We start from the raw sequence: 70,585 nt of genomic DNA on the forward strand, positions 1-70,585 counted from the left end.
TTGCCTTTTTGCATTGAGCAAAAAGGAAACAACGTTGTTTCAACCAGTGTGTGCCCAGTGGGATGTCTCATTTCATGATAATGAAATTAATTGCACAGGTTTTTATAATAATTTCATCATAATTTTATTTCAGCTCAGCCAGACTGAATCAACACTGGAAAAATAAATATGTTAATTTCTGCAATGCTTTCTGTGAAAATGACTTTGGCACTATGTAATTCAAAGCAGCGTGAAAATTATATCTGCCCCTTTTAATATCTAACACATGGTCATTGCAGTTGGTGTTTGGAACACGTGCACATGCCAAAGGAAATGCAGAAAATGAGTCTCTGAAAAGAACCACTGGTGTAAGCAGTTTTCCAAAATGCTTGAAATTCTAATTCTTAACCGTTTCTTGCACTCTTCATGCAAATGCACAGTAACGAATGGATCTTCAAGGGATAACTTTTATTTAAGTATTAAGATTATGAACAATCAAAGAACTGTAACATCTTTAAAATATGACTTCATGCCATCCAGGACCTCTATACCAGGCGGTGTCAGAGGAAGGCCCTAAAAATTGTCAAAGACTCCAGCCACCCTAGTCATAGACTGTTCTCTCTGCTACCGCACGGCAAGCGGTACCGGAGCACCAAGTCTAGGTCCAAGAGGCTTCTAAACAGCTTCTATCCCCAAGCCATAAGACTCCCGAACATCTAATCAAATGCACCCCCCCCCCCCCCCCCCCTACGCTGCTGCTACTCTCTGTTTATTATCTATGCATAGTCACTTTAATAACTCTACCTACATGTACATATTACCTTAATTACCTCGACTAACCAGTGCCCCCGCACCTTGACTCGGTACCGGTACCCCCTGTATATAGCCTCGCTATTGTTATTTTTACTGCTGCTCTTTAATTATTTGTTACTTTTATTTCGTATTATTTTATATTGTATTTTTGGTGTGATATTTTTGGTATTCTTTCTTAAAACTGCATTGTTGGTTAAGGGCTAGTAAGTAAGCATTTCACTGTAAGGTCTACACCTGTTGTATTCGGCGCATGTGACAAATACAATTTGATTTGATTTGATTTATTCATTATTCAAATTCACTCTCTTTTTTATCCAAATGTATACATTTAATCACTTAAAGATGCACTCCAGGATCTTAAACACAACAAATTCGTAACATATAGTACAAATTGAATTCGTAACATACGTAGTACACAATTTGATGATGTAGTACACAAAAAACGGGGACCACTTTTGGCTCGTGAACACCACTTTCAAAACTATTGGCTGAAATGATTACAAAGTTTGAGAGTGCATTTTTAACACATTTTTAGAACATTTCAACTTCCACAGATGCATATCATTGCACTCCATTATTTCCTGAGATACCGGAAACAATGTGATAAGTATCCACTTTTTTATCCACTATTTTCCAGAGCACTTCAAGTACAGGTAGTTGTATTTCAGCATAGAAGTAACATAATGAATATGATATCATCAATTCATGCTATAGGCTTTATGCAAACAAGACTCGTAATACCATACTGTATAGGCCTATACCAGTATGCAGTCTACGATTTTAGTCTGATCCATTTTATCTGCTGCATTGACCTCTCTCACTCTCTTTCTCCCTCTCTCTCTCACTCTTTCTCCCTCCCTCTCTCCCTGTGTATGTCTGATGCGTTGTCTTCTGTGAGAGTGTGAATCTGCTAAGACAGAGCTAGTCGTTTTTTAAAATTTAATGTAACCTTTATTTAACTAGGCAAGTCAGTTAAGAACAAATTCTTATTTACAATGACGGCCTACACCGGCCAAACCCGGACGACGCTGTGCCAATTGTGCGCCGCCCTATGGGACTCGCAATCGAACCAGGGGGTCTGTAGTGACGCCTCAAGCACTGAGATGCAGTGCCTTAGACCACTGCGCCACTCGGGAGCCCATCAGTGATACACATCAATAGACATATTACTCTGGCTAGATAGAAGGAAAAAGCATCACTCAGGGGAGAAAAGGCTTGCTCAAGGACATGCCTTGGAGCGCTTTCATGTTCATTTGTTCTGGGACATAAAAGCTACCAACGCACTCTCGTCCCACAGTGCGGAGTCGACTGTTAATGATTCAGTCTGTGAAGTTAATTTATTATCTCCTCAAAGTGATGCACAGAGCTGCTTCACTGTGTTTCACTGTATTATGTAAAGCTACAGCAACCAACCAACCAACCAACCAACCTGGCCCCACTCCTGTTGCAATTAATGTCAGTCTGGGTAAGTACATGAAGAGGCGTCAAGCCCATTGAAACTGAGGGGGCATGTTTCTCCTGAATTTCATCCACTTGAAGGATGAAAATACATATACAGGTAACTGCCAAAATAAAGGAAACACTTGAGTAAATGAAGGATGCAAAGTATATTGAAAGCAGGTGCTTCCATACACAGGTGTGGTTTCTGATGTAATTAAGCAATTAACATACCATCATGCTTAGGGTCATGTATAAAAAGTTCTCAACCCAATTGAACACTTACTGTATGGGAGATTCTGTAGCGGCGCCTGAGACAGCGTTTTCCACCACCATCATCAAAACACCACATGATGGAATTTCTCATGGAAGAATGGTGTCGCATCCCACCAATAGAGTTCCAGACACTTGTAGAATCTATGCCAAGGTGCATTGAAGCTGTTCTGGCTCGTGGAGGCCCAACGCCCTGTTAAGACACTTTATGTTGGGGTTTCCTGTATTTTGGCAGTTACTTATATATGAGAGTGAATAACGTATTCAACTGTATTTCCAGCACAATGCCTGTAAGTACATGCATGGGTCTCTCACAGCATGGGATTCATTAGATATACTGTATGGGCCTAATTGCAAGATATCAAAGAGCAGTTGATTGCCCTTTCAGTATGTTCATCTCAGAGAAGACAGCATGAGCTGCATTAAAGATCTGATGGCATCTGTTCTCTTTGCAGCCCTAACATTGAAAAGTGATGATAATGATGATGATGAATTACGTTTTTGTAAGATCCTTTATAATGTTCAATGCACATTCTCTGGGTCCAATATGTCTCTGAGCAAGGGTAAGTTCATCAGTGACTTTTAACTTCAGACCAAGTTTCCAAAAACTGAGGGATGGGGATGGGCTTCAATTTGGAAGTTTGTAAAGTATTTTTTTTGCCAGGGCCAGATTACCAAACAGGCACTTGGGGCACATGCCCTGGGCCCCCCTACCTCCGGAGGGCCCCCAACCCCCCAAAAAATTGGAGGTCGGGGGGCGCCCAGATAGCATATAATAGCAAAATGTGTAGAATTGCAGGAAATTAGCTTTAAAACTGCAACAATTTCTCTCAGCCTCATGGCAAAAAAGTTTAGAATTGCAGGATATTAGCTATAAAACAACACATTTCTTTCTCTGCCCCATGTCAATTTTTTTGTAGAATTGCAGGAAATTAGCTTTAAAATTGCAGTAAGTAATGCAGTAAGTTAGCTGACCCCCCCAAACCCCCCCCCCCCCCCCCCCAAAAAAAAAAAAATACGGTAGTCCGGCCCTGTTTTTAGCAGATCCTATATTTTTGGAGAACAATTTAGGTGGGGGACATTCAAGAAGTCAAGAAGCAGTAAAACTAATTGTGTTGCAAAAGGAGGTCAAGAGCATGAATTCTTCAAAATAACCATCCTTTCCTTTGGGGAATAGCTCCCCCAGTTGAAGCTATAAGCTGTCAAATAAATAAATAAATTGGTCATTTAGCAGACGCTCTTATCCAGAGAAATAAGATACAATTAGAGACTTAATGAGCCATAGGTAGAGGCCCTCTGGACAATATATGTACAGGTGATGGATATTGCATGATAAAGTTGAAGTCTGAGAACACATCTTGCCTTTTGAAATAAAATAATATTTACATATCATGATACTGTATATCACTTGCAGCTGCCATATTGCCATATTCTCGTCAGTTTAACCTTACCGGAGGCTACTTATTTATGAGATAAAGTAAGTGGGGTACCTAGTCAGTTGCACAACTGAATGCATTCATTTGAAATGTGTCTTCTGCAGTCGTTTTATTTATCTAGCCAGGTAGTTGTTGTTTATTATTTTGGGCACCTGCATAATCCAGAAAATGTACAACATCATATAAGATGCTGAGCTTGATCTATAAACCTGCAAAGAAAATACATACATTCCATTATGAGAATATGTTTAGGCTACTTTGTGTTGTCTTATAAACATGCATCCAAAGATTATGAATATGGATGATGGTTGATAATCTTAATAAAAAGCATTTCCAAGGTTAAAGGCTGACTGTGAGGCAACATTATTGGTGAACTTGAGTATCACTGTAACCTAAACCACACAGTCACAGACAGAGAGGGATGTGATGGATACATAGGCTACTCAGACAAAATGTGATATTATAATCAAATAAAGCATTTAGAAACTTTTTCTAAAATGCCACACTGAGGAGAGGAACAGAGTAGGATAGTCTACTGTAGCCTGCTGTAGGCCTGCTGTAACTGGATAACGCCCTTACCTCTGTACCAAATGCAGGCGGCTTCCAATTGAACGATCTCTTCTACTCCTTCGTTACAAAATCTCGCTGTCACCTTGAAAATTAAATTACCAATATCGACATCTTCGGTCGTAATAACCTTGCAGATGTTCCCTTTTAACCGTTCTCTCTATCTCCCAGCTCGCATTAAAATAGAATAACCGACTTCTGTAAAATCATAACATCAGTGCATTATAACCTGGCCCTACGTTTCTCACTGTATTTGAAGCACTATGCGCGCTCCACAGAATACGTCTCTAAAGTCCGCCCGTTTTACTGTCATTAGCCAATAGAATTATTGGGCCACGAGTATCCTCCAATCACACGGAGGAGGCTATCGTGCTTTCTCTCAAACAATGATGTAATGCTCCAGTTTTCATCTTGCCCTGATGTTTACTGATGCGCCAGAAAGAATGAGACAGAATTGTAAATCATGTTATGATTCGGTCATCGGTTAGGTCATTCACTTTCTGTAAACGAGAAAGAATAGTTTCAGGTGAGGTCATGTTTTCCAGTATAAAGGTAATGTGGCAAACATGATACAGAGACACAATGTAATTTATTATGCACACAAACACAGTGTATTTTTTATGGCAGCATAGTTATTGGTGGATTATGATATTGTTATTATTTATTGTGTACTTTCCTTACCTTGCATTATTGTAACTAATTATGGATGTTTAAATGATATATCATAGAATGAAATATGACTAGTAGTTTTGCTTTCTCACCATACTCCCCTCTTTACACAGTCTACATAGCAACCGCTAATCCTTTGTTGACATAATAGCAGTGGTTCTTTAAAGGACGAACATGCACTGTCAAAGCGACCCAATTGTTGCATTTCAGTCTGTTTTTCCTCCACTAAGCCACTAAATGACAACCTGCATGTCAGTGTGTGTAGCTGTGGTATCTGTCCAATCCCTTCATAACTGGTGATGCAGATCTCCAACTCACAGGCAAGAGAGATACCATGGACAGGCATTCTCCCAGGGGCTGCTATTTGTCTGTACAAAAACATGGCGTTTTTATCTTTATTTTTGATCATGTATGTTATGGAACATTTTTATTAGAACTACTTACCTACCTGCGTAAATGTGTGCTATTGCTTACTTAGGTATTGTATGTTGAACATAGGGCTATGTATTGTCATGCATTTAGGTTCTATGTGCTTCATACATCATGCAATAGTCTAAACTATTTATGTATTCACAATCTCTGTATTTGAATGTTCCAAAGCAATTCAATTACTATCTGAGGTCAGTAAGTGATATGAAAACTAGACGATAGCAAAGTGGATTGAGAAGAATCCAAAAGGATTAGATATGACATGAAATTAGATATTTGATTTCCAACCCTATTACTCCCAAAGCCCATTTAATATCCCAGACACTTTTAACCTTTATTTAAACCAGGAAGTACCATTGAGGTTAAGGATCCAAAGACTGCATTTACAGGAGACTGTTTGTCATATACATATGGCTGTTTGTCTTAAAGAAATGTGTGTGTATATATATATATATATATATATATATAATTAAATAATCATGGAGATGACTGAACATATCAAATGTATGATAAGGTCATATGTTCAAAATGTATATTTCTATCTCAGGTTGATATATCTTTGTTGGATTACCATGATGAAATTACAGACCAGTCTCTCTGAAAGTCTCTCAACCTCAGTGTAAACAGTCTTTACAGCAAATAAGTTGTTTGTGTTTATAGTGCTCCTTCACACACTCTGGTTAATGTGTGAGACCTCCGACCTGTGTGTCTGTCTTTCAGCTCCCCAGCGCTGAATGAAAAACAATCACACCTCTTGAAATCCGGGATTAAGTTGGATTAGGAACGCAAATATTAATTCCCCTGGGTCGGGACTTTATTGTGCTTGGTCGGCCTCGGTCTGTTACTCTGGGACAGTCACGTTGCAAGTGACACAGAAACATCCAAATGCCTTAGGACTTCAGAGGCTTTCTGATACTGAGATGCTCAAAGTGAATTCCAGTATGTCATAGAGAACTGTATTTAATGCTATATGTATCTCTAGTGTAGTGTAGAATAATACCAGCTAGACAAAGAAGTGATAGCATTGCTGTGTTGAATGCTAAAGGAATCAAACTCGCTGGATTTCAAATAAAAAACTAACTGAAGATGTTACATTCATGTATTTTATTTTGGATAAACATTTACTTGTAATAATTCAAAACTAATCTTGATAAAAATTGTATGATTTCATCTGGGATGTCATGTATATTTCTGGACTAGTTGAGCTAGTTATTGTTGTATTTTAATTGTTATTGTTTACTGTAGGTCAGGATATTGATCCAGCATTAGAGCACAGTGCTGACTCATCAACAGACCAGGGAAAGGTTGACGTGTTTGAATTCTTCCCTCTCTCCTCTCCTCTCATCCACCACTCTCTGTTGTCCTCTGGCTTAACCAGGAAAGAAGCATGCAAATTACTATAGCTGTAAGCTTTTCTATCTGTTTAGTAGTCTAGATTTCTATAATGTGGTCTTTGTCTATTCACCGCCTGAGGAGGAATGTTAGTCAAAACACATTCACTGATGCTGTACTGTAATTCTGAAGTAATTCTGAAGTGGTGCCACAGCATTTTGTGAACTTTCTGTTGCACTCACTCTGTGTGTTACTATACGTATTCAGCATATTATGCTTATGACTATGTATTGACCACAGCATTTAGTGGTCACCTTACTCATTAGTGAAGGGCAAAGTGCAAAAAAATTGGATAATACAATTCAATATGTTCAAGGAGACAGAATTGCTGAACTGGTTTGAAATATACAGTATGCTCCTGATGGATAAAGGGACTGTTAGGGCACAGAGAGGCTCATTTCACATAATTTTTATGGGACCATTTGAGATTTTAAATAGCCGCCCACCATTATATCTAGGTCAGAGTACGTTCTGTGTCATTTTAGAGGAATAGGTTTTAATGTTAGCAGTTGGCACCAGTCACTTACTAATGTACTGTAGCTTTAGCACCGACCCTCACTCTGCTTATCGATTGTGAACCCTATGTATGTTGCACCTTATTTTATGGTTCACATACACTACATGGCCAAAAGTATGTGGACACCTCTCGTTGAGCATCTCATTCCAAAATCATGGGCATTAATTTGGAGTTGGTCCCCCCTTTGCTGCTATAACAGCCTCCACTCTTCTGGGAAGGCTTTCCACTAGATGTTGGAACATTGCTGCGGGGACTTGCTTCCATTCAACTACAAGAGCATTAGTGAGGTCAGGCACTGATGTTGGGCGATTAGGCCTGGCTCGCAGTCAGTGTTCCAATTCATCCCAAAGGTGTTCGATGGGGTTGAGGTCAGAGCTCTGTGCAGGCCAGTCAAGTTCTTCCACACCGATCTCGACAAACTATTTCTGTATGGACCTCGCTTTGTGTATGTGGGCATTGTCATGCTGAAACAGGAAAGGGCCTTCCCCAAACTGTTGCCACAAAGTTGGAAGCACAGAATCGTCTAGAATGTCATTGTATGCTGTAGCGTTAAGATTTCCCTTCACTGGAACTAAGGGGGCTAGCCCGAACCATGAAAAACAGCCCAAGACCATTATTCCTCCTCCACCAAACTTTACATTTTGCACTACGCATTTGGGCAGGTAGCGTTCTCCTGGCATCCGCCAAACCCAGATTCGTTCGTCGTACTGCCAGATGGTGAAGCATGATTCATCACTCCAGAGAACCCGTTTCCACTGCTCCAGAGTTCAATGGCGGCGAGCTTTACACCACTCCAGCTGATGCTTGGCATTGCGCATGGTGGTCTTAGGCTTGTGTGCGGCTGCTCGGCCATGGAAACCCATTTCATGAAGCTCCCGACAAACAGTTATTGTGCTGACGTTGTTTCCAGAGGCAGTTTGGAACTCGGGAGTTAGTGTTGCAACCGAGGCCAGAAGATTTTTACGCGCTACGCACTTCAGCACTCGGCGGTCCCATTCTGTAAGCTTGTGTGGCCTACCACTTCACGGCTGAGCCGATGTTGCTCCTAGATGTTTCCACTTCACAATAACAGCACTTACAGTTGACCTATAGCAGCTATAGCAGGGCAGAAATATGACAAACTGACTTGTTGGAAAGGTGGCATCCTATGACGGTGCCATGTTGAAAGTCACTGAGCTCTTCATTACATTCTACTGCCAATGTTTGTCTATGGAGATTGCATGGCTGTGTGCTCGATTTTATACACCTGTCAGCAATGGGTGTAGCTGAAATAGCCGAATCCACTAATTTGAAAGGGGGTCCACATACTTTTGGCCATGTAGTGTATTACAAGGTACTGTATGTACTGACATACACTGAGTGTACAAAACATTAGGAACACCTGCTCTTTCCATGACATAGACTGACCAGGTGAACATGGGCCAGCATCCCTGTTGAATGCTTGCAACACCTTGTAGAGTCCATGCCCCGACCAATTGAGGCTGTTCTGAGGGCAAAAGGAGGGTGTGGAACTCAATATTAGGAAGGTGATCCTAATGTTTGTTATACTCAGTGTATATGGAAGTATTTCAGACCAGGGAGGTTTTCCAATGCCTCGCAAAGAAGGGCACCTATAGGTACAGTGAGGGAAAAAACTATTTGATCCCCTGCTGATGCTGATTTTGTAAGTTTGCCCACTGACAAAGACATGATCAGTCTATAATTTGAATGGTAGGTTTATTTGAACAGTGAGAGACAGAATAACAAAAAAATCCAGAAAAACGCATGTCAAAAATGTTATAAATTGATTTGCATTTTAATGAGGGAAATAAGTATTTGACCCCTCTGCAAAACATGACTTAGTACTTGGTGGCAAAACCCTTGTTGGCAATCACAGAGGTCAGACGTTTCTTGTAGTTGGCCACCAGGTTTACACACATCTCAGGAGGGATTTTGTCCCACTCCTCTTTGCAGATCTTCTCCAAGTCATTAAGGTTTCGAGGCTGACATTTGGCAACTCGAACCTTCAGCTCCCTCCACAGATTTTCTATGGGATTAAGGTCTGGAGACTGGCTAGGCCACTCCAGGACCTTAATTTGCTTCTTCTTGAACCACTCCTTTGTTGCCTTGGCCGTGTGTTTTGGGTCATTGTCATGCTGGAATACCCATCCATGACCCATTTTCAATGCCCTGTCTGAGGGAAGGAGGTTCTCACCCAAGATTTGACGGTACATGGCCCCGTCCATCATCCCTTTGATCCAGTGAAGCTGTCCTGTCCCCTTAGCAGAAAAACACCCCCAAAGCATAATGTTTCCACCTCCATGTTTGACGGTGGGGATGGTGTTCTTGGGGTCATAGGCAGCATTCCTCCTCCTCCAAACACGGCGAGTTGAGTTGATGCCAAAGAGCTCGATTTTGGTCTCATCTGACCGCAACACTTTCACCCAGTTCTCCTCTGAATCATTCAGATGTTAATTGGCAAACTTCAGACGGGCCTGTACATGTGCTTTCTTGAGCAGGGGGACCGTGCGGGTGCTGCAGGATTTCAGTCCTTCACGGCGTAGTGTGTTACAAATTGTTTTCTTGGTGACTATGGTCCCAGCTGCCTTGAGATCATTTACAAGATCCTCCCGTGTAGTTCTGGGCTGATTCCTCACCGTTCTCATGATCATTGCAACTCCACGAGGTGAGATCTTGCATGGAGCCCCAGGCTGAGGGAGATTGACAGTTATTTTGTGTTTTTTCCATTTGCGAATAATCGCACCAACTGTTGTCACCTTCTCACCAAGCTGCTTGACGATGGTCTTGTAGCCCATTCCAGCCTTGTGTAGGTCTACAATCTTGTCCCTGACATCCTTGGAGAGCTCTTTGGTCTTGGCCATGGTGGAGAGTTTGGAATCTGATTGATTGATTGCTTCTGTGGACAGGTGTCTTTTATACAGGTAACAAACTGAGATTAGGAGCACTCCCTTTACAAGTGTGCTCCTAATCTCAGCTCGTTACCTGTATAAAAGACACCTGGGAGCCAGAAATCTTTCTGATTGAGAGGGGGTCAAATACTTATTTCCCTCATTAAAATGCAAATCAATTTATAACATTTTTGACATGCGTTTTTCTGGATTTTTTTGTTGTTATTCTGTCTCCCACTGTTCAAATAAACCTACCATTAAAATTATAGACTGAGCATTTCTTTGTCAGTGGGCAAACGTACAAAATCAGCAGGGGATCAAATACTTTTTTCCCTCACTGTAGATGGGGATTTTTTTTTTTTAAGCAGACATTGAATATCCCTTTGAGCATGGTGAAGTTATTCATTACACTTTGGATGGTGTTGCAATACACCCAATCACTACAAAGATACAGGCATCATTCCTAACTCTGTTGCCAGAGGGGAAGGAAACCACTCAGGGATTTCACCATGAGGCCAATGGTGACTTTAAAACAGTCACAGAGTTTAATGGCTGTGGTAGGAGAAAACTGAGGATGGATCAACAACATTGTAGTTACTCTACAATTCTAACCTAATTGACAGAGTGAAAGAAGAAAGCTTGTACAGAATACAGAATATTCCAAAACATGCATCCTTTTTGTAACAAGGCACTAAAGTCAAAAATTAGCAAAGCAATTAACTTTTTCTCCTGAATAGAAAGTGTTATGTTTGGGGCAAAACCAATACAACACATTACTTAGTACCACTCTCCATATTTTCAAGCATAGTAGTGGCTGCATCATGTTATGGGTATGTTTGTAATCGTTAAGGACTGGGGAGTTTTTCAGGATAAAAAATTAACTGAATGGAGCTAAGCACAGGCAAAATCCTAGAGGAAAACCTGGTTCAGTCTGCTTTCCACCAGACACTGGGAGATGAATTCACCTTTCAGCAGGACAATAACCTAAAACACAAAGCCAAATCTACACTAGAGTTGCTTACCAAGAAGACAGTGAATGTTTCTGAGTGGCTGAGTTACAGTTTTAACTTAAATCTGCTTGAAAATCTATGGCAAGACCTGAAAATTGTTGTCTAGAAATTCCCTCTACCCCACCCCCACAAAATAAATAAATAAATAAATACAAATAAATAAAAAAAGATATATATACACTGTATATATAAAACAAATGAAAATGGAAAATATACTCAAAAAATTTAAAATGAAAAAAATTGGTGAATGCACCAATTTGTAAGTCGCTCTGGATAAGAGCGTCTGCTAAATGACGTCAATGTAAATGTAAATGTAAATGATGATCAACAACCAATTTGACAGAGCTTGAAGAATTTTAAAAAGAATAATGGGCAAATGTTGCACAATCCAGGTGTGGAAAGCTCTTCGAAACGTACCCTGAAAGACAGCTGTAATTGCTGCCAAAGGTGCTTCTACAAAGTTTTGACTCAGTGGTGTGAATACTTATGTAAATAGAATATTTCATTTTCATTTTCAATACATTTGCTAAAATCTCTAAAAACATGTTTTCTCTTTGTCATTATGGGGTACTGTGTGTAGATGGGTGAAATAAAAAAAACGATTTAATCCAATTTGAATTCAGGCTGTAACACAACAAAATGTGGAATAAGTCAAGGGATGAATACTTTCTGAAGGTACTGTATGTATTTCTAGTGTATGTAGTCCCGTGTAGCTCAGTTGGTAGAGCATGGCGCTTGCAACGCCAGGGTTGTGGGTTCGATTCCCACAGGGGCCAGTATGAAAATGTATGCACTCACTAACTGTAAGTCGCTCTGGATAAGAGCATCTGCTAAATGACTAAAACGTAAATGTGTAGGATAATACCAGTTAGACAGAGAAGAGATGGCATTGCTGTGTTGAATGCTAGAGGAATCAAACTCGCTGGGTTTGAAATAAAATATGTTTTTTATATAAACTAGAAAACTAACTGAAGATGTTAGTTACATTGATCTATTTCTTTTGAATAAACATTAACTTGTAATAATTCAAAACTCATCTTGATAAAATTAATATTTTCCTTTTTATGATTTCATCTGTGACGTCATGTATATTTCTGCCTAGTTGAGACAGTTATTGTTGTATTATAATTGTTATTGTTTACTGTAGGTCAGGATATTGATCCAGCATCAAAGCACAGTGCTGACTCATCAACAGACGGTTGACGTGTTTGAATTCTGCCCTCTCTCCTCTCCTTTCATCCACCACTCTCTTTTGTCCTCTGGTGTAACATCATTTGAGGAGTCGCCTGAAGCATGAGAGGAATGTGAGATGGAGGAATAGAGCAGTGGTGAGGCAGAGGGCTTCGTAGTGAGGACGACTGGCTATGTACTACTCTGAACTTTGTGTGGTGAGCTTTCTGGTGCCCAGAGCTGCTGAGGCATCCCCCAAGTGGGTGCTTCACAGTGGAAGAGCTCTTCTTCTAAATTCCCTCACATCTCATACACTCCTATGCACTTTGATAAAATAATGCCTTTAATAGGTTGCACCTCACATGTCAATATAGTCATTTAGTTTGATAGTCATCTTGGTTAGGCTACGTTATGAAAAGCGACCTCATCGAATAAAGGTGACTTTTCTCTAATGATCAAAGAGAGTAATTAAGAGTTAATGAGTTTTGATGACAAGCCAAAGTGTCATTACCAAGAGATCAGAGGGCGTATAGCAATAAACATTCAACAGCAGCAGAGCCCAGACAAGGCCATCCGTTTGGTGAAATGAAACGTTTGGCAGCTCTGTGATCCATGACAAGGATCAGCTATCTCACCATCTGCATCAGTCGTCTCCCAACCTGCCTGCAGACGGCCAGGGAGTGTGCTGCACTCTCTTTACCTGCCTGCACAGACGGCCAGGGAGTCTGCCTCACTCTCTTTGCCTAATCAACTCCTCTGTAATAAAGCCTCTCCACCTCCGCTATATGGAGCAGATAGTCTTCCATCATTCCCTCTCAACTTCCAGCCAACTGTTATCAAATAATATTTTCTGGGAGTGTTCTGGGGTTTGGATAATCAGTACATTGTGTGGAAGTTCTGCTGTGCCTCTGCTTCCTTTCCACTTTTAATGAATACCTGGTACCCTGGAGGACGCTCTCCCCAGAGGGATGGTGACACCGGCGATGGAAGCTCCTTCGGAGAGTGCTTTTGGAATATTTTCTGGGGGATATAGTACTGTATATTACACAGGTTGCAACTAATGCTATCACAACCAAAAACAGGAAGGATGATGGTGGTTGGTTTCTAAATTAAGAGGCTGCATTTTGATATTCAGAGAGGTTTTTCATTTGTTGTAAAGTTTTGGTATCAAGAATATCTCCCAACTGGGGCATTATTGGTTTCTGTTATTTCAGAAAGTAGAAACCTACATGCTGATGAAAATGATCATATTCTGTTTGGTTGAGTGTAGTTTTAGTGTTGGCATACTTGTTTGACTGTCACTCCACACATCTTTTACCATTGTGCATCATTTAAGCTAAACCTTTTGAAGTATACTTCAACTGCAATACACTTCAGCGAAACAGACAACATCAACGTGATTTCAAAGAAAGGAAGAACAAAACCATGTACAGAACGAAATAGGATTTTATTAACTCCTAATATTAGTTCTAGATCTGTTTTTAGAAAACAAGAATAATATCTATTAACATTTACACAACCAAAGTGAAGTGTGTAGATAAAAATAGTTTGTCTCTCTTTCCAGTAAATATAATATATTTGGATATTTCCAAAAAAATAAAAACAAACCCTCCCCTCTGTAAATAAACCCCCAGAGACAATCACTCCCATGGGGAAGGGAAGAGGCTACACACATCAGAAACCCAAATGCCACAGAAACAAACAGTCAATACCTCAAAGACATTGGTACTTATTTCAGCCAGAGATCTGACATTTTTCACAAACATATATACAGTGTTTTAGGTTTCCCCAAACATTATTGAATAGAAAACTGTACACAATGACAAAGCTCTCACACAATAGTACATGTCAAGGTTGTAGATCCATAATGTTTCAGAAACGTTCAAAAAGAGACAATAAAATGCAGCTCAAATCTCTGGTCAGAGTTGAGAGCCACAGAACGTTTGAAAACACAACTGCAAGTTTCATACAACCTAAAAACAATGTACTGTATGTAGCATTTAAGTTACAATGAGATGAAAGACAATGTGTCTCTGTGTGGTGTTCAGACTATAGCGCTCAAGAGCAGAGTAAAATATCCCTCCATGGAAAAAGACAATCAATACATCTTTTGCTGGTGAAAGAAGTGGTGAACTCAAAAACTGAAGTTTATCGAACTTCTAAGCAACTCAAGATGCTCAATTTTTCCCACTTCTGGTAGGTGATAATATGTTCCAATAAATGGCTTTTCTTCTCAATATGCATCTCACCCGTTTCAAAAAAATCCCTCACTTGCATAAGTGGATATTTAACACCCAAATGTTCCTCATCTCCATTTGTCCAAAAACTAAACTTTAAGGCTTTGGCTAATTCATTTCTTACATCATTTGCATTGTAGTCTAAAAACAATGATTAAATTCATACATGCTGTATATTATTAACAGTCTCAAGATGGTTCAGAATGGCCTGGTGTGTTTATATCCAATTTACATTTGATAGATATCATAGTTTATTAGTTCAGCTAAACTTGCTTTGCGTTAAAAACTGATTTCCGTACAGTTTTCAGGAGATTCGAGACAGCAAAATGCAAAAATGTGTAGACTATGGGACTGGGACAAAGAGGGCCAGTTTGTTAAAGACAAGCACATGACCAACAACCTCCTCTTCACTGGGAAAAAACTGGTTGAATCAACATTGTTTCCAAGTCATTGTGAGGACGTTAAATCAACGTGAAAAACTGATTGGATTTGCAAAAAGTCATCAACATTTCCTTTTCTTTTCTTTTATCCCAACATCCAATGACATGGTGATTTGTTTTTGTTGAATTCACACTAGTTGACAACTCAACCAAATGTAAATCGAACCTAGATGTTGAACTGACGTCTGGGTCATGAGCCATCTGAAAACTGGGATGAACAGAGGATCAAGTGAATATTTTCATGTTATCCATATCTGAAAATAGCTTCAATATGAACTCATTTGGAACATATTTACAGCACATTACAAGGCTTATGTCCATAAATGCATTAGAATAACAAACTCTGGCACACAACAGTCAGATCCTCTTATCATAGAAGACGTAGCAGAGCGCTGTATCTACGTGATAAAACTGCAATAACACATTTACAAAAGCAATACATTTCTGTATAGACAATTATTCATATGCAGACAAACACACTGTATTCTTAGGTATATCACTTAGGCTTGTATTTCCAAGAATAGTTTTAATTTGTGACCAGAACGGACAACTTCTATATCCAAGGCTTTTGCCCCAACACTGAGCAAACATAATCTTTCAGTAGCAGTCTCTCTTCTGGAGGCATTCAGTAGCAGTCTCTCTTCTGGAGGCATTCAGAAGCAGTCTCTCTTCTGAAGGCATTCAGTAGCAGTCTCTCTTCTGAAGGCATTCAGTAGCAGTCTCTCTCTTCTGTAAAATGCTGCCGTTTATCCCTCACGACCTATGACATCCCTATCCCATCACCGTTCCTCTATCTGCTTTAAACTGTCAGCCCATGGGTCTGGGAAAATCCTCCAGCTGTCAAACTGAGAAATAGGCCAGGTATTTGAGAAATCCATCAACATTCATGTCATAAAAGTGACTGGTCAATAGTAAACACATTTCATTCAATTGCCTACACAACACAAACATGCTAGGTTACAGAAAAATGTATCACCAGTACTGTAGCAATACACAGGCAGAAGTATCATCAGGGTACTGGAACTACAGGACGGGGACAGTATTACACACAAACTATCAAAACTATCGTTTTTGAATTAGAGGGGGTTAGTACATTTTAAGCCCCATGTAATATAATGGAATAATCTTAGCACACAACTGTTAAAAGACAGCAATATCATGAACAGAACCCAGCCTGAGATGTATAAAGCTACAGACTGGGGTGTAGGATGTTCAAATATACAGAGGCATTCATTATCTTCTTGTTTCCATGATGTTACAATTTTGTTGTTAAATACACTCTGCACAAAAAGACAGTCTAGCCAACAAGGCATTGCTAAGAGCATTGTCATAGAATAGATTGCATGTATATTTAGAACTGTTGTTTCTAACCGTTCAGTTGCAATAGTGTGATCAGAGTTAGAAATTACTTTTATCCTCATGTCATGATGAATAATAAAAAGGCATATTCTTGTGGTAAGTGTACCACCATGACATCGGAGTTAGTGACTGATCACAAACAGACTTTAAAACATGTCATACGTGTATGAATGCCAAACAGAGAAGGGTAACTGATTTGATGAGAGGGCACACACTGTTCCAATACTAGCTAATTGTGTTGCCAATTGTGACTAGGAATGAAGTAGAAAAAAGTCAGTCCCTCAAAGAGGGTTTTGACATTGTGATGTTGAGTTAAAGGTAAAGTGCTATGCATGAAACCACTGGCCAACAGTCTTTACTTGACTAGAAGTAGGGTAAGAGAGTGAAGAGGGTACTTAGAATAGCCAAACATCCACTAGGATTATTTTTAAGTGCTTCTGAGTGGGCAGATGTGACATCATTTCAATGGTTGCTTAGTAATCGTATGAAGCCTATTTCCTTGGATCTGCTGGGCACCTGTAACTATAACCAGAGGTTAGACAGGCTCACAGAGAAACAAACAGTCGCAGAGCAGTGATCGGAGAAAGACACATTACATTCTGGGGAGAGGATTCAACCAAAACACTTTAACAGTTTGGTTCAATTCCTTATTCTTGAGGCACTCCTATGTTTTTAGATACACATTACAATTTTGATATAAAATATCCCAAACTAACATGACAAATTAAATACCAAATGCAACTAGTGGACTCCAGTGCAGTAACAGACCAAAAGAGCCCTGCCAATAACAAGTTACTGTAGTTCACTGACTCTAGAAGGACAACACTACTTCATTAGATGATACAGTAATTATATTTGGAAAGGCTATTTGGTGTGAAGCTGGACTGTTGTTAAGGATAATAATGCATCTCCTTTAACTGGGAGCAAGCTGAGCTAACAATGTCATAAGTCAGAACTTTATAAAATTCACTCTTAAGAGTAAAGTATACTCTTTTAATGTACAAAAATAATTGTTGGACACCTATTTCTAATCAACCAACAAAGATTTTAAAGCTCTTTGCTATAAGCAGTCTGAATAAATGTAAATAATTGTCAAAATGTCAAATCGTATGCTGATAAAAAATTAATGTTTTTTTATTTTAAAGGCTAGTGGACAAATATCTCTATATCGACCAAGTTGTTCTCAGTAAAAACTCAATAAAATAAAAGTTGATCAAAAGCTTAACAGTTATATTTCAATGATAACCTAATCTGTTGTAAATTATAGTTGGTCTTCACTCTTCAACCATGCCGTATAATGCTTATATACATTTATGTTAACAAACCTTGTCTTTTCTAAATCCATTTTGAAAGTAAACTGGGGATTCTGTGTGTGATTTTGGTAGCATTATAAGGTGTTATAGCCCTTGTATGAATGAAGGCTACCACTGCATCTCTAAAATTACATTGGATTTAATCAATGCTGCTGGTCTTTGGTCAAGTTTCACATTATACTCCAGAACCAATGTTCCATCTTGGCATCAAAATAATTAACAAGTAATTAAACCTAAAGGAAAACCTGGAATGGACAGTGAACATGATTGAGTATCAAATTCACATAACAATAGAATGTGATCACACCTAATTCTCCATCAAAATAAACAATACATTTTAATGTATTCATCTGAATCGTTAAAACACATCCACTGGTTCTCTGGTTTTCATGTTAAAATAAAAATGGTTGACTTTTCCAGAATATAAGTTCCAATCCAGCCATGAGATTATTAATGGTAAGCGTCATTTCTTTACCATCATTATAAAATGTTCAAATGACTTGGCTTCTTAAAAAAAACTGCATCAAGCCTCAACATCCCTTCCAAGTTCATCTCAGAGTAAAACGCTCTGAATGGTACCACCACAGGTATCCATCTCTCTTCTTCATATAATTGGTCATTTGAAAAGTACTTGAGAATAAGAAACCAATTGCATGTAAAACAATGGGCAAGCACTACCATAAAGCTTTCATGGACAAAGTTGAATCTATACAGTCAAGTGCCCTGTCATTGGGGATATTATAAAACAGGAAAATATATCAAGTTAAAATTGAGGCAAAAATATGAATCTACAAAGAAAGAGAGACGCACCAAAAATACCTTATCTGTCGAGACAAAAAAATAAAAAATAAAAAATAGTATCCCCTCTTAAGTTTCAAAGTTGCCAACACCACCTCTTGGACTTGATCCAGAACCACTGGGCTAGCCCGTCATGAGGTTCTTTGAATGAAGACTCCAACTGCTAAAACATCATTCAACAGCACTCCGGACACCAGCTCTCCACTCATGAGTGCACTCTGGCTGGGAGCACTTGGTCTGATCATGGCGTGTACCTTCTGTCCCATAGGCTGAACTGGGGAATCAATGTCCACAGGACTGTGGAAGGACTCCAGGACTCTCCTCATGGTTTCTGTGGACCTGGCGACAGCACTACAGGAGTCGACAGGCCGTCCACACTCAAGGCAGGGATATGGATATGATTGCTTCCATTGGAGGGGAACTAAAAACAATCAAGTACAGCTGATTAGTAAAACCTAGAGTATCTACTTCCTGTTCCCCATTTGTTGTGTGTTAAAAGGCTCAACCATGTAATAAATTAGAAGTTGTGGTCCAGCACTGGGATGGTGTAAGATGATGTTGTAGTATGATTGTTAACCAGTAGAGAGAGATTAAAGTATTTTCTATTAATGCAGATAATGTACCTCAGCCTATATACATGGGTAAGTAGTAGTGCTGAGCAATTAGTGTTGTTTTTTTAGGTCGGTTTGATTCTTAAAAATTAATCACGTTTTTGATTTAGATCCCAAAAAATTATACATTAAAGATGCACTATGCAGAAATTGCTCCACCATTTCCTGGTTGCAAAAAAATGTAATAGTTTGCCTAATTTCAGTTTATGTGACAAAACAAGCAAGCATAGCGTAGAGCAGGGATCATCAACTACATTCAGCCTCGGGACGATTTTGTTCTTGCCGGAACATAATTACAAATAATTTTTAGACTGCAAATTGACTGCAAGAAGCCCAAGCAGATATAATGTTTGACTAAAACATTATCATTTTAAACCTTGCTTACATTTGTATACAATCACGTGTCTCTCTATTATGTGTGAGAATACTCGGGAACAGATTTCTTAAATAAAAATCACTTGGAGCTGATTTCCTGGTGTTTTTACATTCTTATGTCCCCCAAAATATTATTATTATATATTTCTTTGGGGCTCAGAAAGCTTGGGGGGCCAAATAAAACCACCCGCGGGCCAGTTAGGGAACCTTGGTGTAGCGAATCATTATACCATCTAAACTGCTGTGAAATATATTTCCATTACTGAAAAATATTGTATTTCCAGCTGGTGTACAAAACCGAAAGTAAAAGACGCAAAAACGAAACTTAAGAACGGGAAGCATAGAAATAGCGCACATAGAACAGATCTACCGCTTCTTAGACTTGCTTTCAATGTGAATGACTGATCTATAACTCACAGTTCTATGGGAATTTGGCTGGCTCACCCAAAAAGTTTCATATTGCAGCTTTAAATGCACTATGCATTATGTGGGTTGAATGCTGTAACAACACAGAATAAAACAATTAAGAAAAGTCCCATGATGATAGTGACCGCCCATTACTGCTTATCACTTATTAACCATCATTTATTCACATTACTTTAATAAAAATATTTGTTTTATTTGACAACTTTTTATTTAATTCCAAGTCATCATCTCATCTCTATAGAGCTGCTGCCTATGCTGTCTCACTAAATCATTATTTGAATAGATGTTCAAAATAAATAAGGCATACTATTATGATCAGGGGTCTCCGACAGGTAGATCCTCAGCTACCAGTAGCTTGCAGCCCACCTATGAGTAGCTCGCTAAGCAATTCATTTTTTTCATTTGTTCCATCGCAAACTGTCAAAAACATAAAGCTCCCGGCTACTATCCAATCAAAGCCACATTGGCATTATCCCACCTCTGGTTAGCCACTATTGGCTTAAAAAGCCAAATGTAACAACATCTGCCAATACATTTCCAGCAATATTGCCCATGTCTGTCTATTTGGTGCGCATGTTTGTTTATCACTCCATATGTAGCCAGTGAGCGATGCTAATGATAACCGTCACGTGAGTAGACAAAGATTTTCCCCCAAAACCTTCTCAATTAAATGTTAACTGCAAAGTTACTGCAAAGTTGGCCTACCTGCCAGAACTATATCATGATTATTTGTATCAATTGGGTGGCCATTGTTTTACAAACTGTGCCATGCCTTGCTGCAGCAGTAGTCCTAACAGCAGAAACATCGCTAGACTGACACATTCCTCTCCTTAAAGGGGAAATACATATTATTATGTTCTTCTGATGTGATTTAAGCATTGACATGGACTCGGAACATAATTTTCGTTGTTTCTCTATGAATAATTGTAATATTGAGAGTGAAAAACAGAACAAAATACCAAACCAGGATTTCTTTTCACAGAGAAAACTGAATTCAGGAAAATAATGTACAAAAGAGAATTTTATTGGGGCCTGTCATGCCAAATACTGTTTATTAACCATTATTTTACCAGGTATATTGACAGAAAACACCAAGGACATGCGGACGAGTTGCAGGGTAGAGGAGACGAGAAGAGAAGAATGTGCCTATTTGTAAGCTATATATATACCAAAAAATGTTTCCATTTTCAAAAGTAGCTCGTGCTAGAAAAGATCAGAGGCCCTGGACTTAGATCATGTATTTTCAGGCTCGCAAAGCACTGCTTTATATCTCTCTCGATCACAAGCTCTCTTCTCTCAGTCAGTCTCCCTGTCTGCTCCACACAGACCAGACAAGTATGCGGGCGAGTAATGGATTATGGTCATTGTAGTTAATTACCATGTTTTCTGCGCTAAACTATGTAGAATATTGGCCTTTTGGAAACTACAACTCCCTACATCATCACACAGTTCAGGCTTGATCTGATTTATCTCTACAGAAACTGCACATCGAGCTCACAGAAGAAAAACGAACAAAATTGAATTGTTTAAAAACCGAAAAATTATCGACATAATCGCTCAGCACTAGTAAGTTGTGAGCAATATTATATGGCATTAGGTAAATGTAAAAGCATTTATAATCCAACCCATCTCTCTATACTTGTGTTAGTGATGTAGATGAGATCAGGATGGCCAGATGGCCTGCTCTAGTGCCCTCTGCCAGGCAGCAGCAGGGACAGAACAGGAAGGACATACCTGAAAGGAGAGCTTGGCCGGGCTCCGAGGAGCAATGGGACTGAGTGTGCTCCAGAAGTGGATGGTGGAGGGGAGAGGGCTGGGTGTCAGTAATACAGGAGTCTAAGGGACAGAGCACAGAAAGAAAAGACAGAAAATGTCAGACTATTAGCCAGTTTAACACAGAAACTGTTTTAGTCAATGCATGAATATCTTATCAAACGAAATACATTATGGTCTTGATAAATCATGTATCATAATAATTTGGTGAGGGTAGAAAGGCATTTGGAAAGTTGAAAACACACTAATACACCCACATTTGTTAAATGAAGCCCCAGGAAGAGTGACAGTTTTTGCGTCTTATGTGGCACTGACCAGGCCAGAGATGTCACTTACCAGAGAATGGGAGGTGAACACTGTAGGAGTTAGGGTGTTGGTGGCACTCCCAGGGGCCAGGAGGCTGTTGACGGCTGCATTGACCTGATCCAGTGACAGACCAGGGGGTAGGAGGGTTGAGGAAGAGGGCAGTTCTAGGACTTTGGGTTTCTTGGCTTTCGGTGGTTGTACTTCCTGGGGCGACCGAGCTGGAAGAGTAGCCGCTTGAAGAGCAACTGCTGGAGTCATGGAATGTTCTGAGTGGGAGAAAGGAGCCAGAATGAGGGAACAGTAGGTATACCTGTCTTTACAGGAATAAAACCCCAGTAATAAGAACAGTGTCATGTTTAAGTGAGAAGCCAGTGTTTGGATGACATATTGGCACGGGTGTAACTTGTGGAATAGACACCGGTTGGAATGCGGTTTTAACCAATCAGCATTCTGGATTAGACCCACCCGTTGTATAATAAGAGTTACCACACATCTAAAGTATACAGCAGAGCTACAAATATGTGAACATTCTATTGTGTGAGATGTGTGTTGAATGTATGACTTGCCTGGTAAATGGGCCTCATCTTTGCCCTGTTCTTCCCCTTCCCCAACAGGCTGGCCCACTGGTTCCACGCAGGGTGGGAGGACATCAATGGAGAGGGGGGTTTCAGGTTCACTTGGTCCTGATGCAGATTCAGGAACCTAGAAGAGAGGGGAAAGGTCCAAATCAAACCATGGAACAATGGGAAATGTGATCTTGTGTGTTCTCTTCTCACTCACCTCTTCAACATGATGTTTCTCCTCCAAGCTCATGATCTCCACCAGGTCCTCTTCAGAAGGGAGGCTTTGCTCTTTGGAGTGCACCACAGGTGAGGGCTTGATGACCACAAAGACAGGGTGGCCCTGAGGCTGGTTCACCACACACTCCCCCGGGGCCCCAACAGGGGTCAGGGTCAGAGGAGTGAGGGAGCCAGGGTCTGACACACTGGTCAGATAGATCTGAGGAGGGTCGCTTAGGTTCTGGGTCTTCTGTGGCTGAGACTTCTGGATGTTCAAAACAGCATTTTAAGAGAAACATTAGATTTGCACACCATGGCATCCAGAATCAGAATCCCTGAACAACATTTGAATCAACAGGGTACTATGGTTCAAACAGGGCATTTGGGTGCACTTTGTATAAAAGAGTTGTAAGCACAAATGTTAACATATGGATCAACAGAATCTTTGACAGAAGGAGGACATATTGTGACTTGTGAGTGTCTTACCGAGCTGCCTGTGGTTGACACTGACGGTGTCTGGGGGCTGAGGGCAGGCGTGGCGCAGGGAGAGGGATGAGTCAGTGTGACCTGCAGGCTGCTCTCCACGCTGCCACAGCCCTGCATGGAGGAGCTCTGGCCATCCAGACACACCTGATAGACAGGTAACACTTGTAGTAGTCTGAACCGTTCAATAGTCACTTCAATCACACATTTGACATTTCATCAACACCAATAACTTAAATTATAATTAGTAGTAATGACCATGGTTAAAATGGAGAGGTCCTCGTCGTGGGCCCTCACCTCCCGCAGCGTCCGGTCAGCGCTGTGGGGTCTGGGGGAAGAGTCCTGAATCAGCAGCTCAGTCTTTATAGGCTGTGGAGAGGTCCTGCAGGGGGCTTGGAGGGACTGGATGGTGAAGGTGGAGTAGAGGCCTGACTTCATGTAGTCGTTGCGAGAGCTGCGCTGGACAGAGACTGGAGAGGAACGCTGCGTCTGCAGGTTCTTGGAGGGGCAGTTAGAAGACCCCCCTCCTGGGGACTTGGTCTGGCCCGCTGCATCAAGATTGTCCTGTTGCTGAGCATCCTCACCGCCTCTGACACAGTCCACTGCCGAAGGGTCAGGGTGGGCCACAAACTTGTAGACAAACTTCTGCCCACTCACCTTCTTTATGATATTCTATAAAGGATTACACTGAATTAACAGACAATTGCAATAAACCATACTGAAAAAACACAAACAATTACCTCAACAAAATATCTAGCTGAAAGAAGTAGACTTACACCTACTGGGATGCTACCAGCTTACAGCTACACATAAATGATTTGTAATGGCTTTTTCTGCTTTGATGCGTGAGTTTACACCTGAGCACAATGCTGAGCTCATTGCTTGTGGACAGAAAATCAACAAATATGATTAATGTTATAGCTTCACTCAGTGGATCAAACACCTCATAAATACTTGAAAAAGTATCATACAAAACAGTAAGCAGCAAGGATACCTTATCATAGTAGTATCGGAGTGCTCTGCTTAGTTTATCGTAGTTCATGTTGGTCTTGTTCTTGCGGAGCCCCCAGAGGCGTGCCACCTCCTCTGCGTCCAACAACTTGAACTCCCCGTCCCCAGAGGTCCAGGAGATGAGGTGCCTGTGGCTGTCGTCCTCCAGGAGGTGCAGCAGGAACTGCCACAGCGTGATGGACGGGTCCATGGCTGCAGGGGTGAACAAATCAGAAACATGAGTGAGACTGCCTCGCAGCAACGATCCATAACAGACACAACATCTGAACGAGCTCTCACAGCCTCATTTAGATACAGAATCTAGTATAGCTACTGAGTTAAGATGAGGGCCTACTCATTTGTGCCATGGCTAGCAACTGAATTAAGGTTAGCCTAGGGCCTACTCATTTGTGCCATGGCTGCCGGTGTTGTGGGAAACATTGCTAGAAACAGAAAATATTTTGTGACACTGATTTGTTATTTTTATTTTTTAGATCTGTTACCATGGTGTACGAAACAGATTATTTTAATTATTGGATTTAATGTTGACTACCCATTCCCCTTATTAAGGTTTAACAACATTCAGTATTTTAAGTTCAAACACTACTAACATAAAATAGCATCTTTATTAGTAGTGTGCTATTTCTATAGAGTGGGTAGTGTGCTATTTCAATACAGTGGGTAGTGTAGTATTTCAATAGAGTGGGTAGTGTAGTATTTCAATAGAGTGGGTAGTGTAGTATTTCAATACAGTGGGTAGTGTAGTATTTCAATAGAGTGGGTAGTGTAGTATTTCAATAGAGTGGGTAGTGTAGTATTTCAATACAGTGGGTAGTGTAGTGTAGTATTTCAATACAGTGGGTAGTGTAGTATTTCAATACAGTGGGTAGTGTAGTATTTCAATAGAGTGGGTAGTGTAGTATTTCAATACAGTGGGTAGTGTAGTATTTCAATAGAGTGGGTAGTGTAGTATTTCAATACAGTGGGTAGTGTAGTATTTCAATAGAGTGGGTAGTGTAGTATTTCAATACAGTGGGTAGTGTAGTGTAGTATTTCAATACAGTGGGTAGTGTAGTGTAGTATTTCAATACAGTGGGTAGTGTAGTGTAGTATTTCAATACAGTGGGTAGTGTAGTATTTCAATACAGTGGGTAGTGTATTGTAGTATTTCAATACAGCGGGTAGTGTAGTATTTCAATACAGTGAGTAGTTTGTATTTCAATACAGTGGGTATTGTAGTATTTCAATACAGTGGGTAGTGTAGTGTAGTATTTCAATACAGTGGGTAGTGTAGTATTTCAATACAGCGGGTAGACAGGTCTAATTCCAAAATAAAAGCCAGTAAACGAAGAGCTAGTGGCGAACAACAGGCCACGGAAAGAAAGGAAGGGCATTAGTAGTTAAGGAAGGACATGTTGGGCATGCAAATTAACCTCATTACCATTTTTATTCAATTACGTAACTCCTATCTAACACCTTGGAAACTATCACCATGGTAAAAAGCCTTTCATGAATGGTAACTAGGGGAGGGAAACAACAAAGTCTAACATTAACATATGTGAGTGTAGCCTAGTTAGGCTAGTACTAGAGTGTAAGGATGCAGCATTACTGTCAACATGATTTTGAATAACAAAGTTACAAGTCCTTTAGCTCAGGTGAAGGAGGGAAGGATATAGGTCTAGCAGTACCAGCTTCATTAAGGCTCACTCTGAACATGTCACTATGTTTCTGGGTGAGAGCTGGGATAGAAGAATTGAGCAATGTGCACATTTTGTAATGTTCAGCTAACCAGTGTACAATGCATCATACATTAAATGGCCAAATAAATATTAGCGAAACTGACAAAGAGTTGTTGTAAATCTGTTTTCACTGACAAACATTATTGCCTCAGAGGTAATTATTATTCATTGGCGAAAAGGTCTGAGATGATTTATACACCTGAATGAATGAACTGCATTGACCTCAAGACAAAGCAGCAGCATTGTGCATAGAGATTAGACTAGGATGTGGTCTATACAATCTCCATTCATTAAAAACTGACAGAAGAACAATTACCAAGGCAATCTTTTCTAGGCTAACTATGATTTTTTGGGGCTTCAGGCCACCCATATGACCATCCTTCAGGGGGACAATGCAACAAAGGGCCTCTCCATTTTGAGAAGTGGTATTAGCCATCGATCATGGCTTTAGCTTCGCTACAAGCATGAGACGAGTAATGCCAGTCTAATAAATGAATGTACTGAAAAACAAAGGCATAAATCACAACAACACCTAGAACTGAGGTGTAATGGTGTAGTCTAGTAAGACTGTGGTTTGGATGGTAGACATAATGGGAATAGGGCCTTGAGTGTGAGAAGTCCGGGGAAGCTGTGTGATGTTGCTTTTGTGGTTGATAGCAGGTACAGACCTTCAATAAACTGGGGTGGAGGAGGCAGCGGCAATAATTCTGTGAAGTGCAGTACCCATATGGGTGATCTTTAGGCTGAGGTAAGGCAAGAGAGGGAGCATGGTTCATGTACTGAACACATACATTTTCTTGATCAAGTTTAACCCTTCATTTTTGGAGATGACTTATAAATAGTTTAGTACTGCATAATGACCTATTGCTCCAGTGTTTGGTTTTTGTTGACATAGAAGATTTGGTATACAAATTAGCCTACAGTTTCCACTCACAACAGTTAGGCCAAGGCTATATAGAAATCAAGTGCTACTTGCGTGTGAAAATACACCCTGCAATGCACCTTGGAATAATGCACCAATTCTTGCTTACATGATGGTCCACTCTTGATAGTAAACTAATCTTACAGAAAGAGTGTGGCTTTACCTTCATGTTCTTGGAATGGGGAGCAAACTGCATCTCGTGAGTAAATCATTATACTACAGCCTGTACTGTAGTTCATGAAGATTGGTGATTTTGAAAGCAATTATTAAATGGCTGAACCTAACTACATACTGCCTACAAATTACTGTGATTATAATAAAATGCTTTAAAACACCTGTTGCGACATTGCATTTAGCTAGAGGCTAGTTCAATATCCACATGGATATTAGCAATCTAGTCACTGGCAACATCCTAGTCTGATCATGAACTGTAGGCCAAACCTTTCTATTTTTAGTTAGCACAAGATGAACATAAACAAATATACATGACAGTCGAGACTAGCACGGAAATGTTGTGCCCGACTACATTCAGATTACATTAATTCAGGGTAAACACTTACCACTTATCACGGGGTTAGAATCCATCTCGTCTTGAAATTCCTTTTATTTAATCCGTCAATCAAATTACGTCCATTATGTCAGCGTACTGAACGAAGGTGTCAAAAGTCGCTTTGCGTCACGGTAGAGGAGATGGATGCGATTTACAGATACAACACCGATTTGTTATTATGCAACAGTGATCCGATGGTAACACTTGCATCTCTCCCTCCATGCTACAGTAGCTGGTTATTGACAGTGGCGAGCTAGCTATCTAGAAGCTAACGGTTAGGAGTGTTTGTTTAGGGGAAAGTCATGTTGATTTAATTATAGCAGAGATGAGAATGGAATTCGCAAAACATTGGTTCGCTCCTTTTAGCTTGATAATCAAAACTTTCAAAATGACCTATGTTATTTTCTAAACAAATGAAAACAGATCATGTTGCTAGCTAGCTAACATAATCGCCAAGATTGCGTAGCAGCCCCTATTTAAAAAAAACCCACCGTCTTTCATTTGTGCGTCAATTCGAACGACTCAACGCTCTATGTAGACTTGCTTCCGAGTTCACTGGAGAGCGCCAAAAGTCCTCCATAATGTAAAAGCTGTTTGCGATTATAGTTCATGGTATAAAAAATTCAACAAGGTGTGCCTTCTGACGCCCGAACGGCTTGACTTAATCCTTTGCTTTTCCCTCGTTGCTTCCTGTTTCCACAAATGCCTCGACTACTTTCGTGTTCCACCATCACTCATTGCTGCCTGCTGGCTCTTTCCCTTGATCGGTTGCTGCCTGAAAGACTGCAAACGTCACCAACTCCATGACGTTTCTTGCTCACCCAGCGTTTAGACAAGGTGGTAAAGTGAGAATTTTAAATGTATCCCCTTGCATTGATTTTACCCATTAGATTTGGAGCAGCAATATTTAGTGAATAATCTGAATCGGTAGAAACCTTGAATATCCCTTGCCATATTGTTTTTCTTTTTCTTACATAGCAGAAAAAAACATTATTTATGCAATTAGGCATGGGCAGGCATATCACAAAGTATAAGCCTATTTGTGGTAGTAGTCAGTGCCTGACTTGGACTGAAATAGGTGCCGGTACTGTTCATATTTAGGTGCAGGAGCTCCACAATACTTTTGAGCTAATATGCTATAAGAGGAACAGGAGCACAAGCAGTGAAACATTTGAGGTGCTGGTACTCAGCTCCAGTGAGCTCCTGCCCAAGTCAAACACTGGTAGTATACTTTTCAGCTTTGTATAACCGTTGTGTTCTTTACAACAATACCATCATTTTAAGATTCAGAGGCCCAGTGATATTCTTTATTTATTGAATGTTTAACTATTAAGTTCTATTAGCTTACATCTTTCTTTTTGACCTTAGGTCACATTTTCTTCAATTGTAAATCTTTCAAATGTATTAAAAAAGTAGGCTAAATATCTTGGCAGCATGAATCTTTCTTGTTCCACATCAAACTAACACCGTATTGGGCACATGATCGTGCATGTGTCCATTTGAGGCAATATGTACCAAGAAAAAAGAAATCTATTTTGAGAGTCAGGTCTTAACATCCAGTTGCCATGGAAACTGTTTCTGGTGTGATGGGGTATCAGTCACAAACAGAGATCCTATGATTTTTAAAAATTTTTGTTTTAATACAATTGATTATGTTAATATAATAATATATTAATTATGAATATTCCTAATTCTATGGTCACAAAAGGCTTACAGGTATATGATTGGAATAAAATAAAAAAGACATTCATGTGAGTACATGGTAACTTGTCCAACAGGCCAGAATTAAATGAGAGCAGTTTTGTAAAGCGATGGTGACTTGATGGCTTCAAAAGTCATAATTTAACAAGTGATAGTTTAAAAATACATCATTACAAAAGCATAAATGAAGTGAAAAGGTGGATATGGTTCCTGTTGCCGTATAAGTCAAGAGACCAATGTCTCTGTTACTTGAAGAATTTACATTGAACAGGAAAATCCAGTTTCTCAGCATGAGAAACTAGTATAGAGTAATCTGAACGTTCCCTCCACGGCAGCACTTCACCATGCTATTTGAAGATGAAGGTGCTGGTGGCTTTGAAGAGGTGACATTTATATGAGGTACCACACTAAGATCAGGCATGTTCATCCGTGTTTGCAAAATTTATTTTCTTCAATATTTAATTGAGTTATTGATGATGACTTCAGGCATTGATAAGAGAGGTCAGGATACCAAAAATGTGAATATATTTAGGATATATTTGAGATATTATTGGAAAGAGTTGTAGGAATATCATTTGTCAACATAAGGTTTCCTTGATCTCGTAATACAATGCCAAAAAAAATGCATCAAACATAAGCAAGCCACTGAAACTGGGTTAACAGTTTTAAAAACGCATTTCCCATTTTATTTGCCGCAGAATTACAGTTTTACAGCAACTTCTAAACAGCACAACCTGTTCAGGTGCCAAGTTTGTATCAAAGGTTTGTTTTACACCATTTCCATTGAATAAATAAACCAAAGAGCAATGGAAATAATACAGCCTTATCACTATTATGAATGTGATAGAAAACGGATAACTAAAGGTCAGAGCAGACCAGAACTACTGCAGCTAGAGAGCGTCTCTCCTCCTTTTCTCAGGAACATCCGTAAGACCTTGAAGCTCTCTTAATCCCTGTTAGTTAGAAAAACATTTACATCTTTTTTTTTTTTAATCTGCCATTACATTTTGTTGTGAAATATTTCCCACATTGTGTAATATTGTACCATGCTCATAATACCATCATAATAGTTTGCAAGTAGTAAATACTATTGTGAGAGCTAGAATACCATACTTTAAATCATTCACATGCTCACTCACCTCCAACACCATGCGAATGTTGGCTTTGATTTTAGCTGAATCTTTGGTCAACACTTCAGTGTGTCTGTAAAAGGAAATATAATTTATAAGGATTCATTAATTTATAAGGTTTATCCAAGTTGAGAGCTTGAAACATGGGCCTAAATACAATGCTGTTTCATAGTACTGTAATAACAAAACACGTGTGCCCTCTGGTGGCCAATCAGTTTGACAGATGTTTACAAGATACTGTACTAATTCCTTCTGTGTGTGTGTTTGAATGGGTATTGCTGGTGCTACTCACGTTGTAAGCTGATTTGTCTTTTTCTCAATGAACTTCAGAGCTTCTGAGTGTGTTAACTCGACGAAAAAGCCATATCCAACAGCAACAAAGATTTTTGACGAGTCTTCCCTGAAACAAAACAACTCAGACAGTCAAGGCCTCAATCAATCACAATAAATAAAAAAAGTAATATGGACAATTTTCAATATACCTAATCACTTACACATGTGCTTGGACGTAGAAATTACAGCCAAGATCTATCTCTGTTTTGAGTCCCCTCGTCTCTGATTCCTATGAAGACAATTTGTTAGTACGAACAAATAGGACAAATGTATGCGCTCACTACTGTAAGTCGCTCTGGATAAGAGCGTCTGCTAAATGACAAAAATGTAAATATTCTCAATAACGGGAAAAGCACAACAAAACAACACCCAACATATTTATATTATACAACATTTATGTTATACAATATTTAAATGACACAACATAGCTACATTAATATACAGTCTAGAGAAATGTAGAAATGTTGTTGGCCCACTGTTTGATGGTCACATCTATTCATCATGGTGTTGGCAATAGATATCCAATGTAAGTGGGTGCAATGGTGGTAAGCTATACCTTTAGGCTTTCAATGGTATTTTTCAGTTGTAGATATTGAGCCATTTTTTCATACACTCCATCTCTTTGCTCCAATACCCTCCTGTCAGAACATAAAAAACAAATTTGTGCACGTGCCCGAAAATGTTGCACACATCTGAGTTAGCGAATAAAATGACACTAGTCTAAGGAAAATAGACTACTTACTCCAAATCTCGTTTCAACACATCGCTAATAAACGTTTCATACTGCAAGACCTTTTCGTCAATGCTGGTCTTTCCAGCAGGTGTCATTGTGAGAGTCGTGAAATCAATCAGTTGTTGATGGTCTTTCGTACTCGGGAGTCGAGGCAACTTGATTCGGAACCTTGAAAACAAAATGTTCCAAAGTTACCCATATGATGTAGTTAAATCTCTGCATTTGCCTTATTATTGTCAGCTAGCTGACTCTCTATGTTTAATAACATCATAGTCCATCATTTAGTTGTAGCTTTGGCTTACCTATCACAACAGCACAAACAACTGCAGCCATCTCATGTAACCGCTATGAAGCGGGTAAAAGTAACTAAGTACTTCCGGGTCACGGATTTTTAGGAAACCTTCAGAATAAGAGTACTGTCCTGTATGCTTTGTAAATTAATAATTTGGGTGAAAATTATGGAAAATGTGCACAATTATCGATATATTTTGTGCAAGTTATCATACAAAGAATAATTTGAAGTATTTCTATGAGATATGTGATTTTTGTGTCGCAGTAAAAATGGGTCCATTCTACTCAGGAGCACTTGTAGTTTCCAAATCCACAGAGTTTACACCAAGAGGAGCTTCACTGCTCATTCTGCGGCCCTTTTATTTTTATTTTTTTATTTTTTTATTTAGCAGACGCTCTTATCCAGAGCGACTTACAGGAGCAATTAGGGTTAAGTGCCTTGTTCAAGGGCACATCGACAGATTTTTCACCTAGTCGGCTCAGGGATTAGAACCAGCGACCTTTCGGTTACTGGCACAACGCTCTTAACCACTATCAGCCTAAATCCAATCTGGTTTTCATATTGGACATACATATTGCACCGTACACCATTTTCTGTACGTTGTGTCGCAGTAAAAGGGGGTCCATTCTACTCAGGAGCACTTCTAGTTTCCAAATCCACAGTTTTTTTTTTCATTCTACAGACAAACAATATGTTTATTCAAAAAGTCAAGAGAGATGCAATTTGGTCAAAAAAGCATACTTTATTCATAACAAATATCACAGTGAAGTTAATTAATCAAATACTTTTTGTGAAATTGATCATCAACAGTATAACAGAAGTTTCAAATTATATGCAAGATCCTCTTCATCTCATGGGTAGAGTCAGTCCACTGGGCACATTAACATTTACGTCATTTAGCAGACGTTCTTATCCAGAGCGACATGCAAATTGGTGCATTCAATTTATGATAGCCAGTGGGACAACCATTTTTTTATTTTTTTATTGGGGGGGGGGTAGAAGGATTACTTTTATACTATTCCAGGTATTTCTTAAAGAGGTAGGGTTTCAAGTGTCTCCGGAAGGTGGTCAGTGACTCCGCTGTCCTGGCACAAACTGGTTGAGTCAACATTGTTTCCACATCATTTAAATAAAAAAATCTATGCAATCATTAGGGTGCTACTAACTTGTAGCAACATGATCTTACTAGGATAATGCCTCAAAAAATATATTTTATTTGTCTAGCCAAAACACTTGACCTGATGCACGTTTTGGCACCTAAAATGTGTAAAGCCTGCAGCCTTCTCATCATTAGGATAATGTAGATTATGGCTTCAGAAAGTATTCACACCCCTTGACTTCTTTTCCACATTTTGTTGTGTTACAAAGTGGGATTACAATGGATTTAATTGTCATTTTTTTGTCAACGAGTGACACAAATACTCTGTAATGTCAAAGTGGAAGAAAAATTCTAACAATTGTAATAAAATAATAAAAATAAAATAAACACTAATATATCTTGATAAGTATTCAACCCCCTGAGTCAATACATGTTAGAATCAAATTTGGCAGCGATTACAGCTGTGAGTCTTTCAGGGTAAGTCTCTAAGAGCTTTCTACACCTGGACTGTGCAACATTTGCTCAATATTCTTTTCAAAATTCTTCAAGCTCTGTCAAATTGGTTGTTGATCATTCCTAGAAACTATTTTCAGATCTTGTCATAGATTTTCAAGCAGATTTAAGTCAAAACTGTAACTCAGCCACTCAGGAACATTCACTGTCTTCTTGGTAAGCAACTCCAAATAGTTATTTTGGCCTTGTGTTTTAGGTTATTGTCCTGCTGAAAGGTAAATTCATCTCCCAGTGTCTGGTGGAAAGCAGACTGAACCAGGTTTCCTCTAGGATTTTGCCTGTGTTTAGCTCCATTCAGTTTATTTTTTATCCTGAAAAACTCCCCAGTGCTTAATGATTACAAGCATACCCATAACATGATGCATACACCACTATAATTGAAAAGATGGAGAGTGGTACTCAGTAATGTGTTTTATTGGATTTGCCCCAAACATAAAACTGTATTCAGGACAGAAAGTTGCGGTATTTTTTGTTGCAAATAGGATGCATGTTTTTGAATATTTTTTATTGTACAGGCTTCCTTCTTTTCACTCTGTCAATTAGGTTAGTATTGTGGAGTAACCACAATGTTGTTGATCCATCCTCAGTTTTCTCCTACCACAGCCATTAAACTCTGTGACTGTTTTAAAGTCACCATTAGCCTCATGGTGAAATCCCTGAGCAGTTTCCTTCCGCTCCGGCAACTGAGTTAGGAAGGACGCCTGTATCTTTGTAGTGACTGGGTGTATTGATACACCATCCAAAGTGTAATTCATAACTTCACCATGCTCAAAGGGATATTCAATGTCTGTTTTTTGTTCTATCTACTAATAGGTGCCCTTCTTTGCGATGCATTGGAAAACCTTCCTGGACTTGAATCTGTGTTTGAAATCCTCTTCTCGACTGAGGGACCTTACAGATAATTGTATGTGTGGGGTACAGAGATAATAATAATAATAATAATATGCCATTTAGCAGACGCTTTTATCCAAAGTGACTTAGAGTCATGCGTGCATACATTTTTGTGTATGGGTGGTCCCGGAGATCGAACCCACTACCTTGGCATTACAAGCGCCGTGCTCTACCAGCTCGTCATTCAAAAATCATGTTAAACACTATTATTGCACACATAGTGAGTCCATGTGTGCAATAATATGAATGCTATGGCAAGGCTAAATAAGTTCAGGAGTAAAAATTAGCTTATCAAGTCATATAATAAGTCATATAATATGTTTTTACTCCTGAACTTATTTAGGCTTGCCATAACAAAGGGGTTGAATACATATTGACTCAAGACATTTCAGCTTTTCATTTTTAATTAATTTGTATACATTTCGAAAAGCATAATTCCACTTTGACATTATGGGGTATTGTGTGTAGGCCAGTGATAAAACATCTCAATTTAATCAATTTTAAATTTAGGCTGTAACACACCAAAATGTGGAAAAAGTCAAGGGGTGTGAATACTTTCTGAAGGCACTGTATGCCAGTCAGTTAACACTCCATCTACTGATCACATTATTTCCATTGTTTCTCTTAAGCAGTTAGCTTCTCACCTAGTCACATGCTAATAGTCGGAATTTGTCAACTTCATTATAGGGCAAGCCAATAGTGAAAGTCTGGTATAGAATGGCATTTTATTTCACACAGGAAGCAAGCTAAAATAGTTATTTTAATGTTTTGTAAATAAAATGTAGTCCTAAATTAATCAGTGGGCAGAGTTAAAGCGACAGTACAAAAGTGCAGTCTGGATCTGGGTTTTATGGACAAAAACAATCAATAGTTTTTCCTGTAAAGTGCTATATTTGTACCATATAGTGGCCCCATGCAAACCTATTTGACCGCAGTAAAAGTCTAGCAACACGTCCTATGACCTAGCTTTTTGTTCAAACTCATCTATTTTATAATCTACGGACTCTATGATGTAGACTGGATCCTGGTTTTATGGCCACACAATCGAGAATTTTTCCTGTAAAGTGCTATATTTGTACCGTACAGTGTCCAGGCACCCCACATTAAGCTGTTAGACTACAGTAAAAGTCCAGCAACACTTACTATGACCTATCTTTTTGTTCAAACTCATCTGTATGTACAGATAATTGTGTATGGTGCAATATGTATGTTCAATATGAAAAACGTACTGCATTTCAGCTGATAGGTACTCTTTAAGGGCCGCATAATGAGCAGCGACGCTTCTCTGGGTGTAAACTCTGTGGATTTGGAAACTAGAAGTGCTCCTGCGTAGAATGGACCCGGGACCCCCCTTTTACTGCGACACAACGTACAGAAAATTGTGTACGGTGCAATAGAGCTCGCCAGTTTGTAGTCCTAAAATCCGGAAATGAGTTACCTCTGCTTCTTTCAGCCATCCCTATGGGAAAAATGAACGGGGAAATAATAGGGTTTTGGAATAAACACTGAAAATAAGGTCTGAGGTTAACTCATGCTTAGGAGATCTTATACGTTTTGTTCTATAAGATAATAGCAGTCAGTCAACATGACCTTCATGAAGTATGAAGCCTTTATGTGCTTTTTTTAAAATGACAAATTCTTCATAATTCACAGAAAGTGACGTTAGCTGATGAAGATTATCTCATAGAACAAAACGTATAAGATCTCCTAAGCCTGTGTTTGCCACATACCTTATTTTCGGCGTTTATCCAAAAACCCTACAAAAATGTCCTTAATTTCCCCCATAGGCTTTGTGCCTACAAAAAGACGCCATTACTATTTCTCTCTATATGTATGTCCAATATGAAAAAACTATTACATTTAAGGTGATTGGCCACTCTTTAAGGAACGCAAAATGTCCAATGACACTCCTCTAGGTGTAAACTCTGTGGATTTGGAAACTAAAAGTGCTGTTGGGTAGAACAGACCCCCTTTTACTTTGACACAACATACAGGGAATTATGTACGGTGCAATGTGAATGTCCAATATGAAAAACGTACTGAACATCGTGCAATACAATGGGCTAATTAACAATATTATTAATATTGTTATTACTATTATTTATTATTAATAGTAGCATTATAAATAATGTGTTGTTATTTGTATTACCATTGTTACTATGATAACTATCTAGTAATCATTACTTGTAATGGTGTTAACAATAATGTCAATGCTATAATATTATTTGTGCTATAAAGGCCTTTCGCTTTTTTTCATGTTTTCATTTTTTTAAAAGTCTGCTAAGATTTCCTTATAAAATGTTACGAATTTCGACTAAATCATTTTTTACCATCTTCATTGCTTGACTTTTATTTTGAAGGTAAATCGCCGAGGTCACAACCTTATTCTTGCTAGGTATTGATGTTAGAACAGAGGGTCACATGCCCATGCATGTACCGGAAACGGAAGTAGCTCTTCTAAACTTTTTAGTTTTTCGACGGTTAGTGCTATCCAAAATCCTTGGGACGTACCTACCCTAAACCCTAACCTTAACAATTAAAAATGTCAACTTCAACAGAGAGGAAGAGAGAGAGAGCGAGCGAGAGGCCCAACTCCGCGGAAAATCTGTCTCCCTCCAGCAGGGGGAGATTTTTCGCACACAAAGCAAGGAGTTTTTGTATAGAGGTCAATGCGAGAGTGTCGAATTTGGTGAACAAAAAAAATGTATGGTTTATTTGCTACGTGAGGTTTATTTAATCGAATAGAGGTTTCGTAATGCTTAAATTATTACGAGTGTACTGATATAAGTAGGACACGTGACATCCCGGAAACTTTGAGAAAAAAACATGTACTTTTTATTGGAGTTGTCTGGAGATGGCTATGCACATTCACGGCATGAGGTTAGTAGTGTAGCATCTCTCTCAATTGAATACGTAAGGTATAATCAAAGAGGGGCTATATGTTCGATGGAAAATGAAAGAGGTTGAACTAACCTTCCACAGAGTTGCATTATTTCCCAGAGAATGCATAGCCCCGAGTTGATTATCCCTTTTATACCATGGCTATAATTTAACTGTGTTCATTTGCCGGTAGAAATGTGTTCAACATCCACTGAAGTAGCTAGCAAGTTTACTAGATAGCTACAGTTGTTGCCTTGGTAACCAAACAAATTAATAATAATATGCCATTTAGCAGATGCTTTTATCCAAAGCGACTTACAGTCATGCGTGCATACATTTTTGTGTATGGGTGGTCCCGGGGATCGAACCCACTACCTTGGCGTTACAAGCGCCGTGCTCTACCAGCTGAGCTACAGAGGACCACAACTAGTAACTAGTTTATCTAACCAAAACATCAGTCCTAGTTTTCTTTTATGAAAATCGAATTCAACAGTGCCAATAATGTTTTCAATTCGACTTTTGCTTTCAAATGCAACTCTACTGTGCTGATATACTGTGTTATTTAAGCAATAAGGCCCAAGGCGGTGTGGTATATGGCCAATATACCATGGCTTAGGGCTGTTCTAATGCACAACACAACTCGGAGTGCCTGGACACAGCCATTAGCCCGTGGTATATTGGCCATATATCACAAACCCCCAAGTTGCCTTATTGCTATTATAAACTGGTTACCAACGTAATTAGAGCAGTAAAAATAAATGTTTTGTCATACACGTGGTATACGGTCTGATATATCATGGCTTTCAGCCAATCAGAATTCAGGGCTAAAACCACCCAGTTTATAAAGGGAAATAATGCACGTACTAGAATGCCCTTCAAGCCAATCAGAAACAAGTATTCAACAATGCCATGGTATAAAGGCGATTGGTGTCAACAACCCTCATCAAATATTTAAAAAAATATTACAATAATGAGATGTATCCACCAATCCAAAGAATGTATAGGCGGGAGCTAGACTGCCCACCATGCCACTATGTGGACAACGACTCCCATTGTTAGGGCGGAGAGACAGGTATCTTGTCAGTATATCCATAATCTTTTACTTCAATGGGGGTAGGGACGTCCCAAGGATCCCGGATAGCAAGGACAATTTTTCGACGGCTGAAACTATATAAATTTGATAATTAATTGGTTGAACTAAAATGAACTATTGAGGATTTGAATGTGGATGCTTTCTATTTCCAGAAGATATATCATATCATTCCGTATAATGACCGTATTTGATAATACGTCAGGGGTCAAAGCGTTATGGAGTTTAAAGGTCATAAGTAAGAGTGCTTGCTTCTCTGGGTGTCGGAGAACCGGACATAAAAAAAAGAAGGTATAAACACGTTATTTGAGCATATGATTCAATTAATATATTAACGTATGTGAAAGATACGGTTGCTGTTTGGATGGTTACACTCACTCCTTTCAATAATCTGTGGTTGGAGACGGTATTTTCTTATTTAATCATTAAAGGAAACCTATTTGGAGTAGCATGCTACATGCTAACTAGCAGCTAGCTAAGTTACAGTAAGCTCCCTAGGGCGGTCGTGTCAACTAAAGATCCGAGCCAAAGATAGTAAACCACGCTTACATGACAGCTTAGAACGAGGATGCTATTTGTATAGTGAACTGAGCATCTTACCATCTGTTAGGATAACGTTATTTGTTCAACTGTTTTTTTCCTTCCCAGAATTGTCCTGTAGGTAGGTAGGCTAACCATTTTTACAAACATGGCTGAGTTGCTTCTGGATTCAAGTATCCGAATATGGGTGGTTTTACCAATTGTATTGATTACATTTTGCGTTGGAATTATCCGTCACTATGTCACCCAACTCCTGCAAAGTGACAAGAAAGTTGATCTGGAACAGGTGTCAGACAGGTGAGTTAACTGACTGAAATACTGTTATCCATGGTATGAAAACATTAAGCAAACTGCTGTAACTATGATGACTAAATATGTCTGCTTACTAAAACCTTAAAATTGACTTTTGCAGCCAAGTCCTTCTGCGTAGCCGCATATTAAGAGAAAATGGAAAATACATCCCTAAACAAGTAAGGTTTGCTTCATATTTGTTATATTCTGAAATGTTCTATTCCTAGTGTGTATCAGAGAATAAATGTCTTTTTTTTGCAGTCATTTAACATGCGAAAGCAGTATTTCAATGATGCAGAAACTGGGTTCTTCAAGAAGGTCAAGAGAAAGGTGACTCCCAAAAACCCAATGACTGGTGAGTCAATCTATTTTTGTTCTTTCCACTTTGACAGTTGTAGCCTCTATCTTAGTTCCATTCTTATAAATGAGAACAAAAATAATTTTTATCAGACATGCATTAAAATGGTGTAACTAAAAATAAACAAATGTTTTACTGCTGTGCTAGACACAATTATTCAACAACTCTTCCTTTTTCAGATACCAGCATGCTGACTGACATGATGAAGGGAAATCTGACCAATGTGCTTCCCATGATTGTGATTGGAGGATGGATCAACTGGGCGTTCTCTGGCTTTGTCATCAGTAAGTTCAGCTTGTTAGGGACATTGACTGCCCTGCATAGCCTCAAGTTTGACGTTGAACTTGCAAAATTGGTCCAATAATTAGATAGGAAATAATGCCTACATAATATAGAGTATCCTGACTTTTTTTGCCATATAATTACACCACAGCCACTTACTATTGTATTGAAGTAGTATTGAACACTGTTAATGATAGTTCTTTTTCCCACAGCTAAGGTTCCCTTTCCTCTGACATTGAGATTCAAACCAATGCTCCAGCGTGGAATTGAACTGCTGTCTCTTGATGCATCCTGGTACAGTATTCCATCCATTCAGTTGTCTATTGTTTCAACCAGCCTTTTAATTACACCAGCAAAGCACAAATAGAAACATACTTTGGGCAATTCCAGGGTAATGGAATTACGCAGAAAATGTATACCAAACAAAAAACATTGAAGTTGAACAAACCATAGAACTGAACTCTATGCACAAGGACTACTTCAAACTATTTCCACTGAACATTTTACAAAAATACATTTACAGGAAGAACTGTGCAGATACAAAGTTTGGTAACAGAATACAACTGAGAGAGATTTTACCATAATTCTGTTACCAAATTTTGCATCTGCAGTTTTTCAAGGAAATGTTTTTTCTCTTTTTTTTACTGTGTAAATTGTTCAAAGTGGTCATTTTGCATAGAGTTGTATGGTTTGTTAAACTTTGAAATCAATGGTTTTTGTTTGGCATCTTGTTGAGGATGTGATTCAGTATATTATCTTGTTGAGGATGTGATTCAGTATATTCTTTTATTTGTAATTGTTTCTAGGGTGAGCTCAGCCTCTTGGTATTTCCTCAATGTTTTTGGACTGAGGAGTATGTACAGCCTCATTCTTGGACAGGACAATGGTAAGCTGATAACGCCAAGTCTTTGCCAAATGAAAAATAATAATAATAGTGTTTTACCTTTATTTAACTAGGCAAGTCAGTTATGAACAAATTCTTATTTACAATGACTGCCTACCCCGGTCAAACCCTCCCCTAACCAGGACGACGCTGGGCCAATTGTGGTGCCGCCTTATGGGACTCCCGATCACGGCCATTGTTGTTCTATGTATATGTTTAATAAGTACGCAGAAAGACTTGGTACTTTGGTGTTAATGTAGAAAACATGTTATTGGAGCTACTCGTTTTAGAACTCTGTTAACAGGATACTGTATCCACCTCGTGAATGCATTTCAAAGTTGTGTTTACTGTTTTTGTCCCAGTTGCAACCCAACTGAGGTACGATACGGCGGGCCCATTCCGTGTTGCATAATGACTGTTGGTCTTGTGTTCCAGCTGCCGATCAGTCGAGGATCATGCAGGATCAGATGACTGGCGCTGCCATGGCCATGCCACCTGATCCTAACAAGGCCTTCAAGGTGAGAAACAATCAGCCTTGGTGCCAGTCTCTCAGCGTTAGCTAGCTGTACGTGAACGGTCACCGTCAATCATTAAGCTTTAATGTCTAATCTTGCTAACATACTCTCATCTAAGGTCATTAGGATATGGTTTTGTTCTATCCTGGGGCAATTAGTTATTGTGGAATGATTTTGGATGTTGGATCAAGCACATAGAAAGGGGTTGTTTGAGCCAGGTGTCGTACTAGTAGGGGTTTTCTTTTTATGCCTGCCATGTTCTTTCAGAGTGAATGGGAGGCGTTGGAGATTGTGGAGCACAAATGGGCCCTGGAGAACGTTGAGGAGGAGCTGATGTCTCGAGACCTGAACTTTTGTGGGATCTTCAGTCAAGAGATAAAAACCACTATGTTCTAATAAGGTTATTGACTTAACTACTACTGCTGTAGAGCCAGACAGTTTCTGTGATACAGTGTATCATCATGGTTCTCTGAGGTAGTTGTAAAAAATGTCTTCAAATGATTGTGATACCTAAACAGTATATTTTTGGCTCAAGGCAATAAAAACCAATAGAAAGGCAAACCTATTTAACCAAATTGTTCTGACCTTAATTTAATGACTACTAATGCCTATTTGTTTCGTTGTGTGAAAATACTGTAAGTCGAATGTAAATTATGCATGTTCTCAGCTTAGTTTTTTTTTGTTGCCTTTCAACTTTTCACTGTTATGCCTTACTGTTATATGAATGCTGAATGAAATCAGTTATCAGCGCATCACACAGATTTTATTTGTAGAAAATAGTTTGGTTGTGTTGATTAATTTCAGACACGTTTCTCCTCTGCACATTTCTGAATCGGCTTGTTCTCTTTGTGTGTGAGAACCTAGGCCTCATCATCTCTGATATTGTCTGCAGTGGTTGTGTTTGTTTTAAGTTATAAGGTTCTTATTAGGAAAATAAATCTCTTTTTTCTACAGCTGTTCTGTGCCCTTGGTCTCTTTTTCAGAGGTGCACTGGTGTTACCTGATTAGCCCCCAATACCATGTAAGCATTTTTTAACATCCAAAATCTTGCCTAAACATCCACTATGGCTGTACTGTGTAATTGAATGAGATGTATCCTGTCAATTGGAGCGGATGTTTTTGTATCTGTGCCAGAAGAGGTGGTGATATGGGGAGAGGAGGATGTATTTGATCTGTTCTATACCATCTGATTGCCTGTGAATATTTAGAAATAAATGAACTTATCTGCAGATCTGAAGGCTTTCTTGTAATGTGTACGTTTCATCAATCATGTGGCATGTTGAAAAAGCAATGCATAGCATGTACGGTACATCTGAGGACTGAGCCATGTCATCCTGAGGCAGAAGTATTATACACATACAATGTATAAGCATGAATCAGACATTTTATTTTATTTCACATAAACGTCGCAAAGTAGCAACTTCACTGCATTGTGTCAAAGCAACGTTGGAACAGCAGGGAAGACGATGCAAGTGTGAAATGCCCATTTTCATTGAGGTATGAATATGAAAACTTCACCGTATACAAAGTTCCTCATATAAGAAAGTGGGTACGATATTCTGTGCACTACAACATCCTAAATGTGGACGTTCTTGTATCATACTGGACGTTAAGTAGTTCGGGATGACCAAGGAATACGTTTGGGATGGCAGCCTGTCCTCTGTTCCAGATAGCTCAAAAGACACTAAACTACCTTTGGAGAGTGCCTCCTCTGTTCCCACTAAAAGCCCAGACATTTACTGCAGCATCACCAATCGTGTGTTAATACTAGAATAGAACATTGCGGTCACTCTAGTTTACTATGTTTTGAACAGCAATATCAGACCAGACGGGTGTTGGTGAATAACATAATTGTGTAATCAGGCTGACTGGCATTAACCTCATGCGTGCGTGTGTGCTGACCTTTTGTGCCTGAACATATTGTACTAATGTGATTCTGCCAAATATTTTTTGAAGATTGTCCTTTTAGAGGTTTTCAGGCAGTATTATGGCCTTCCGCTCCTGTTTCTACATACTGCATATTGCTCTCTCAGGGAAATAATGAATAATCCAAACTAAGCAGGCCTTGCCATTCAGAGTATGGCCACATCCCAATCTAAACTACATCTCTAAAGAAGGGCTTGAGTTAACCAGCTCTCACAGCCACCTTAGATCAGGGGATTATGAACCTGATCATTTACTGCTAGAAAACATAAGGAAAGTCAGGATGTAAAAGTGTCAAATCTACCTCATGCCTACTGGCTATAGTCATCATAATAATCATTTATTCATATCAAAAGATGAGTATACAATAAAATATTTCATCTATTATTAACAAAGTAAAGTAAATTAATCACCCATCCCCTGCATCTGATCCAGATGACCAAAGATAAACATTTATTACAATACAAAAATACTGTACAGATGCTCTTTAAAAAATCATTTAAGAGCTCTATCCATTGCTCGTCATTAAGAAATTGCACAGAATAAAAGAAAACTTTAATATCTAATTTGTAATGTGTAGCCATTTGCTTCTACTAAGAGTCCAAATCTATTTGAATCTGAAAAATATGCATTTGTTAGAATCTCTGGTGCAGGACATCATCTCAAAATCACTGTTGATAGTGGAAAGCTGAGCCTAACCAGAAATTAAATATCTCCAGAAGCACCGAGATGCCCAATTTGTGTATGTGTGTGTGTCTGTGAAGAAGTAAGACGAATACCTAGTCTGATAATTCAATTAAAAACAAATAATGGATCACAAGAGAAAAGATACAAAGTTATAACGCCACAGCGCCTCCAACTGTATTCAAAGTGTCTGTTTCTAATACTATGCTTTTCTTCACCTTTATGTTGCATATGAATCACATTGCAACGTTTCGGTTAATGCAGTTCTTGATATAAAGAATACAGAGAAATAGGAGAATGTAATCTAATTTTAAAATCAGGAGTTAACTGAAATCAAGTTATCTGTGCTGTTAAAGGGGAAATCCACTAAAAAAAAACTATGTTGGTATATTTGTCATTAGTACACTGTTGATTCCATCCCAAAATGTTTTGCATGTCAGCAGTCAAGTTTTCAAGATATTGGATATTCAAGAAGCAAAGTGTCACCGGCCACATCATCATGATGATGCATTTTTCTGTATCAACAGTGGACTAATGGAAAAAATACCAAAAGATAGCTTTTGAGTGGATTTTCCCTTTAAAAAAGGTTCAATGCAGCTGTTTTGATCTCAATATCAAATAATTTCTGGGTAACAATTAAGTACCTTACTGTGATTGTTTTCAAATAAAATGGTCAAAAAGAAACATAGCTTCTTAGCAAAGAGCAATTCCTGAAGCAATAATTTAGCTAGGACTGTCTGGGAGTGGTCTAAGTGAGGGCCCTTATGGTGATTAAGACAACTGGGAGCTCGGGGGGGAACGAGGTCAAATCATGACGTCAGTGATCTTCAGGTCAGACAGTCGGAGCTCTAGGAAGATGCCAGAGTTTCCGACTTTGATGACCTTTCAAAACTATTTTAACCAGTTGGAGTTCGTTTTTTTTTTCAGAGATCTCAGTTGTCTTGAACGCACTGAAGTCAGAGATTTCTGAGTTGTATTGAACGCGGCATAAATGAAGGGATATGTAACCTGAAAACTAGCCGTTATTGGCAGGGAGGTTTGAAACTCTGTTATTGGTCTATTAATGTTTAAGGCCTGGTGATGTCGCCAGGCAGGCAAAAACTCCACCCATGCAAAACAAGCTGACATTTCAGGCGTTCTTTTCAAACAGCTCTTACACCAAAAGGGCATCATTTTCACAATATTATTCCAACCTCATAATGTGGAAATATATATAAAAGCACAGGAAAATCAAGTTTTTGACTGCACTGGGCCTTTAACCTCATACATTGTGATTTACCTACTAGAGCAAAATGCATTCAATTCTATTCAAACAGCCTCAAGGAAATCTGCCTCGATTTGAGCTCAATTGAAAAGCACAGCAGTGGATCAAAGTTAGAGGTCATCTTTCCAGCAGTGCATCACAGTACAGATAGATAGTGGTGCACAGATATTCACAATTCATAGGTCTTGAACCATCTAAATTATGATTGACTATGTCCAATCACTAAGGAGGTCCATTTGGCATCAGCATAGACAGACACTGCATACCTTACTTAGTCTGATTAAGCAATACCAGAAATCATCATTCAACAGATACTAGATAATTTCCCACAAAAAAAATAATAATAATAATAATAAATTGTATTCCTCACTCTTCTGCACCAGCCTGAGAATGTAGCCTCTCACTCCTTGTTCAATGCAGAACAGAGGAAGAAGGTTCAAGTTTTTTTGGAATAGAAAAGATATAAAACAATATCAAATGAAAAAAGCCCCATCAACTCAGGAAAGAGAGAGAACGTCTGCTTCAGTCTGTTTCCATGTTGACACAGGGACTGGCTCCCTCCATCCCATCGTGTTTTGGGGAAGTGACATCATTAGCAGGCTGGGTGGGAGAGGAGCTGTCCAAGGGGGCGGGTAAGGTAGGCTGGCGAATCTTATCTTGTCGGTGGTAGAACAGGAGGTAGGCAGCATTGGTCTGGAAGGGTAAGGGCAAAGGAGGGATCATGACATTGCAAGACAACAACAAAAAATTAAGAAATCATTTTAAACTGTCCAGTAGCTAAACTTACCACAATTTGTTCCTCCCTTGCATATGTCACCTTGCTGTCATCGAAGTAATACCATTGTCCGTTGTCTTTGTTCCGGGCATAGCTGGTGTCTGTCGAGAGAGGAGAGAAATATGTTGAACACTGCCTTGAAAGAAAATGAAGGCATATAACAAAGTATGACATACAAAAGCAGCATCTCACAATGTCCATCTCTGAGTCCGCCATAGTGGTTGGACACTGCTATCAGATCATATCGGCTGGGTGGCTCTCCGTTTGTACCGGTCTTCCTCAGCAGACAACCTGAGAAGTCGAGGTGTCTGCAATAAAGAGCAACGGGTTGGATTAGGATAGCACCTGTCAACACTAATAACTCTGTTGTGGTTTGGAGTTTACACTAGTCACGCTGACATCCTCCCCACTTAAAAATGTAAATGTGGACAGAATGTTTATTATTATACTGAACAAAAATATAAACGCAACAATTTCAACAATTTTACTGAGTTACAGTTCATATAAGGAAATCAGTCAATTGAAATAAATTCAATCTATGGATTTCATATGACAGGGTAGGGGCGCAGCCATGGGTGGGCCTGGGAGGGGGAGGGCATAGCCCCACCCACTGGGGAGCCATGCCCAGCCACTCAGAATGAGTTTTTCCCCACAAAAGGGCTTTATTACAGACAGAAATACTCCTCAGTTTCATCAGCTGTCTGGGTGGCTGGACTCAGACGATCCCGCAGGTGAAGAAGCCGGATGTGGAGGTCCTGGGCTGGCGTGTTTACACATGGTCTGCGGTTGTGAGGCCGGTTGGACGTACTGCCAAATTCTCTAAAACGACGTTGGAGGTGGCTTATGGTAGAGAAATTAACATTAAATTATCTGGCAACAGCTCTGGTGGACATTCCTGCAGTCAGCATGCCAACTGCACGCTCCCTCAAAACTTGAGACATCTGTGGCATTGTGTTGTGAGACAAAACTGCACATTTTAGAGTGGCCTTTTAAATCAAACCAAATCAATTTTTATTGGTCACATACACATATTTAGCAGATGTTATTGCGGGTGTAGTGAAATGCTTGTGTTCCTAGCTCCAACAGTGCAGTAGTATCTAACAATTCACAACAATACACAAATCTAAAAGTAAAAGAATGGAATTAAGAAATATATAAATATTAAGACGAGCAATGTCGGAGTGGCATTGACTAGAATACAGTAGAATAGAATACATATGAAATGAGTAAAGCAGTATGTAAAAATTATTAAAGTGACTAGTGTTCCATTATTAAAGTGGCCAGTGATTCCATGTATATGTATATCGGGCAGCAGCCTCTAAGGTGCAGGGTTGAGTAACCGGGTGGTAGCCGGCTAGTGATGGCTATTTAACAGTCTGATGGCCTTGAGATAGAAGCTGTTTTTCATTCTCTCGGTTCCAGCTTTGAAGCACCTGTACTGACCTCGCCTTCTGGATGATAGCGGGGTGAACAGGCAGTGGCTCGGGTGGTTGATGTCCTTGATGATCTTTTTGGCCTTCCTGTGACATCGGGTGCTGTAGGTGTCCTGGAGGGCAGGCAGTGTGCCCCCGGTGATGCATTGGGCAGACCTCACCACCCTCTGGAGAGCCCTGTGGTTGTGGGCGGTGCAGTTGCTGTACCAGGGGGTGATACAGCCCGACAGGATGCTCTCAATTGTGCATCTGTAAAGGTTTGTGAGGGTCCTAGGGGCCAAGCCAAATTTCTTCAGCCTCCTGAGGTTGAAGAGGCGCTGTTGCGCCTGTGTGGGTGGACCATTTCAGATTGTCAGTGATGTGTACGCCGAGGCAGTTGAAGCTTTCCACCTTCTCCACTGCGGTCCCGTCGATGTGGATAGGGGCGTTTCCTGAAGTCCACGATCAGCTCCTTCATTTTGTTGACGTTGAGGGAGAGGTTATTTTCCTGGCACAACTCTGCCAGGGCCCTCACCTCCTCCCTGTAGGCTGTTTCGTCATTGTTGGTAATCAGGCCTACTACTGTTGTGTCGTCTGCAAACCTGATGATTGAGTTGGAGACGTGCGTGGCCACGCAGTCATGGGTGAACAGGGAGTACAGGAGGGGGCAGAGCACGCACCCTTGTGGGGCCCCTGTGTTCAGGATCAGCGAAGTGGTGTTGTTTCCTACCTTCACCACCTGGGGGCGGCCCGTCAGGAAGTCCAGGACCCAGTTGCACAGGGCGGGGTTCAGACCCAGGGCCCCGAGCATAATGATGAGCTTGGAGGGTACTATGGTGTTGAAGGCTGAGCTATAGTCAATGAACAGCATTCTGACGTAGGTATTCCTCTTGTCCAGATGGGATAGGGCAGTGTGCGGCGCGATAGCGATTGCATCATCTGTGGATCTATTGGGGCGATAAGCAAATTGAAGTGTGCCTAGGGTGTCAGGTAAAGTAGAGGTGATATGATCCTTAACTAACCTCTCAAAGCACTTCATGATGACAGAAGTGAGTGCTACGGGGCGATAGTAATTTAGTTCAGTTACCTTTGCGTTCTTCGGTACAGGAACAATGGTGGACATCTTGAAGCAAGTGGGGACAGCAGACTGGGATAGGGAGAGATTGAATATGTCCGTAAACACTCCAGCCAGCTGGTCTGCGCATGCTCTGAGGACGCGGCTAGGAATGCCGTCTGGGCCGGCAGCCTTGCGAGGGTTAACACGCTTCAATGTCTTACTCACGTCGGCCACGGAGAACGAGAGCCCATAGTCCATGGGAGCGGGCCGCGTCGGTGGCACTGAGTTATCCTCAAAGCGGGCAAAGAAGGATTTAGCTTGTCTGGGAGCAAGACGTCGGTGTCTGCGACGTGGCTGGTTTTCCCTTTGTAATCCGTGATTGTCTGTAGACCCTGCCACATACATCTTGTGTCGGAGCCATTGAATTGCGACTCCACTTTGTCGCTGTACTGATATTTTGCCTGTTTGAATGCCTTACGGAGGGAATAACTACACTGTTTGTATTCGACCGTATTCCCAGTCACTTTGCGCTTTCAGTTTTGCGCGAATGCTGCCATCTATCCACGGTTTCTGGTTTGGGTAGGTTTTAATAGTCACTGTGGGAACAACATCCCCTATACACTTCCTGATGAACTCAGTCACTGTGTCTGTGTATGCGTCAATGTTATTCTCAAAGGCTACCCGGAACATATCCCAGTCCGCGTGATCAAAACAATCTTGAAGCATGGATTCCGATTGGTCAGACCAGCTTTGAATAGACCTTAGCACGGGTACTTCCTGTTTGAGTTTTACTGTCCCCAGCACAAGGTGCACCTGTGTAATAATCATGCTGTGTAATCAGCTTCTTGACATGCCAAACCTGTCAGGTGGATGGATTATCTTGGCTAAGGAGAAATGCTCATTAACAGGGATGTAAACAGAGAAATAAGCTTTTTGTGCGTATGAAAAAGTATATTTTATTTCAGCTCATGAAACCAACACTTTACATGTTACATTTATATTTTTGTTCAGTATAGAAGACACAGACAAGATGTAACTAACCTGAGAGGGAAGTCAACGATGATGTCCAGCTTCTCCCTGGAGTACTTGGTGTAGGAGAAGCGTTTCAGGTGGATGATGAGAACCTCAGGTAGTGACCACAGGTCCAGTTTCTTAGTGGCCAGTTGGTGTTTCTTACACATTGGGCAGTACCTGCAGCAAACATATGCAACGCATCTTTAGAAGATCATTGCACACAAATCATAGCTATTTAACCTAACAGTATTTAGCAGTAAGTTGTAATCTGTTACTGATATAAACAATGTAGTCTACAGTATGTATCTATCTATCTATCGTATGTATCTGAAATGTTAACTCTATTCAGCTTACACAGCATCATTCTTGTCTATAGATAGATAGACACCTACTCATTCAAGGGTTTCTTTATTTTTTACTATTTTCTACATTGTATAATAATAGTGAAGACATCAAAACTATGAAATAACACATATGGAATCATGTAGTACCCAATCACCCAAAAAGTGTTAAACAAATCAAAATATATTTTATATTTGAGATTCTTCAAATAGCCACCCTTTGCCTTGATGACAGCTTTGCACACTCTTGGCATTCTCTCAACCAGCTTCACCTGGAATGCTTTTCCAACAGTCTTGAAGGAGTTCCCACTTGTTGGCTGAGCACTTGTTGGCTGCTTTTCCTTCACTCTGCCGTCCAACTTATCCCAAACCATCTCAATTGGGTTGAGGTCGGGGTATTGTGGAGGCCAGGTCATCTGATGCATCACTCTCCTTCTTGGTAAAATAGCCCTTACACAGCCTGGAGGTGTGTTGGGTCATTGTCCTGTTGAAAAACAAATGATAGTCCCACTAAGCCCAAACCAGATGGGATGGCGTATCGCTGCAGAATGCTGTGGTAGCCATGCTGGTTAAGCGTGCCTTGAATTCTAACTAAAATCACAGACAGTGTCACCAGCAAAGCACCCCCACACCATTACACCTCCTCCTCCATGCTTTACGGTGGGAACTACACATGCGGAGATCATCCGTTCACCCATACCGTGTCTCATAAAGACACGGCGGTTGGAACCAAAAATCTCCAATTTAGACTCCAGACCAAAGGACAAATTTCCACCGGTCTAATGTCCATTGCTCGTGTTTCTTGGCCCAAGCAGGTCTCTTCTTCTTATTGGTGTCCTTTAGTAGTGGTTTCTTTGCAGCAATTCGACCATGAAGGCCTGATTCACACAGTCTCTTCTGAGCAGTTGATGTTGAGATGTGTCTTTGACTTGAACTCTTTGAATAATTTATTTGAGCTGCAATTTCTGAAGCTGGTAACTAATGAACTTATCCTCTGCAGCAGAGGTAACTGTGGGTCTTCCATTCCTGTGGCGGTCCTCATGAGAGCCAGTTTCATCATATCGCTTGATGGTTTTTGCGACTCCACTTGAAGAAACTTTCAAAGTTCTTGAAATGTTCCGTATTGATTGACCATCATGTCTTAAAGTAATGATGGGACTGTCGTTTCTCTTTGCTTATTTGAGCTGTTCTTGCCATAATATGGACTTGGTCTTTTACCAAATAGGGCTATCTTCTGTATACCACCCCTACCTTGTCACAACACAACTGATTGGCTCAAACGCATTAAGAAGGAAAGAAATTCCACAAATGACCTTTTAAGAAGGCACACCTGTTAATTGAAATGCATTCCAGGTGACTACCTCATGAAGCTGGTTGAGAGAATGCCAAGAGTGTGCAAAGCTGTCATCAAGGCAAAGGGTGACTATTCGCAGAATCTCAAATAAAAAATATATTTTGATTTGTTTAACACTTTTTTGGTTACTACATGATTCCATATGTGTTATTTCATAGTTTTGATGTTACAATGAAGAAAATAGTAAAAATAAAGAAAAACTCTTGAATGAGTAGGTGTCCAAACTTTTGACTGGTAGTGTAGATAGATACATACCATAGATAGATAGATACATACTGTAGATAGATACTGTAGATAGATAGATACTGTAGACAGATACTGTAGATAGACAGATATGATAGATAAGAATGCCAGGTGTGGGGAAGCAGTACCAGGGGTTTTCTTCCTCCAGGGTCTCCACAGTGGTGAACAGCTCAATGCACTCCTGCAGCTGCACTGTGGTCTGCTGGTGAGGAACCTCCATGCTTTGGTGTTTCACATACTTCTGTGGATGGAAGGAGTTCCGGAGTTAGCTAAATGACCAGCAAGCAGGCTGTTACCGCTGCTAGCCCAAACACATATCACACCTTCACACTTTAATAACACAGAGTGTAAAGCGTGATTCACACATACCTCTGCCTCATTCTCATTGTAGTATTTCTTCTTCATGTCAGGATCCCAGTCCATGGCCACATATGGTTGAGCTGTGAAAGAGATACAGTAATATTAAATCAAATATCCAGATACTAGGCTCCAAAACAAAGGAAAGGAATGTGGACACCTGCTCGTCGAACATCTCATTCCAAAATCACGGGCATTAATATGGAGTTGGTCATTCTACTGCCAGTGTTTGTCTATGGAGATTGCATGGCTGTGTGCTCAATTTAGTACACCTGTCAGCAACGGGTGTGGCTGAAATAGCCAAATCTACTACCGTGAAGGAGTGTCCACATACTTTTGTATATATATTGTATATGAGCCTGGCTACAGCCGTGACAAAGTAGTTGGCAGTGTGAATGTGATGTGGTGTCAGACTCACAGCTAAAAGAGAAGGCACTGCCGTCCTCCCCCATGCCTCTCTCTGTTGTGCCGTTGGAGTTGACCGCCTGGATGGAGAAGAGCAGCTTCCTGCGTCTGGCCTCGCAGCCCTTTCTCTTTGCCTGCCTCTCGTTGGCCTGTGGGGGGCACTCACCCCTCTCCTCCTTCTCACATGGCTGCTGCTGCTGGAGGCCTGCACCCTGCTGGCTGTCTGTTGGGCCTGTAGGACAAGCATCGACACTAGCGCCACCACTGGCTCCAGCACCACCACTGGCTCCAGCACCACCACTGGCTCCAGCACCACCATTGGCTCCCGCTCCACCACTGGCTCCCGCACCACCACTGGCTCCAGCACCACCACTGGCTCCAGCACCACCACTGGCTCCAGCACCACCACTGGCTCCAGCACCACCACTGGCTCCAGCACCACCACTGGCTCCAGCACCACCACTGGCTCCAGCACTGCAGGATGCCGAGGTGCTGTCCTCTTTGCTGCACCCTGCCCTGACCTCACTGCTGGCCCCCTCATCAGCCTGTGCCTGTTCTCCAGACTCCTGGGTCTGGTCTAGCTGAGTCTGGGTCACAGCAGGGCCTTGGCCACCATCACAACGGTGATCTCTCTTGGAGGGTCCTGGCCTCTCACCGTCATCCTCACCGTCATCTGTGGAGACAGACAACATTGTGGAGTGGAGACACTAAGTAAAACCTGTAGTTTGTAGAAATCCATTCTCTCCAGCGTATCAATGATTTGCTAAGTGAGATCATTTTGGAGATCAATTACCATAGCTGACACCATTGGTCTGGGTCTTGTACAGTTCTTCCTCCTCCTCCTCATCATCATCATCTTCACCCTCCTCCTCCTCCTCCTCCTCCTCCACCTCCTCTGAGGGATCTGGTGGTCGGACATACCGCCTGTGAAAACATCACGCACCATCTTTCAGACACAGCATCTTTATAACCAGTTATCACAATCAAACTTGATAAAAAACCTCCATTAAAAAACATTGACACTTTTAGCTGATGTTTGGCCTGTGACAGTAACTCACGCTAGTCGCTGCAGGAAGATGTGATAGAGGGCGTCGCGGCTGCACTGGCCTCGAGGCACAGCCATGAGCAGTGGGTGTCCGAACAGGGACGTCCCATAGCTGCTGCTCCCTGAGCCGTAGTCCCTGTAGTGGGAACGCTCCCTCAGGTACAGAGCCAGCACCACTTCATCCCCCTCCTCCTCCACAGAGCCTCTGTTCAGCTCATACCTACCAGGGCAACACACAGACAGGGGTCAGGGGAGATGCTGAAGCTAACAGGCAAAAGGGAAAACACCCCAAAAGTATGTTTTTGGTGTGGAGGTAAATGCTGTTTTTTACGTACACAAATATGTCATCCCGGTCCAGGATGCAGCTTAGAGATTCGTCAGCATGGTAGAGCTTATAGAAGCGGTGGTTGAACACGTCGGCCACAACCATCTGAAATAGGAAATAAGAGAGACACACAGGACAGTATCAACTCAACATTTAATGTGATGAATGACGATAGAGTGTTCCCAGAGGCTACTGTTCATTTCACAGTGGGACTTTAAAACGTTGTCTTACTTGATTGGCTGGGATTTTGGTCATTTCCGAGAGAGCGGAGCACAGGTCAAACACTTTGCCAGCTTTGGGTACAACCAAGCGATGCTGGTGAGAGTGAATACAAATAAATCAATACACATGATCACCTATAAAAAGCATGATGTAGGGCCAACTATAGGAAGATTAATATTGTACCTGAACAGGTTTGGCCACAGGGTCCAGAGAGACGAAGAAGACCTCCATTACCCGGTCCTTGCTAACAGGAAGGGGCACGCTCAGGTAACAGAAGGGGTCAAAGGTGACAGAGACTTTGCGGCACTCGGGGCAAACCAGGGTGGACTTGAACAACCCGTGGAAGGTGTCAACAATCACAGAGTTGTTCCGTCGCCGGTGGTTACGCCACGCCTCCTCTGCCACTTCCTGAACGTTGAGGTCAAAGGGTGAGTGTGAGGAAAAATGAAAATGCCTTTTAGGTCTACTACAGTTTCCAGAGTCATGGAGGTACAGTATGTTACAGTTCTTCTCCACTACAGGTTGTTACCTGGTCAGGCCTGCCAGCGGCGTCCTTCAGCTCGATGTACTCCTTGTTCTTGACCCGGTTGAGATCCTCATGAAGCCCGTCCAGCAGGAAGGAGAGCAGCTCCTGGGAGTCATGCTGCTGGTAGCCCAGAAACTGGGAGGCAAAGTGGCCAACCTTGGTCTGGTAAGAAAAACAACACACAAGGTTATCTCAAGGTACGCATGGTCAACACTTTAGCATGACAGACTGACAAGCCTCTTTAATTTATTATAAAATTGTGGGCAGAGTTTCACACTTTACACTGATAACTACCTTGAAGATCCTGGGAACCACAGAGTAGTGCCTCCCCGACCACATCTGTTTGATGACGTCAGCATAGGCCTCTGCGATCTCCCCCTTCATGCCCAGGGGGTTGGTGAAGTTGAGCTCCTCCAGATAAGCATTCCTCAGGAAGTACTCCGTCAGTGGAGGAGTGTTACTGAGACACTGGACAGAGCAGGGAGAGGAACACAATCCATCTATCATAGACTAGGCCCCCTGCATTTAGGTACAGCGTGGACAGTAATGATGACTTACCTGCAGTGCAGAGTTCATGAAACATGTGTTTCCCAGATTTGTGAGGCCACAGACTCCTGGCTGGCCCCGGTAAGAGTCGTGTTCCTCCACAGAGTTCCTCCTACGAGACAGGGAAGGAGAAACATATCACCTACCGAACACTACAATAAGACAAAAGGTACTCTACACTCCTACAGATACAACACGTTTTCTTGTCCCACATATTGGAATCACTATTACCACAAATACAGTGTTGCTACATTAGCAGCAGTAATTTTGGTCAACTGTACATTGTCTAATTTCACACTGATAATATTGGTAAAGAAAGAAAAAAGGTTAAAAGAAGGAACCCCCACATGATCTGCGGTCTGGAGCTGGGCCAGGTACCATCTGCATTCCTCATCTCCATGATCACCGTCTGCAACGCAGGCAGGACATGTTACAACACAGCTGCAATTGAAACACACTACCACGGTATCACAGGAAGCAGCAGGGGGAGGGGAGGGAAGCAGGTAGGTGTGGGGTGGGATGAGGGGCGGAGCGCTGACAGTCAGAGAAGCAGGTAGGTGTGGGGTGGGATGAGGGGCGGAGCGCTGACAGTCAGAGAAGCAGGTAGGTGTGGGGTGGGATGAGGGGCGGAGCGCTGACAGTCAGAGAAGCAGGTAGGTGTGGGGTGGGGTAGGATGAAGGGCGGAGCGCTGACAGTCAGGGGAGCAGACATACCATGCCAGAGCTGAGGCAGGAGTCGAGGACTCTGACGTGGACGTTCCGCAGCCTCTCACAGCTGGTGTCTGAGCTCTTCATCCACAGCCGGGTCTCTGCCCCCTCCACCACCTCAAACTGCTTCATCATCACCTTCTGAATCGTATCTGAAGGGGAAAACATGAACAAACACACATATATAGAGATACACAACAACTCAGCATAGCTACTAATTCCCCTTTTGGATGTGTTTCTACTTACGGATGTGATCTGAACGGCTAAACTGTGCTGTCACAACATTTTCCATGTTGCTATGGAGACACAGGAAGATTTCCACAGGGTAGACCTCAACCTTGACTGTGCTGGGCAGATCTACCACCTGAAACAGATCATGCATTAACAGTCAATTAATTTCCTAATACAAATGAAACACATAGCCATAAGATGAGTCAGTACAACATGATATGATTTGACCATAAGGTCTGCAGGTTCTCTGCATCTCGGTGACCATTCTGTTTTAGGGCAATTCCACGGTAACAGTGTGACATTTTACAAAAACAAATGTACTTGAAGAACAGTGCAGATGCAAAGTTTGGTAACAGAATGATGGTTTGTGCTGTCATTCTGTTATCAAACTTTGCATCTGCACTGTTCTTCAAATAAATTTGTTTTTGTAAAATTGTCAGTGGACATTTTTTAAAAGTAGTCCTTGTGAATAGAGTTGTATTGTTTGTTTAACTTTGCAATCATTGGTTTTTGTTTGACATACATTTCATAGTGAAAGATTTGTGTCTCAGTGTCACTCTGTTATCGTGGAATTGCCATTTACCTTCCGCTCCAGGGCAGGCTGGACTTCTACCATGCCATACCAGGCCAGAAGCTTGTGCCATGCTTCAGCAGGGACCAACACAAAGTCCTCATTCTCCACCAGACGCTCCTTCAGATGGTATGAATCCAGTTCTGTGGGTATCATAATCATCATGATACATCTCTGACTTAATACTGTGTCTTCTGTTGTTACAGGATCTCTTTGTAATGCAACACTCACCCTCAAACAGCTCTGTGTTGTCAATCTGTCCAGGGAAAGATGAGGAGTTCTGGTCTCCTGTTTCCACATACTCCTTCCACTGCTCATACCATCGCCTCTCCACCAGGTACCTGCATGTGTTAGTTATAGGAACAGCAATCTCTTCTCTGATTGGGGTGCATTTGGTTTATTTACTGATACAATTCTAGATATAATGGCAAATTCACAATTGCAGGAATGGATATTTCAAAATTAGGGCAGCTAACCTTTGGCAAATCATGGCTAGCAAGCTAGTTTTCTAATTCCCTTTTAAATTGAGTTTGTTAGGACAAAACAGCACTTGAATGGCGTTTCATTCATTCACAAAGATTTCCTGGCCTTTATATAACCACAATGGTAGCAGTGATCATTTCACATTTGGGTGTTATACTGATAAAACCATTGGTGTAAAGTACTTAAGTAAAAATACTTTAAAGTACTACTTCAGTAGTTTTTTGGGGTATCTGTACTTTACTATTTATATTTTTGACAACTTTTACCCCACTACATTCCTAAAGAAAACAATGTACTTTTTACTCCATACATTTTCCCTGACACCCAAATGTACTCGTTACATTTCGATTGCATTGCAGGACATGAAAATGGTCGAATTCACACACTTATCAAGAGAACATCCCTGGTCATCCCTACTGCCTCTGATCTGGAGGACTCACTAAACACAAATGCTTTGTTTGTAAATTATGTCTGAGTGTGCCCCTGGCTATCCGTACATTTAAAAAATAAATAATAATAATCGTGCCGTCTTGTTTGCTTAATATAAGGAATGTGAAATGATTTATACTTTTACTTTTGATACTTAACTATATTTAAAACCAAACACTTAGACTTTTACTCCAGTAGTATTTTACTGGGTGACTTTCACTTAAGTCATTTTCTATTAAGATATCTTTAGTTTTACTCAAGTATGACAATTGGGTACTTTTCCTGGATAAAACGAAACTTTTCTGGCAAAAACGAAAGTACCAGCCAGCTAGCTAATGGCTAATTGGGTATGAAGGAGCGTAGCAAGCTATGCAGTTAGCTAACTTAGATGGCGCTCACTTGCTTGAAATAATAGGGACAACACACAATAATCTGCAAGCTTTGGAAAACAAATAGAATACCAACAATTTGAAACTAAACCGAAAGGATTGCAAGTTGATAGCTAGCTGTTCCTGTCCTACTAGCTAGCGTAATAGTTAGCTAACAGGCGGGCTAGCCTGCTGTCAGTGTAGCTAGCTAATGTTAGGAAGCAAGCTTGTTAACTACAGTCAAAACATTGACATGATCTGTCCCAACTGGATATGTTAGTTGCGAGTCTGGGACGTGATGTTAATCGTCATAATATTACCACAATCCAACTAATTAGCTAATTAACCAAACAACTACCGTGAGCAGACATAACGTTAGCTAGCTAGTTTTCCGCAACACGCTCTCCCTAAAATGCTAATGCTAACGCGGTGATCAAACGTCATTCGCCAAACACCAGCGCAGATATTTCAGGCAAGAAGAATAACACACATTTGGCAATTAAAAAATGCTCTTATCTAAAGATAATGCTAGATTACGCTGTTTATGATATATGTAATCTAAGCAACAGCAAAGACATCACTGTCATTATTTGTTGTCGGTAGATCAGTGTGGGGTGTCAGTTCAGAGCAGAGGGCGGGTTAGTTATAACGTTAAGTATCTTTGATCTTACCAAGTATCCCCTGCACGGAGTTCATGTTCCTGAAGTAGAGACTCGATTTCTTTGCGTTGAGTCTCTAATCCAGGAGGTTCTGTAACCGCAGATGAAGTAGTAGCAGCCATGATAACTCATAAATATCAGGATTCTGCAAGAAAAACACTGAAGTCAACAACAGTTTAGATTCTGTGGAGAAACCATTGGTGAGATGATGATTCAGGAAGCAGGAAGTGTTTTGATGGTGACAACATCCTTGCACGCAAAAGGGCGTTTTTGCTTGTGAGTGTGTTCCTTCCAAGCAGGTGCGATTGTATCCAGAAGAAGGTTACATTTTCAATATGTCAAGAATTAAGAATCCAATATTTGTCCAATATGCATAAAATATTGTTAAATTGTCACTTCATTCTCTAATGTTAGTGTTTCCCATCTCTCTACTTGGGGACGGCCAGAATGGCCAATCAAGGGGTTTGTGCTGATCAGTTGAATTAGTTGTATCAGTTTAGGGGAAGAACAAAAATGAGGACCACCTATTGAGCCCACGGGGTTGGGAAACAGTATACCGGTACTAGTGTATCAATCAATCAATCAATCAATTTTATTTTATATAGCCCTTCTTACATCAGCTAATATCTCGAAGTGCTGTACAGAAACCCAGCCTAAAACCCCAAACAGCTAGTAATGCAGGTGTAGAAGCACGGTGGCTAGGAAAAACTCCCTAGAAAGGCGAAAACCTAGGAAGAAACCTAGAGAGGAACCAGGCTATGAGGGGTGGCCAGTCCTCTTCTGGCTGTGCCGGGTGGAGATTATAACAGAACCATGCCAAGATGTTCAAAAATGTTCATAAGTGACAAGCATGGTCAAATAATAATCAGGAATAAATCTCAGTTGGCTTTTCATAGCCGATCATTAAGAGTTGAAAACAGCAGGTCTGGGACAGGTAGGGGTTCCATAACCGCAGGCAGAACAGTTGAAACTGGAATAGCAGCAAGGCCAGGCGGACTGGGGACAGCAAGGAGTCACCACGGCCGGTAGTCCCGACGTATGGTCCTAGGGCTCAGGTCTCTCAGTTGGCTTTTCATAGCCGATCATTAAGAGTTGAAAACAGCAGGTCTGGGACAGGTAGGGGTTTCGTAGCCGCAGGCAGAACAGTTGAAACTGGAATAGCAGCAAGGCCAGGCGGACTGGGGACAGCAAGGTGTCATCATGCCCGGTAGTCCTGACGTATGGTCCTAGGGCTCAGGTTCTCAGAGAGAAAGAGAGAACGAGAGAATTAGAGAGAGCATACTTAAATTCACACAGGACACTGGATAAGACAGGAGAAGTACTCCAGGTATAACCAACTAACCCCAGCCCCCCGACACATAAACTACTGCAGCATAAATACTGGAGGCTGAGACAGGAGCGGTCCGGAGACACTGTGGCCCCATCCGAAGAAACCCCCGGACAGGGCCAAACAGGAAGGATATAACCCCACCCACTCCGCCAAAGCACAGCCCCCGCACCACTAGAGGGATATCCCCAACCACCAACTTACAATCCTGAGACAAGGCCGAGTATAGCCCACAGAGGTCTCCACCACAGCACAAACCAAGGGGGGGGGCGCCAACCCAGACAGGAAGATCACGTCAGTAACTCAACCCACTCAAGTGACGCACCCCTCCCAGGGACGGCATGAAAGAGCACCAGCAAGCCAGTGACTCAGCCCCTGCAACAGGGTTAGAGGCAGAGAACCCCAGTGGAGAGGGGAACCGGCCTGGCAGAGACAGCAAGGGCTGTTCGTTGCTCCAGCCTTTCCGTTCACCTTCACACTCCTGGGCCAGACTACACTCAATCATATGACCTACTGAAGAGATAAGTCTTCAGTAAAGACTTAAAGGTTGAGACCGAGTCTGCGTCTCTCACATGTAACAACATTTGTATCACCCTATGATGTGTATAAACAAATGTTCTCGGTATAGCGTCTGCTAAATGACTAAAATGTAAAAATAAACCCACAGGTTTATATACATAATTGGTATAATCTGACAAGGGAACAGTTGTAGTGCAGGGTCCCATGTGGCTCAGTTGGTAGAGCATGGCACTTGCAACGCCAAGGTTGTGTTCGATTCTCACTGGAGTCCAGTAAGAAAAAGTATGAAAATGAATGCACTAACTACTGTAATGCTAAATATAGTGCAACTTGAACCAGCAACACTGGTTATGGCGCTCCCAGACCTCTTGACTGTGCGTAATATGCACGCCTACACGGCAGCTACCGGCTGTTCTAGTGTAAGATACGTTTTAATAAATTACACATGATTTGTGAAGTGTGGTCAATGGATGATGATATTGGAGAGAATATCATGGAGGAATGCCATTTTCATAATAGCCACAAGGAATGGAGGAATACCATTTTCATAATAGGCACAAGATGGCACTATACACTCACTTGGTAACAACATTTGTAAGTAAAAACATTACCTATTGCCACTCTGTGTTTGAAATATTAGTGACAAGGCTGTTTTTGTATATTCCTGTCTTTATTTCTTTTAGGGTTCATTCTATTGACATGGTGTTGTTATGATCAGTTGTAAGTGCTGCTTCAGAGTCTGGTCAGAGTTTGCAATCCCTAATGGCACTATGACCTATTTATTGCCTTACCTCCATAACTTACTACATTTGCACACACTGTATATAGATTTTCTATTGTGTTATTGACTGTATGTTTTGTTTTATCCCATGTGTAACTCTGTGTTGTTGTTGTTTTTATCGCACTGCTTTGCTTTATCTTGGCCAGGTCGCAGTTGTAAATGAGAACTTGTTCTCAACTGGCTTACCTGTTTAAATAAAGGTTAAATAAAATAAATAATTATAAATGTGTTATTTGATTGCATTTGGCTCAATGAACCCATACCTATGACTATCCTAGTTGACCTTAACCTCTAATATCTGCATCCATAATCACACAGTTACCTAGTGAGGGCTAAGTCTCAGTTTCCCCACTGTAGCATGCTTCAGAAATGGACTACCCAGTGCAATCACCATGGATGTCCAAAGCTTCAGGAAGTATTGGTGCTGAGGGTGCTGCATCACCCCCTAAAAAAATCACAATAAATAAACAATTTGAAGAAAAAAAATTCTCTGTAGAGCACTGGGCCTTTACTAGTCATGTATTAGCGGACCGATATAACCATCTGTATCTGTAGTGCGGGAATTATTACATTTTTCAGCATTTTCATCTCATGTCTGTCTGGCCTTATTTGTTAAATATGCAAACAAGCTTTGGTGTTGGTCCAGGAGTGTTAGACTTGCAGAACCCCATGTGTATCTTTTGATGTGTTAGATCGCTGGGGATGTTAGAATTCACTGACACCTCGTGGCCATGTTGCCTTTTTGTATACATAAATAGTTCACATCCTCAAGAGAATCTGCACACATTTATGGCAAATTGATATCCTATCATTTCCTTTATGTCAATATTCTTCATTGCAGAGGAAGGCATAACTAAGATGTTGGTCACCCCTGTGTTTCCAGGTAAAGATGTTGGTCACCCCTGTGTTTCCAGGTAAAGATGTTGGTCACACCTGCGTTTCCAGTTAAAGATGTTGGTCACCCCTGTGTTTCCAGGTAAAGATGTTGGTCACCCCTGTGTTTCCAGGTAAAGATGTTGGTCACACCTGCGTTTCCAGTTAAAGATGTTGGTCACACCTGCGTTTCCAGTTAAAGATGTTGGTCACCTGTTTCCAGGTGAAGATGTTGGTCACACCTGTGTTTCTTTTACCAATAGACATCGGATGAATGTCCTAAATTTGAATCTGATGGAGCACAATAGGTATTTATGCAGTTATGTTCCTTACCTTTCAGGGTCAAACATTGATTAACTGTACATCATTTAAAAGGTATACCGTACTAGTGTCGGCAATGTGCACAAATTAAAGTCAAGCTGAATCATTTAATTGCAGTATTAAAACATTTATTCCAACATGCATCATCATAGGCATACATTGAACATAATACCTTTATGCCTAAATCTTGTTTCTGTCCTAAGGAAACAGCTTTCTTTACAAATAGGAACTATCCATACAGAGTGTGACATTTATAATGAGAGATTGTCCTTTATCCAAATGCAAAATAAAACACCTGAGTTTCATGTAGAGGAGGACATTGCAGTCTTTGCATGTATAAACAACTAAGTGGTTCTTCCTGATGCCTTATTTGGAATCCCTAATGGTATTGTGGCATATTTATAACCCAATTGAAAAGTATAGGCCTACATGTTTCAAAATATGGAATAAATTATTTAAAAATAAACTTTGATGCAGCCAAGATGATGATATTATCTGTCTCAGTTAATAAAGTACGTAATCATACATGAATAAACACATTGATAAATAATAGGTGATAGCACCATACATAAATCATTACATAAATAATTAAACCTGTCACAATGAAGATGGTTTCTACTCGTATTCTACTCTTACACCATACTTGGCACTGTATGTAGAGAGCAGAAAACATTTTAATGTATAGAACATTTTGCTGTAGTTTATTTTAATGCACTGATTGCATGAGCTATTAAAGGTTTGAACCAAAATATAATTGAAGCTGCTTCTGCACACATTTATTTATTTTTTGTTACCGGTTTTGTGCTTTAATTTTAAGTTCCGTCTGTAGGCCTTCTGCCAATCCTAGCAGTAGCCGCCATGATAATGTATAAATGTCATGGATTCTGTCAACCACCACATGGGTAATGGTGAACTCTTCTGTCGGGTAAAGTCTTATGAACATTCACCCAGATATTCAGTGTGCCTCATGTCTAAAGTGTATGTGCCATAATTACATGTACAGTACTTTGTTCCCTCTGGTAATGGGAGAGAACCATTTTCCTGATAAATAGCTGTCCTGTCATCAACAATGCACATTGCTTCCTTGTCAATTATGTTGAGATTAAATTTAGATGCCATTATTCAAGCAAAACTTTTGTCGTCTGTGATCATCCATATATGCAAAGACACAATGTTCCACCACAAAGAATTTATGACAACTGTAACTGAAAATAAACCTGTGCTGTGTTCTATATCAGTGCTGATTTGATTTGACAATACATGGGAACCTACCGGATATTAGGAATGGCTGCTTTTCCTTCTTGAGCTTTCTGTGAAGCTGATATTCTAGGACTCTGAGTCTTTGTGCTTAAAGACATGAAGATCATATGCATGCCCTCATCTGCATCACACATACAGTACATTTAATTCAGACATAAGTCAGACATGTTTTCGCCATGACCTTTATACACACCCTATTTACATCATTATCTGAATCAAGTCTGTAATGTGTATACTTTATCATATAAAAATGTAATATTTTCTTCTGTGCACATGCAAAAATGCCAAGGAACCACGAGAGGTGTACAAATTAGAAAATAATATTAGGATTTCCCTTGAAAAAAGAACACTGTAGTAATGGTCTGAAAATGAAAATCCATTCTGTACTTCAAATTGTACAGTACGAATGCAAATAGGTTACTCTGTAGATAAGACCTTATAATAGATCATCCTATGAACAACATTTGGGCCTTTTGTGAGAAAACATCAGTGACTCTTTGGATAAGGTGGTAAAAAGTACAAATGTGAAGAAGAAAAAATAAAATAAAAAAAATCAACACGGTTTTATTGAATGAATTGATAATTACCTATATTGATCCAGGTACAGTCTACACTACAGATTTGTACTTTACTTCCAAATACATACAGTAAGGAGACAAAATAGCACAGGCAAAATATTGTTGTGGTCTCTCAAACAACATATAACATAAGTTAAGTTTGAAATTAAGTAAATAATGCCAAATAGTAGCACTGCATTTTGTTCACTGCAAAAGAGTTCACTGTCATTTAGGTCAGTTTATAACTGGGGCATCTGTGTCATTTATTGCAGTGTCTGAGCATCTCTGCATAGCTCCACTGTAGATTCTTATGGACACAAATATTCACACAAAAACAACTCATGCTGATATGTTGGTGAACCAAGCATACAAATGATCCAATGGAGACAACATGTCCTCTGGAGCAAGTTCGAATATCAAGGTAATAGAACAGTGAGCAAAGAGATTAAAACAGCACAATATTTAGAAAAGTACATTATCAGTCTGACATTGTGGTGGCCTTTGTCCATCCCTCTTGCTGTCCGCTGTGTCTCAGTATCCAGATGTGCTTCGATGTGATGATCGTTGTGATGCAGCAAATCTAACTGGTTGAAACCAGATGGGTCCAGTTTGACTCCACCACCATTATTAATGTGGGCTTTTGGAAGCCTTTAACATTTTGACACCTGTTTAAGTAAATTTTAGTTCTTGTTGAAGGGGTGTAAACGTCCTTGTTGCAGTTTCATTTCATTGACATCCAGTGGATCAGTGAGGTACCTAGTTACTGTTAAAGGCAGGCCTCCTCTCCATACTGCGTGGTCTTCAATAACATCTCCTGCTGTAGGTCCTCTGGACAAATGATTGGCCACACTTCTGTTACCTGTTATGATAAAAGGATAATGAGGAAGTCAGAATAATGCATAATCAAAACATCATCATAAACAACGTCACATGCATGATTAACAAAATGCGTAGAATGTACATTAAAAACATACAGTATTTCAAAGTAACAGTCAAATAGTTCACTAGAGAAACAATGAAATAGCTCTGCTATTTCCACAGTCGTGATGACCATGTTATTCTTAGTTAGTGCAACCACATGACACTTTTCACAATGAGTCTGGACAACTGAGTTAACGCAGCAGTGAATATGCTGTGTGACTGAATGAGGCTAAAACATGGTGTGTTCCTTTAATCCTCTCAGATGATGGACTTGGGAGATAATATTCAATGTTTGGTCTCTGGTCTTGGTCAAAGTAGATTTGCTTAAGTCTGTAAAGAGGGATGCAAATTAACTGAGACTTTCAAGTGGGAGGAAGAAACAGAATGCTGTTTCTAATTAGTGGAAAATAGATTACAAGACCTGTCAGTGCTTAATGTTCAAGAGTCACTGGTACTCTACAGCTATCCCGTTTTGTTGGAACAGATATTTAATTAAGCTGGCCAATTATGTGCATGAACGGCAATCCATTTAGGAATTTCCTGCCTTGGCTAAATTCGATATGTGTGCTAACTTGTTTCATGGAAACAGACCATTGTTTCATGGGCATTGCAATGTGTTTGACTGATTAATATGATCTAGTGTTGAAATAGTGAAATAATTATTGCAGTTCCAATGAACATGACAAGGAACAGGTGAGCAAAAAAACGCAATAGCTTTGATATTCACTCATTCTTGAAAAGATGAGTTAAAAATAGGTGATTCATTTGCTATCCAGTACTTCAATATCCTGTTCCAAGATTAAAGTGATATGATTCATAACCTCAATAAAAGCAATACTGACTCATCATGCCAAACTCCATGAAAGCAATTATAGTGTATGATAAGGATTATACTGGCTGAAAGATTCACCACCTAAATATTGACAGAAATGTAATTTCCTTTTTCTAAATTTGCACAATTAACCACTTACTGTGTATAGAGAGATTGATAGACATATCAGTGATCTATCTGTCACTTGAAATGATTAATGACTATACTGTGTATGATAAAGAAAAAGCAGAGGGCATTGGAGACTGGTCTGTGCAAGATGTTTTCAATCTGATCAAAATAACCATTGCTGGGGAAGCTCCTCTGAAGATATAGTCAGCTAAGCTACAAGCTATTCCTCAATGGACTTCACAACAAACACTGTTAGAAATGCCTCCATGAACCTATGTCATGCATCAAAGTAGTGATGTGACTCCCAGAAGCACGTCAACCAAGAGCTAAAATACTCTGTTTTAAACACACATTGTCAATTCATAGAGAAATCTTAACAATCGGCCCAACAGCAGTCTGGAATTTCAAGAAATTATTATATGTTTACTTAAGAAAGTTAATGAAATGAGATACCACCACTAACTGGTGATAAAATGAGTTAAGTAGTGAATCAGTATGTCTCCTGAGTGGCGCAGTGGTCTAAGGCACTGCATCGCAGTGCTAACTGTGCCACTAGAGATCCTGGTTCGAATCCAGGCTCTGTCGCAGCCGGCCGCGACCGGGAGACTCATGGGCGGCGCACAATTGGCCCAGCGTCGTCCAGGGTAGGGGAGGGAATGGCCGGCAGGGATGTAGCTCAGTTGATAGAGCATGGCGTTTGCAACGCCAGGGTTGTGGGTTCGATTCCCATGGGGGGCCAGTATAAAGAAATATGTATTCACTAATTGTAAGTCGCTCTGGATAAGAGCGTCTGCTAAATGACTAAAAAATGTAAAAATAAAAAAATAAAAATGAATTAGCTAGGTTTAGCTGCAGTACCGCCAAGCTCCTGTAAAATGCAGTAAACTAGTGGTGAGCCTTGTACTCCCAGTTTCTGTGCATGCAAGAAATCAAGTCTTTGAGTAGATTATACCTTGAACAGACTGAAATGTATGCAGCTCTATACAAAGATGTGATATCAACTCTCTGACACACTGAAAATTGGAGGGTAAGCTGAAATAAATATGAAGCTTCACTGGAGGAGAAACAAAAGTAACTGGATTCACGGAAAGGAGCATTATTAATTCGTACTCTTTTAAACGTCAACCTACTCTCTGTATACTATAATACAGCCTCAATAACGTCAAACCGTTTTTGTAATATAGGGGAAAAATATATATTCTTATTAATTAAGAAATTCAAAGGTGAAGGGAGGGATAGATTAATTGCTGAATCAGTTCTTCTTAAATTTACCTCCAGGTATTTTTCTTTCCTAGTCATAATTTGTCTTTAATAAAGTTTCTTGCTTGTGCATCCAAATGTTCACTATGGGAATATCCATATCAATAATTATCATTTTGGAAATGTCATGCTAACTTAGCAATATTTTGCTCCAAAGACCCAATAATAGGGTTGTAATGAGATGAACAGCCTGAAACTGCCTGAATGTTCCTTTGGTAATGGAAGGGAGTGTGTTCTGTGGAGATAGCGGACCTGTGGAAATAAACCCATAAGGCTTTACAGAGATTTAGGAGGGAGAGAAAGGACAGAAGGGAAGGGGGAAAGAGAGAGGAAGAGACAGAAGTAGACTGGGATATTGCACAGATAAAGCTTCAGAGCAATGTGTGGATGAAAAGACTGGCCAAGGGGCATTTATAACAGGCAACTTAAAAGGATTGAAGTCACCTTATAAATGTTGATTCTATAGATACATTATGATCAGCTCAAGAGGTCTTCCTTTAGATTCGCTCTGCTATGAGGCAAAAGGATTCTGACATTTCATGGTACTGCAGCATGCTGCTGGTAATAATATGCCATTTAGCAGACGCTTTTATCCAAAGCAACTTACAGTCATGCGTGCATACATATATATATATTTTTTGTGTATGGGTGGTCCCGGGGATCGAACCCACTACCTTGGCGTTATAAGCGCCGTGCTCTACCAGCTGAGCTACAGAGGACTGGTAAGTCATGAATTCAATTAGCTCTGTTTGTTACTGTAGCTGTGATGGCCAATACATAAGAAACATATTGTATGTTGACACTTAGCAAATGTACAGAATTTAGTGTAGTTACAGAAGTGAAGTCACAGTGCAGGAGACCAAAGTGTGCCAATGAGAGACCTACTGTGTTCTGTCTGGCTCGATAGCCAATGAGAGACCTACTGTGTTCTGTCTGGCTCGATAGCCAATGAGAGCTACTGTGTTCTGTCTGGCTCGATAGCCAATGAGAGACCTACTGTGTTCTGTCTGGCTCGATAGCCAATGAGAGCTACTGTGTTCTGTCTGGCTCGATAGCCAATGAGAGACCTACTGTGTTCTGTCTGGCTCGATAGCCAATGAGAGCTATTGTGTTCTGTCTGGCTCGACAGCCAATGAGAGACCTACTGTGTTCTGTCTGGCTCGATAGCCAATGAGAGCTACTGTGTTCTGTCTGGCTCGATCTTGTTCTGCGTCTCTCCGTTCTGCTTGTCGTTGGACTTCTGGGAGAGCCGAGTAGACATGGTGGCTGCCTGCACCACGGCTTTGAAGCTGCGCTTCCTCTTCTGTACGTTCTGCTCTGGGTGGAAGATGATGACATAGACCTTGGGTATGTAGAGCATTCCCAGAGACACAGAGGCACTCAGGCTCATGGAGACTGTCAGCGTGGTGGTCTGGATGAACATCTAGATAAGAAGAGGAACACAGAGAAGGGTCAGAGACACAGATATAGAGACTCCATATTCACATGGTAACACATTAAACCTGGACACATAGTAAATTAACGACAAACGAGACCATGGAATGTGATCCTAGCTGTTCTATTTCAGGGTAGGGTTTAATGTATCTTCCCCCGGGGAATAATTTATCTGAGTTTCTGAGTAATTCCTGATTTTCACACACATGAACAAAATAATATTTTTTTCCCCCTCCTTTCTTTTAATTAATTGTCTTTTGTGGGAGGCCACCTGGCCACTAGGTGGTAATACATACTAATGCAATAATTCCTAATTCCCATCGCACAGATTTATTAAGAGGGTTAAAACATTGTTCCCCGGTCTCCCACACACTTCCCTTATCTTCCTGCTACCACAATAAAATTTCCCCAAAGCATGCTGTTGGTAAGAGCAGCCTTTGTCTGTGTGTCATGGTGTGTCGTCGTATGATAAAAAGGAACAAAGCGTTCCTGGCGTTTCATCCCCCTCCATGTCTTTCCTCATGCCCATATCAAAGGCTGCCTACAAATAAATACTGTCTGCTTTGGAACTTCAAAATGTTATCAAGAGCTGGGCAGGTTGTTTCCCAATGTAATGCTCTCATTTAGACAATGGTTCATTTTGCATAATTTCAGAGTGAAGAACAGGGTAAGAAAGTGAGCGTGAGAAATACCTCCTGCGAAATACTTTTTCTACAGAGCAATTTCTATCATATTAAATAATGCAAAACAGCCCATTTCAAAAAGCTACAGTTACATCAGTATCATGTCACGGTAGAATCTCACCTTCTCCGTGGACTGTGCCGTGCCAAAAAAGATGGGCACGAAAGCCAGCCAGACAATGCATGTGGTGTACATGGTGAAGCCGATGGGCTTGGCCTCGTTGAAGGTCTCCGGCACCCCTCTGCTCTTGACTGCGTAGACAGTGCAGGTCACCATGAGGACAATGCTGTAGCTCAGGCAGCAGATTAGCGACAGGTCGGACATGTCACACTTGAGGACCCCCCGGGCCATCTCCGGGTTGGGAGGCCTCTGCTCCTCGTAGTCTATGATGGTATGGGGTGGTACCACAGCAAACCAGACAAACACCCCTAGCAGCTTCATAAACACACATACATAAACACATAGAGACCCACACTATGAATCAGGCCACTCAAATGAATATACGGTTTATCTGTTCTGCATGTCTATAATTTGATGTATCATTTGATCGCAATTACACCAAAGAGTATACTTTTACATTCAAATCTCAACAACATATATTCTTCTTCTATAAAAGTTATTTTGAGGTGTGAGTGGGGGACAGAGGAGAGAGATAGAGAGAGAGAGAGAGAGAGAGAGAGAGAGAGAGAGAGAGAGCAAGGGGGAGAGAGAGAGAGAGGGTGAGAGAGAGAAAGAGAGAGAGAGAGAGAGAGAGAGGGGGGGGGGGGGGAGAGAGAGAGAGTGAGCGAGAGAGAGGGAGAGAGGGAGAGGGGGGAAGAGAGCAAGAGAGAGCAGATGTGTCCTGTCAGACTGAGTGGTTAAGTGGCTACTCATTCATCTGTTATGTTATGCTGCTGAGCGAGAGAGAGAGAGAGAGAGAGAGAGAGAGAGAGAGAGAGAGAGAGAGAGAGAGAGAGAGAGAGAGAGAGAGAGAGAGAGAGAGAGAGAGAGAGAGAGAGAGAGACACCAAGGCCTTGCTGCTGAGAGAGAGAAGCCAAGGCCTTGCTGCTGAGATAGAGAGAGAAGCCAAGGCCTTGCTGCTGAGATAGAGAGAGAAGCCAAGGCCTTGCTGCTGAGAGAGAGAGAGAGAGAGAGAGATGCCAAGGCCTTGCTGCTGAGAGAGAGAGAGATGCCAAAGCCTTGCTGCTGAGAGAGAGAGAAATGCCAAAGCCTTGCTGCTGAGAGAGAGAGAGAGAGATGCCAAAGCCTTGCAGTTGTCAATCGGAGGCAGGCAAGCAGGCAACTTTCATAATCTGGCCTTGCTCAGCCTGACGTTCCCACTGACTAATTCACTATATGGTGGCACTAAGCTCAAACAACAAATGCTTTAGGAGGCTCCTCTATGCGATTAATAATATCAGACATGCTGAAGCAATAGTGTGTAAAGCAGTGACCCTAGACAATGTACTGTTTTCAATTAGATCAATTATATTTTACCTGCAGGCCACCTGCAGAACATCAACACCTGCTCTTCTTGGTATTACATGTTTTAGAGTAATTTTCTAAATACCCCTGGCC

At 40.7% G+C, this 70,585-nt stretch overlaps 7 protein-coding genes across 10 annotated transcripts in view; 1 reads left to right on the forward strand and 6 right to left on the reverse strand.

Moving 5' to 3' along the window:
* LOC311150249 (leucine-rich repeat neuronal protein 1) overlaps positions 1-4,624 on the reverse strand; it is a 13,479-nt gene extending 8,855 nt beyond the window's left edge. The window contains exon 1 of the mRNA XM_084187627.1: positions 4,518-4,624. The gene's annotated coding sequence lies outside the window, so the exon portion shown is untranslated. The remainder of the gene's footprint in view (positions 1-4,517) is intronic.
* Positions 4,625-17,595: 12,971 nt separating this feature from the next.
* Positions 17,596-28,425, reverse strand: elk1 (ETS transcription factor ELK1). 4 transcript variants are annotated; one of them, XM_084187639.1, is made up of 10 exons: positions 27,692-27,714; positions 26,878-26,952; positions 24,475-24,683; positions 23,739-24,152; positions 23,484-23,627; positions 22,999-23,262; positions 22,785-22,920; positions 22,249-22,484; positions 21,874-21,975; positions 17,596-19,148 (listed from the first exon to the last, which is right to left on the reverse strand). In XM_084187639.1, the coding sequence occupies exons 3-10, from the start codon at positions 24,679-24,681 to the stop codon at positions 19,050-19,052; spliced, it is 1,602 nt and encodes a 533-aa protein (XP_084043765.1). In that variant the 5' UTR covers positions 24,682-24,683; positions 26,878-26,952; positions 27,692-27,714; the 3' UTR covers positions 17,596-19,049. The 4 variants fall into 4 exon arrangements, with proteins under 4 accessions (XP_084043765.1, XP_084043764.1, XP_084043766.1 ...); XM_084187638.1 differs by lacking the exons at positions 26,878-26,952; positions 27,692-27,714 and adding an exon at positions 28,173-28,425; XM_084187640.1 differs by lacking the exon at positions 26,878-26,952 and having other exon boundaries at positions 23,778-24,152; positions 27,692-28,425.
* An 874-nt stretch (positions 28,426-29,299) lies between these two features.
* Positions 29,300-31,932, reverse strand: uxt (ubiquitously-expressed, prefoldin-like chaperone). Its single transcript, XM_084187662.1, has 7 exons — positions 31,881-31,932; positions 31,588-31,746; positions 31,402-31,483; positions 31,007-31,074; positions 30,805-30,912; positions 30,522-30,585; positions 29,300-30,335 (listed from the first exon to the last, which is right to left on the reverse strand). The coding sequence occupies exons 2-7, from the start codon at positions 31,671-31,673 to the stop codon at positions 30,273-30,275; spliced, it is 471 nt and encodes a 156-aa protein (XP_084043788.1). The 5' UTR covers positions 31,674-31,746; positions 31,881-31,932; the 3' UTR covers positions 29,300-30,272.
* Positions 31,933-38,359: 6,427 nt separating this feature from the next.
* LOC311150270 (ER membrane protein complex subunit 3) lies at positions 38,360-42,441 on the forward strand. Its single transcript, XM_084187655.1, has 9 exons — positions 38,360-38,634; positions 38,992-39,180; positions 39,296-39,353; positions 39,436-39,529; positions 39,712-39,816; positions 40,027-40,108; positions 40,621-40,700; positions 41,133-41,215; positions 41,480-42,441. The coding sequence occupies exons 2-9, from the start codon at positions 39,032-39,034 to the stop codon at positions 41,606-41,608; spliced, it is 780 nt and encodes a 259-aa protein (XP_084043781.1). The 5' UTR covers positions 38,360-38,634; positions 38,992-39,031; the 3' UTR covers positions 41,609-42,441.
* A 137-nt stretch (positions 42,442-42,578) lies between these two features.
* On the reverse strand, positions 42,579-58,353 carry usp11 (ubiquitin specific peptidase 11). Its single transcript, XM_084187622.1, has 21 exons — positions 58,167-58,353; positions 56,447-56,556; positions 56,228-56,358; positions 55,660-55,777; positions 55,420-55,565; positions 55,053-55,114; positions 54,718-54,817; positions 54,454-54,627; positions 54,163-54,321; positions 53,817-54,041; positions 53,643-53,726; positions 53,422-53,516; positions 53,100-53,306; positions 52,835-52,965; positions 52,055-52,714; positions 51,649-51,719; positions 51,408-51,520; positions 49,369-49,518; positions 46,051-46,166; positions 45,871-45,959; positions 42,579-45,776 (listed from the first exon to the last, which is right to left on the reverse strand). Exons 1-21 carry the CDS (start codon positions 58,274-58,276, stop codon positions 45,606-45,608), a joined length of 3,222 nt encoding a protein of 1,073 aa, XP_084043748.1. The 5' UTR covers positions 58,277-58,353; the 3' UTR covers positions 42,579-45,605.
* On the reverse strand, positions 46,179-49,296 carry LOC311150275 (uncharacterized protein). Its single transcript, XM_084187661.1, has 2 exons — positions 48,358-49,296; positions 46,179-48,217 (listed from the first exon to the last, which is right to left on the reverse strand). Exon 2 carries the CDS (start codon positions 48,139-48,141, stop codon positions 47,644-47,646), a length of 498 nt encoding a protein of 165 aa, XP_084043787.1. The 5' UTR covers positions 48,142-48,217; positions 48,358-49,296; the 3' UTR covers positions 46,179-47,643.
* Positions 58,354-68,090: 9,737 nt separating the features above from the next.
* Positions 68,091-70,585, reverse strand: part of grm6a (glutamate receptor, metabotropic 6a) — a gene marked incomplete at both ends in the record, with an annotated part of 26,445 nt that continues 23,950 nt past the window's right edge. Inside the window, 2 exons of the mRNA XM_084187623.1 lie at positions 68,091-68,336; positions 69,152-69,463. Coding sequence (XP_084043749.1) covers positions 68,091-68,336; positions 69,152-69,463 — 558 coding nt within the window. The remainder of the gene's footprint in view (positions 68,337-69,151; positions 69,464-70,585) is intronic.

The sequence above is a fragment of the Coregonus lavaretus genome (assembly GCF_964263955.1).
Source record: "Coregonus lavaretus genome assembly, chromosome: 22".
Taxonomy (NCBI): domain Eukaryota; kingdom Metazoa; phylum Chordata; class Actinopteri; order Salmoniformes; family Salmonidae; genus Coregonus; species Coregonus lavaretus.

What these genes read in the sequence shown, in the direction of transcription:
- elk1 (XM_084187637.1), bottom strand. Translation starts at nt 27,716, where the DNA reads ATGGATTCTAACCCCGTGATAAGTG. An exon ending in TTCTAACCCCGTGATAAGTG is followed by an intron (nt 24,684 to 27,691) that starts GTAAGTGTTTAC and finishes TCACCCCTGCAG; the next exon opens with CCATGGACCCGTCCATCACG. An exon ending in ACCTCTCCATTTTAACCATG is followed by an intron (nt 23,628 to 23,738) that starts GTCATTACTACT and finishes CCTGTCTATCAG; the next exon opens with GTGTGTCTGGATGGCCAGAG.
- uxt (XM_084187662.1), bottom strand. Translation starts at nt 31,673, where the DNA reads ATGACACCTGCTGGAAAGACCAGCATTGACGAAAAGGTCTTGCAGTAT. An exon ending in GTGTTGAAACGAGATTTGGA is followed by an intron (nt 31,484 to 31,587) that starts GTAAGTAGTCTA and finishes ATGTTCTGACAG; the next exon opens with GAGGGTATTGGAGCAAAGAG. An exon ending in AAGACAAATCAGCTTACAAC is followed by an intron (nt 30,586 to 30,804) that starts GTGAGTAGCACC and finishes TTCCTTTTACAG; the next exon opens with ACACACTGAAGTGTTGACCA.
- LOC311150270 (XM_084187655.1), top strand. Translation starts at nt 39,032, where the DNA reads ATGGCTGAGTTGCTTCTGGATTCAAGTATCCGAATATGGGTGGTTTTA. An exon ending in CTGGAACAGGTGTCAGACAG is followed by an intron (nt 39,181 to 39,295) that starts GTGAGTTAACTG and finishes TGACTTTTGCAG; the next exon opens with CCAAGTCCTTCTGCGTAGCC. An exon ending in GTTCTCTGGCTTTGTCATCA is followed by an intron (nt 39,817 to 40,026) that starts GTAAGTTCAGCT and finishes TTTTTCCCACAG; the next exon opens with CTAAGGTTCCCTTTCCTCTG.
- LOC311150275 (XM_084187661.1), bottom strand. Translation starts at nt 48,141, where the DNA reads ATGCTGTTCATTGACTATAGCTCAGCCTTCAACACCATAGTACCCTCC.
- usp11 (XM_084187622.1), bottom strand. Translation starts at nt 58,276, where the DNA reads ATGGCTGCTACTACTTCATCTGCGGTTACAGAACCTCCTGGATTAGAG. An exon ending in CTGTGGCCAAACCTGTTCAG is followed by an intron (nt 53,727 to 53,816) that starts GTACAATATTAA and finishes CACTCTCACCAG; the next exon opens with CATCGCTTGGTTGTACCCAA. An exon ending in CAGTGCCTTCTCTTTTAGCT is followed by an intron (nt 51,720 to 52,054) that starts GTGAGTCTGACA and finishes TCTCTTTCACAG; the next exon opens with CTCAACCATATGTGGCCATG.